Source organism: Garra rufa, chromosome 13, assembly GCF_049309525.1.
Source record: "Garra rufa chromosome 13, GarRuf1.0, whole genome shotgun sequence".
NCBI lineage: Eukaryota > Metazoa > Chordata > Actinopteri > Cypriniformes > Cyprinidae > Garra > Garra rufa.
This window is the reverse complement of record NC_133373.1, coordinates 21072335-21144423: the sequence shown is the minus strand read 5'-3', so window position 1 is coordinate 21144423 and position 72089 is coordinate 21072335. Positions and strand designations below refer to the sequence as shown.

At 40.5% G+C, this 72089-nt stretch overlaps 1 protein-coding gene across 1 annotated transcript; it reads left to right on the top strand.

Annotated features, from left to right (window-relative positions):
- Positions 1–19440: 19440 nt before the first annotated feature.
- lama4 (laminin, alpha 4) lies at positions 19441–68805 on the top strand. Its single transcript, XM_073853070.1, has 35 exons — positions 19441–19656; positions 27581–27682; positions 28258–28385; positions 39951–40031; positions 40130–40344; positions 45119–45219; positions 45378–45558; positions 47295–47378; positions 47720–47871; positions 47969–48079; positions 49751–49862; positions 50124–50288; positions 50392–50585; positions 51522–51638; positions 52198–52346; positions 52493–52634; positions 52896–52989; positions 53258–53374; positions 53842–54027; positions 54782–54921; positions 56209–56373; positions 57008–57153; positions 57740–57902; positions 58756–58889; positions 59399–59570; positions 59848–59979; positions 60060–60202; positions 60286–60415; positions 60561–60698; positions 60849–60982; positions 61498–61656; positions 64876–65029; positions 65108–65292; positions 68050–68239; positions 68504–68805. Exons 1-35 carry the CDS (start codon positions 19561–19563, stop codon positions 68666–68668), a joined length of 4977 nt encoding a protein of 1658 aa, XP_073709171.1. The 5' UTR covers positions 19441–19560; the 3' UTR covers positions 68669–68805.
- Positions 68806–72089: the final 3284 nt, after the last annotated feature.

Genomic DNA, 72089 nt, shown 5'->3' with positions numbered 1-72089 from the left:
CCAAGATGGCCGCCGTTCCTGAGTTCCCGGCAAAGATGGCCGCCAAGCCTGATTCCCCGGTCAAGATGGCTCCGTCCAGCCTCCCAGAGTCTCCGCTGGTGCCGCCCAGCCTCCCAGAGTCCCCGCTGGTGCCGCCCGGCCTCCCAGAGTCTCCGCTGGTGCCGCCCAGCCTCCCAGAGTCTCCGCTGGTGCCGCCCGGCCTCCCAGATTCTCCGCTGGTGCCGCCCGGCCTCCCAGAGTCTCCGCTGGTTCCGCCCGGCCTCCCAGAGTCTCCGCTGGTTCCGCCCGGCCTCCCAGAGCCTCCGCTGGTTCCGCCCGGCCTTCCAGAGCCTCTGCTGGTTCCGTCCAGCCTTCCAGAGCCTCCGCTGGTTCCGTCCAGCCTTCCAGAGCCTCCGCTGGTTCCGTCCAGCCGTCCAGAACCTCCGCTGGTTCCGTCAAGTCGTCCAGAGCCTATGCTGGTTCCGCCCAGCCTTCCTGAGATTCATGTCTGCCCTGTTCTGGCCACGGAGGCCATGTATGGACTGTCTAATTTCCCAACCACCCTCCCTACTGCTCCAGTCCCACCACCTCTGTCTCCTGACAGTCCCTCGGCTCACCTTCAACCCACCTTCGGTGTAGAGGAGTTGCCGTGGGTCTGCCAGTCTCCATCGGTGTCCTGGCTGGAGGATCCCTCACCATCACCTCCAGCCTCAGAGTCCTGGACTCCGCCTCGGCCCTCCGACCCTGCGGCTCCACCCCGGCTCTCCGCTCCCTCGTCTCCGCTGTCGGCCGTCGGTCCACCAGCTCCACCGGTCTCCATCGTCCCTCCGGCTCCGCCCTGGTCGGTCGTCGCCCCACCTTCGCCTCTGGACTCTACTCCTCTGGCTGCGCCTCGTCGCTCCGTCCTACCGGCTCTGTGGACCTCCTCCCTCCCGCGGGCACAGCCTCGGTCCTCTGTCGCTCCGGCTCCGCCGTGTACCTCCGGACCTCCATCTCCGCCTTGGTCGCCAAAGCCTTGGGTTCCGCCTTGGCCCTCCGGATCCTCTGTGTCGCCCAGGACCATCGACTCTCCGGTTCCACCTCGGGCTCCACCATGGCTTCTCCCTCCGCCGGTCCCGCCTCAGTCCATAGTTCCATTACCCCCACATGGACCTGGCCCTCCATCCCTCCACCTGTTCCGCCTCCGCTCCACCACCCTCCGGTTTCATTATGTGGTTAGAGCGTCTGGAAGCCGCTCCTTGGGGGGGGGGGGGCTCTGTCACGAATTGAGTCGTCCTGTCATCATAAACTCTTGCATTACACATCATGGACTTTATTCCCCACAAGCCACTGCACTAATCACTGCATTCACCTGCTCCTTGTTTCTCACTGCACTGATAACCGCTCACACCTGCACCTCATTTCTAGGACTGCATTTAAGCCACTCTCACACTCAGCTTCTTCGCGAAGTCTTGTATTGCCCCGGCTGCATTTCTGAGCGTTTCTTCCCGTATTTGTTTTCCCGTGTTTAATTCCTGGACTACCTCCTGTGTTTGATTATTGCTGCCAGCCCCGACCTTTCTGCCTGTATTTTGACTACGATTTCTGCCTGCCCCTGTGTGTTTGTTTTGTTTTTTCTTTTCTAATAAATGCTGCGAATGGATCCGCTCGTCTCCGACCATCCTTGTGACAGTAACACTGAATGATATCGTCCAAGAATGTTTAGACAACATGTATTGTATAATACATACTGTTCTGCTCCCTGTTTGATTTGTTGTTAGCGACCCCTAGTGGTGATTTGTTTTATTTGCGTAAAGTACGCGCTGTTCAGCCATTTTGGTCACATAGCACTTGAGAAAACACGGATGACATCCATCTCCAGCCAATCTTCATTTACACTTGAAAAGGCATTGTCTGTAAGTTTTTCTTAATAACAGTAATGTTGTAAATGTTGTTTAGTTCTGGTCAATGTTATTTACCATGGAGGTGAATTCTGTAAAAGTTAAATAAGCAATGATTCAAGTGTTGGCAAGCTTCTTCAAGGCATATTTGATATATATATTATCATATACTGAAAATAGATGTTTATCCTTATTCAGATATCTAAAAAGTACACATTTTGTGCTGTTGTTTTTGCAGTTGAAGTAAGGTCAGAATGTGCTGCGTCCACTTCGTCATCTTCCCAAAGATCAAGTAAATCTGCAAGGAGTATAGCTGCAGCACAAGCTCGTGCTAAAGCAGAAGCAGCACGCAAAAGAGTACCTTATGCTAAGCGAGAGATTGAAATGCAAGTGGAGAAAGCATGCATTGAAGCTACACTGAATCGACTGCTGTAAGTATTCAAAAGCTGTTGTGTAAACCCATGAATAAATAATTTACAAATCTTTCTTCATCCCCTAATCTAAAGTGTAAACAATTCATCATTTGTAAATGTGTTACACATCATTTGTAGATCTTTCTTACATCTGGTGTATATAAGGCATTTACAACACTTTCTGCATCCCCTAATCTAAAGTGTAAACTACTCATCAGTTGTAAATGTTTTACAAACCTGCTGGTTACAGGTTGTGTGGGTATCAGGTGGGTATACACACTGGGGGAAAGACCTTTGAATAATGAGTAAAACGTTTACAAATGATGAATTGTTTACATTTTAGATTAGGGGATGCAGAAAGATTTGTAAATGATTTATTCATGATGCGATCTTCAGTGAAGGATAAACATTTAAATGATTGATATTTTAATTATTTTTAAGTGACAAATAATATATTAACTAGTAACTTATTAACCACTTACTAAGGATCTGTTTGATTATTTCATGATATGCTATTTTTTAAAGATTTTTAAGATATTTGTAAATTGTTAGCATATTACTTAATAATCTTTTTGTGAACGTATAATCATGTTTTGTAAATTATTAGTTCATCATTATCTAATCACTTGTAAATGATTTATAACTTAATCTACAAAACATAAAAATACTAACATATCACTTATTAATCATTTATGAATGCATAGTCATGTTTTGTAAATGATTAGTTCATAATTAATGAAGTACTTGTAAATTACTTTTAAATGAATTAACAAAACATACACAAATTGTTAGCATATCACTTATTAAACATTTATGAATGTCTTGCAAATCATTATTTTATCATTAACTAACCACTTATAAATGACTTACAACTGAACGTTATTATAAAGTGTTACCCGTATCGGAGCAGTTTATGTTAACAATCTAGCTCAGGGCTTAGACATGGTTTGGCAGAGGCTTGACAGGTTCTCCTGAAGCTGTCAAGGCTTTCCTGTTCTCTAGACTTCATGACTTTCCCAAACTCTCAATCAAAGACAGTGAAAAGCTGCAAGAGCTCAGTGATTTGCTTTTTGAGATACTGGTAGCAAAGAAAGAGGGTTACTTACCAGGGCTCAACTTCCTTGATACCGCACAAGGAATAAACCCAATTGTAGAGAAATTACCTCACAGTATTCAAGAACAGTGGATGAGTCAAGGGTCTTACTATAAAAGGGAGTATCGTGTACTATATCTTCCTTTTTCATTCTTTGTTGACTTTGTGTGTCACCAAGCAGAAATGAGAAATGACCCTACACTGTAAAAAATATGATGTGCTATCTACTTAAAAAAAATATGGTAACAATATTACACGTATTATTTTTAAGCAGTTTTTAAGGCCCGATTTTTTTAAGTAGAATTTACTTGAATAAATCATGTAAAAAAATCCAAAATTATTTAGGCAAACACATGATGATTTTAATATTATTAGTGGAATGAGCTTTTTAATTTAAGCATATAAAACACAAGTTACTCATATTTATTAAGAAAAATTACTTAATAATAATAATATTTAAAAAAAACTTTTATAAAGAAATAAATACATAATGCATTTTTGGTGTTAAACATGCTTTTATTCAATATTCCACTTGTATCAAAATGGTACACACTATTGTTAAAATAGTCTATAAAACATTTACAGCAGTTTTAAAAATAAATAATTTGACAATTTATGTCATTGATATCTTGAATATTTGAAATCTTGAATATTGAAATGTTTAAGATTTTTTGCAAACTTTTTTTTGCGGGAATAGTTACATTCTTGACAAAATCTGGCCAAACTTGTGTATAGATCACATAAAACCAGTTAATCTGATGTTGAACAAGCTGCTGAATGATCTAAATCAGGGGTTTTCAAACCTGTCCTGGAGCCTCCCCTGCCCTGCACATTTTGCTTGTCTCTCTCATCTAATACACCTGATTCAAATCATCAGCTCATTAGTAGAGACTGCAAGACCTGAATTGGGTGTGCCTAATAAGGGAGACATACAAAATGTGCAGGGCAGGGGAGGCTCCAGGACAGGTTTGAAAACCCCTGATCTAAATCAATCAATCAAAGCTGGGAATTTTCACCAAATCTTGGTAACATGAGCTCACTTCACTTCACAATGGAATTTGTCTATCAAAATTGAATACATAAGTTTGTTTTTGAGTGATTGTAAATTGGGGGAAAACTTGCATACATCCAGTTCCAAGAAAAGCTTCTGAAAGACCTCGAACGTGTGCCTCAGTTGTTTGGAATAGGTGAGGTTAGTGCATATGTGAGTCCAAGAAGAATCGTGCAGGCTCTAGCCAGATTTCCCAAGCCAGCCATGACTTGTGCACCCTCCAAGACAATGCAGATGTCCTCCTGGTCATCATTCTTGCAGACAGCAAATGCACGTGCTGCAGGAGAATTTGCTGCACATCCTCATTGTCACACTGTAAAATAAATTGTGTATTTTATTAAGAAGTTCGTGTGAAGTGTGAAGACTGAAACTACAAAAAAACTCAAGTATAGTATGACTTATGGCAGACAAGTTGTTTTCAGAAGTCTTTGCAATGCTATTTTATTGCATTTATATTGCTGACACTAAGTTTGTATAAACAAACCATGTTCACATGAGGAACATTGTCATGATTAAGCAGTATTTGTCATTTTGTAAAGAAAAATAAAAATGTTAAATGCAGTTTTCTGCAAACAATAAATATCTGAAGTAGTTTTATACACTTACATTGTGCTCCTGGTTAAGGTCTTCCTCCTTTTAACCCAGGTAAATGACCAAGCAACAGAGGACAACATCTCGTCTCTTCTATGTCTTGATGTGGTGTCATAGGCAACAAAAGTGTAGAAATTAGTAATATTACCCAATAACAATGAAAAATACCAATCAAATAATAATAAATATAATCAAAATACCTGCTGAATGGCACCCATTTTTTTCTTCAAAATCTGCCAGAGCACTCCTCCTTTGCAGGAAAATCTTGTGAAAAGTTTAGGAGTGTAGAAATCCAACATCTTAATAAATGTTGGTTCAAGATGCAGAGTGATTCTCCTAAGTGCTTCATTAATCTAAAAAATGAAACACAAACACTGATTATAAATATGTTCAGTTGACAACCACATTATTATCTGAGATGGTGTTATATTAGCCTACTGTACAGAAAATTTAAAATTTCTACCTGGAGAACATCAAACAGAGCAGGCCAGCGATCTTTAAATTTAATTATTTGTGGACATAGCTGAGATTCCTTCGTGAACACTAATAATGCCTTAATTATCGCAAAGATGTTTGTATTATTCAAACAGTTAAAACGTCTGCAGATATATGCAGCAATTTTCAGCATGGTTTTGTAACGTCGTTTTGCTTCTATGGCTCTATGGCTTTTGCGATTTGCTTTGTGCGAGAGAGCCCCCTCTAACGTCGAGTATGAATGAGAAATTGAAAATAACGCCGGTAAAATCTAATCCTTTTTACAATTTGAAGCGAATATATAAGCACATAAATATTTTTCATAAGTTTTTAAGTTTAATCATAAAAACTGACCAGTATCTTGTTTGATGCATGGTCATAATTATTTTGCTTTAGGGATCAACATTGTAGCCTCGAAGTGCATCTGAGGAGTTTTATGAGCTAGATATCAAATTACGGTTCCTATATTTACATCAAATTACATCGCATAGTTGGATACCTTTATTTAAAAAAGAATAAATTCGACGTGGTCACGTTCCAGCCAGCCGAAATGATCACTGTTGTTCAGATTCAAAAATGAGTCTAAAACTACGTTCCTGTACTCGTGTGAATGTCTTTATTGAAAGATCTTTAAAAAATCCAAATAAATGTAAAAATTATTAAGGGGCTTAACTTACCTCTTAACGTTTCTTCTGCTCATTCAAAATGTCGTCCGATCACTGCTGTTGTTGAGATTCAAATGAAGGTGACTCAATCAAAATTGGATTATTGGTCCAATTTTCTTAAAAAAAATATGAAGCCTTCATTCCTCAATATTTTTGCCTAAATGGTTCCTCAAATTGAGCCTGAAAATTACCCAAGTTTGCTTAAAAAAAGAGGTGAAATTTTTCTCTTAATTTTATTAGTGAAATTTTCTCAATATTTTAAAAGAAATACAGAAAAATGATTATTTTAACAATATATGCACATTATTTTTAATGATTACATAAATTTTTTTAATGAAAATTACAAGCCTCATGATTCATTTTTTACAGTGTAGTTTTTCCTTTTCAACATCCAGTGCTGCTCTTTCCAGAGTTGAGAAACCACACCAACCAAAGTTGTGGAAATCTAAGGCTTCCTTCTCAGTCAACAGAACAGAGGTAGGAAATACTTCTTCAGAGCGTTCCAAAAGAACAAGTGAGGATCCAGATAAACAATGCCCCTCCACAGAAAACCTCATTCTCTAAAAAGGTGCAGAGCTTTTAGAGAAAAAACCCTTGCAGAACGTAAACGCATTCTGACAAAGCATTTCGTATGCTTTAGATACTGCTCTTCAATGACACATCAAGCAAAAGATTGTAAGGTGGTTGTGTACTGTGAGGAATGTAATAGTAATCACCACATCTCAGCTCTTCATGCAGGACCAGCACCCTAGATTATGAAGGACTCCACTGTACTGATGGATGAGCATGGTGGGGAGCAAAGCGAGCATCCACCAGCTGTAAAGACTTCAATGTGTACTGAGATCTGTGGAGGAGAACTCAATGGTAAATCCTGCTCTAAAATCTGTCTAGTGAATGTCTATTCAAAGGAACATCCTGAAAAGAAAGTGAGAATGTATACACTATTGGATGACCCGAGTAATGTGTCACTAGCCAGATCAGCTGTCTTTGACATATTTGCAATCCAAAGTGACTCTTGTCCTTACACACTCAAGACATGCTCTGGAAAGACAAATTCTGCAGGAAGTAGAGCAAGTGGTCTCATCATAGAGTCAGCAGATGGGGAAGTCCAACTATCACTGCCCACTCTCACCGAATGTGACCTAAATCCAAACAATAGGGATGAAATCCCAACACCACAAAAAGTGCATGCAGTCACCCTCATCTTAAAACTATAGCTGACAAGATCCCACCTATGGACCATTCTGCAGAGATTCTCCTGTTGCTTGGCAGAGACATCATTTGTGTGCATAAGGTACGGGGCTATTGCAACGGTCATCACAATGCACCTCATGCCCAACGGTTGGATTTGGGATGGGTTATAATTGGCAATGTCTGTCTCAATGGTGCTCACAGACCTACTGTTTGTTCTTACAAAACCAATCTTCTATGGAATGGATGTCCCAGCTTCTTGACACCATGTGAGAATAGCATACATATGAAGGTGCAGATTTCAGGTGAGCAGCAAAAGTCTCCTGTCGAACATATTTCAACACACACAGATTTGGGTAAACTGATCTTCAGCCAGGCAAAGAATGACTATAAGCTTGCTGCATCTGTAGAGGATGAGCTACCTTTTCTTACAGATTATGAACCAGGGGTTCTGTAAAGACAATTCGAACAGTTGGGTTGCTCCTCTACCATTCCGCACACCAAGACAGCGCTTACCCAACAACAGACAACACGCTTTGAACCGACTCATGTCTCTCAGTCGCACACTGAAGAAGAACACAGAAATTAAGGGCCATTTTATCGATTTCATGGAGAAGATATTTGAAAATAAGCATGCTGAAATAGCACCTCCTGTTGACAGAGACAAAGAATGCTGGTACTGGCCAAGTTTTGGAGTGTACCATCCCCAAAAACCTGACCAAATCAGAATTGTGTTCGACTCGAGTGCATGGTTCAATTGTGTGTCATTGAATGATGTACTCCTTCGGGACCACTTGTAGTCCGTGTTGTGCCTCGTTTGCACGTTCTAGATCACAGCCAGCCTGTAAGAGTTTCAGTGGAACAGTCATTTTATGTGGACAATTGTCTTTTAGAGCTTTGCTTTCCATGACACAGCCAAGAATCTAGTCGACAAACTCTGCAGCCTCCTAGTATCTGGTGGCTTTGAGCTACGACAGTGGGCTAGCAATGACCTTTCAGTTATCAGCTATTTGCCAGCTGACATTCAATCTCAGAGCAGCATCCTCTGGCTTAGCGAAGGCCACCAAGAAGCCCAGGAGTCAACTCTTGGCCTGCATTGGAATTGCCAATCAGACACCCTTTCATACAAACGACACAAACCAGACTGTGAAGTGCTCACAATGCAGAGCATCTACCAGATCCTTGCCAGCCAGTACGATCCCCTTGGCTACATTGTACCATTCACCACACGAGCCATGGTGATAGTGCAGAGGTTGTGGGACAAACAAAGGGATTGGGATGACCCACGGCTGCCAGAGGACCTACTAGACTCTTGAAAACAGTGGGGGAGTGAATTGGAAGATCTGCTACTCAGGTGTTACTGCAGCAAAGAATTGGACTGCAGAGCATTCCTCGTCTTGAGCTGTGTGCCGCACTTAAAGGTGCGCAGCTTGCTAAAGTCCTGAAGACAGAGCTGACATTACCACTCAGTAGTGTCACACTGTGTTCTGTTTCCACAACAGTGCTCACCTGGCTTTTATCAGATTCCTGTTGCTTTAAGGTGTTAATGGGGACAAGAGTGGCAGAAATACAGGACTTAACTGAATCTGACACCTGGCGCTATGTACAGTCGAGTGATAACCCAGCAGATGCCATCACAAGAGGGAAGTCTCCTTCTGATCTGAAAGCAGATGGAACCAAGGCCCAGCATTCCTCAGACAAAGACCAGACAGCTGGCCTGAGATGCCACTATTAGCCCATGTAAACCAAGACAGAGAGCTGAAAAAGTCAACCTTCTGTGGACTGTTGACCTCTGCTCTGTCAGTGCCAGATCCTCAGCAATTTCACACCTTCACAGACTACGTAAATGCTCTTATACAACCATCAGCAGAAAGCGGTCCCTCCATTGCAACTGCAGAAGATTTTAAAGAAGCCGAGCTCACAACCGTCCGTCAGATCCAGGTGGAATCATTTCCAGACGCATCACTTACTCACCAAGCTGATCATCAAAGACTATGATGATCGTCTGCATCACCCTGAACCAGAGAGGGTATATTCAGAATTCAGGAGAAAATACTGGCTATTAAGAGCAGTGTTTCCCAAACTTTTTTTCTGGGGACCCACATTTTAAAGTCGATAAATCCTTGTGACCCAATAAACATTAAGCCCATATAGTTCATATATCATGAAGAGAATTTATGTATTAACAAAATATGTATGACCATTTTTAAGGTCATGCTTCCACTTAACTATTTAAAAGAGATACAGATATTTGACAAAGCACATTTTTTTTATTTAAGTAAAATGCAGATTTGCAGAAAATGCTGTTTACCACAAACACAATATTTATCCGTTATTTTGATTTCAAATCCACAAGTGCTTTTTCAGCATTGTGATCCTCTTTTATCACAGTACACTAATACAGTAACAGACATTTTCACGTTTAAACTCAAAAAACAACATATTATTCAATGCACTTGACTTCTAGATTTGTATATTAAGTTGCTCAAGCAAGTTGCAACACATTTAAACATAACATAGGGAGGCTATAGCTTCCTTTTCTAATTGAAATTGGGCTATCAAAAAATATTTTAATTAAAACTTACCACAGACAGAAACAGTCGGCTCTCATGCTTTTCTTTCGCATTAAATCTTTATTAAAAACAATGCTTTGCAATGTTGCCTTTTTCTTTAAAACTGCACTTTTCCTTATTTTAAACCTAGCCAAAAAGCCACGTGTTGACTGTGAAAAAGTGGACTTCATTTATATGCATTTATGGGACATTTTCGTGTCAATCCATGTTCATTTTTACAGCGAACAATGCGCTGTCACTTTAATTCAGCACATGCAGCGCTTGCAGCACAGCAAAAAATAGACTCTGCCGAAATGATCGCTGCTCTGCTGCAAACGCACTGCTTCTGGGACGCACTGCTGGACTGCAACCGCGTGCAGTGTGAACGCTCCAGTGCGGAAAAAAATACGCAACGCATACGCACTGCAGACGGAGTATGAAACAGGCGATGCAGAGTGCAGCTAAAGAACAACAACAAAAAAAGAAAGCAGCAGAAGAAAACAACGAGCTCCCTCGTGCGGCTAATAGGTGAACTACACATATAAATTTTAATCAAGAGTATATAGCGCACTGAAAAATAGTGCTCAACTTGGCGACCCATACAATATTTCCCGCGACCCACTCCGCCTTTGGGAATGACTGATTAAGAGGATGAGCAACAGTCAGACATCATCAACGTCAATGCACCGAATGCCAGAAATGGCAAGCCAAACCACATCCCCCCAGAATGGCAGACCTCCTACCTGCCAGGTTGAGAATTCACCAGCCCTGTTTTCTATTCAACAGGGATAGATTGCTTTGGACCCTATCTCATAAAGGTGGGACGCAGAAATGAGAAGCGTTGGGGGATCATCTTCAAGTGTATGGCCACCCGTTCAGTGCATATTGATCTCACAAGTCTGGACAGTGATTCCTTCCTGATGGCCCTTCGTCGCTTCGTTGCTTGACAAGGGAAACCCTTTTAAATCCTATCGGATCAGGGAACAAATTTTAAAGGTGGGGAAATGGAACTTCAGGATGCTTATGCTGCTCTTCAGCCTGAGCTTCAAGCTCAACTTGCAAGCCAGCAAATCCAGTTTAGGTTCAATCCACCTAATGCCCCACATTTCGGTGGATGCTGGGAGCGGGAGATTCGGTCACTGAAAACAGCTCTGCAAGTGACCCTCGGAGCACAGACAGTCACTGAAGAAGTATTGCGGTCTGTTCTCATTGAAATTGAGGGGATTCTCAATGCCAAACCCCTTGGTTACACATCTTCAGACATCGCTGACCCGGACCCAGTTACACCCAACATCCTGTTGATAGGGTGGCGTGATGCTCCACTTCCACAATGGATGTGTAGCTGGGTTTATAGTCTATAGTTAAAATAAGTTCAATTAGTTAGTAGTGCCCCGTTTCAGGATTGTGTGGATATGTGTGCGTTCAAAAAATAAGTAAGTGCATTTACATACGTTTGTATGATAAGTTCATTTGTGCTCTGCATTTAACCCATCCAAGTGCGCACACACAGTAATGAACACACACACAGAGCAAACCCACTTTTTGATTGGGTTCATGTAAGGTGAATTTAGAGGCTAAGGCATTAACAGAAATTCACAACTCCTTGACAATTCTGACAGTGTGGCATGGCGTATTATCCTGTTGGTAACGGCCATCACGGCAAAGAACACAGTTGCCATGAATGAATGAATTTGGTCCGCTACGATGATCAGATACCTGACAGCTGTCAGGGATTCTGCTATTGTGATAATGGGGCCTAAAGTGTCCTGCTTCCACCCAACAGTGCATCCAGATAACACAGCCTTTGTTGGTAATCGCGTATCTGCGCTCGGCCATCGGCGGATGCACCAGAAAATCTTGTCAGACCAGGCCACTTTCTTCCAATCATCCACAGTCCAATCTTGATCTTGGGCCAGTGATTTGTCACACTGTGGATCTGCAGTCATCGGTGATTTGTCACACTGTGGATCTGCAGTCATCAAGAATAATGCATGCTCCCCTCTGGCATTAATGACCTGCAGATGACACATGGTGGGAGGACGGTTTGTCTTTTGACCATCCGTGAATCATTTTTGATATGTACTCACTACAGCAGCAAGTGAATAAACTAACAAGACATGCTGTTGAAATTCGATTGAAATGCCATGGCACCATGCCATCACAATTTGTCCTTTATCAAACTTCGATAAATCAAAAGCTTTTCTCATTCTGACACTGAACATTCTACTGACCAAAAGCCAGTGCACGGGTGGCATACTGCTTTGTGAAGGCATAACATTATGACTACCTTCCTAATATTGTGTTGCCCCCCTTTTGCTGCCAAAACAGCCCTAACCCATGGAGGCATGGACTCCACTAGACCCCTAAAGGTGTACTGTGGTATCTGGCACCAAGGTGTAAGCAGCAGATCCTTTGAGTCCTGTAAGTTGCGAGGTGGGGCCTCCATGGATCGGACTTGTTTGTTCAGCACATCCCACAGATGCTCGATTGGATTGAGATCTGGGGAATTGGGAGGCCAAGTCAGCACCTCAAACTCATTGTTGTGCTCCTTAAACCATTCCTAAACCATTTTTGCTTTGTGGCAGGGCGCATTATGTTGCTGAAAGAAGCCACATCCACCAGGGAATAACGTTTCCATTAAAGGGTGTACATGGTTTGCAACAATGCTTAGGTAGGTGGTATATGTCAAAGTAACATCCACATGGATGGCAGGACCCAAGGTTTCCCAGCAGAACATTGCCCAAAGTATCACACTGCCTCTGCCGGGTTGCCATCTTCCCATACATAGTGCATCCTTGGTGCCATGTGTTCCCCAGGTAAGTGACGCACACGTACCTGGCCATCTATGTGATGTAAAAGAAAATGTGATATATCAGACCAGGCCACTTTCTTCCATTACTTTGTGGTCCAGTTATGATGCTCACATACCCACTGTTGTCACTTTCAACAATGGACAGGGGTCAGCATGGCTGGTCTAAATATACTATAAATATACTTAATTAATATGAAAATACCCAAGATGGCTTAAAGAACACAGAGAAGCTATACTTTGACGTAACTGAGTGTTTATATATATATATACATACACTGTATATACATGTGTATAAACTCTGCATACAGTGTCATGATCAAACACACGGAAGCAATTGCAAGTACTCAAGGGTTTTAATAAGAAAATCAGAATGATGAATTACACAGTCCAGAGAGAAAGATCGCTAGTGGTGCAGGGACTGAGATGGTCAGATGAGTGCAGCGGTGGTGATGAGATGACGAATCCAGAACAATCCACAGAAAACACGAACAGGAACGATGAGGGCACAGACTGGAACGCAGACGACATCAACCTGACCGGGGACTCACAAACAACGATCTGACAAAGGAATGAAAGTGGCGTGAGTTTAAATGTGCTTAGATGATGAGCTGCAGCTGGTAACGGGCGTGATGAGCGTGATCGCTGATGAGCCTGAATCAGCCGGCACGCCCACACAGACACACACACACACACACACACACACACAACAGAATCACGAGACTAGAAAGAGACATAGGATTTATGAACCGTGATCCAGTGATCCAGGTGATCCAGGATGTCTCTTGCTGGTACCCAACTTCTCTCCTCCGGACCGTAACCTTCCCAGTCCACCAAGTACTGAAATCCGCGTCCCCTCCGTCTAGAGTCCAGAATGCAATTTACCGAATAAGTGGGTTCCCCGTCTACGAGTCGCGGCGGGGGGGGGACCGGGACTGGCGGATTAATACGAGCAAAAAAGACGGGCTTAATTTTGGATACATGAAAGACGGGATGAATCCTCCTGTACACTGGAGGAAGATTAAGGCGGACTGTCACCGGGCTAATGATTTTAGTGACAGCGAATGGGCCAATAAATTTGGGTGCAAGTTTATTCGAGACGGAGCGGAGAGGAATGTCCTTGGTAGAAAGCCACACTTTGGAACCGACGACGTATACGGGAGGCCTTCGCCCGTGGCGATCGGCTTTGGCCTTGGTGCGCGCCCTCACTTGGAGGAGAGTCTCCCGGGCTCTAGTCCAAGTGCGGTGACACCTCTGGACAAAGGCGTGAGCGGAGGGGACCGCGACTTCGGATTCCAGACTAGGAAAAATTGGTGGCTGGTACCCTATACTACACTGAAATGGTGATAGGCCCGTGGATGAGACTGGCAACGTGTTGTGGGCGTACTCCACCATAGAGAGTTGCTGACTCCAAGAGGAAGGATTCTTAGACACTAAACATCGTAACGTTCTCTCCAAATCTTGGTTGGCTCTCTCAGTTTGACCATTGGTCTGTGGATGGAATCCAGACGACAGACTGACAGTCGCGCCCAGGCATTTACAAAATTCTCGCCAAAATTTGGACACAAATTGGGGTCCCCTGTCAGAAACCACGTCTGTCGGGAGGCCATGTAACCGGAAGACGTGGTTAATGACTATCAACGCTGTCTCCTTGGCTGAGGGTAATTTGGGCAAGGGAATGAAATGGGCCGCCTTCGAGAATCGGTCCACCACGGTCAAAACTACCGTGTGACGCTGGGAGGGTGGGAGGGCGGTGATAAAGTCTAGAGCGATATGGGACCAGGGTCTCGAAGGCACCGGCAGCGGTTGGAGTAACCCATCTGGGGAACGATTGGAAGTCTTACCTGTGGCACAAACTGAGCAAGCCAAGACAAAATTGTGAACATCACGAGCCATGAGAGGCCACCAGAATCGTTGCTTAATCAAAAATTTAGTGTGATTTACTCCTGGATGGCAAGCCACATTGGAACAATGTCCCCACTGAACAACACTGGACCTTAAACTCTCAGGCACGAATAAACGATTCGGTGGACAACGGGTCGGAGGCGTTACCCCTTCTAAGGCCTTCTTGACCTTCGATTCGATCTCCCATGTGAGTGTAGAGATGAATAGAGTCTCTGGTAAAATGCACTCGGGAGTAGATGGGCGTTCGGAGTGGTCAAAAATGCGAGATAAGGAATCGGGTTTGATGTTTTTGGAACCCGGGCGGTACGAGAGAGTAAAATCAAAACGACCGAAAAAAAGAGCCCACCGAGCCTGCCTGGAGTTTAGTCTTCTGGCTGTCCGAATGTATTCCAAATTCTTGTGATCGGTCCAGACGATAAAAGGTACCCCCGAACCCTCTAACCAGTGGCGCCATTCTTCCAATGCTAGCTTAACTGCCAACAACTCTCTGTTGCCAATGTCATAATTGCGCTCAGCGGGGGATAAACGATGGGAGAAAAACGCGCAAGGGTGCATCTTATCGTCTGAGGGAGAACGCTGGGATAGCACTGCACCTACCCCCACCTCTGACGCATCGACCTCCACCACGAACTGACGTGATGGATCAGGGGTTATGAGGATGGGGGCTGAAACGAAGCAGCCCTTCATTTTGGCAAATGCAGCCTCGGCTGCGTCTGACCACCTGAACGTCGTTCTGGGGGAGGTCAAGGCGGTCAGAGGTGAGGCTAGTTGGCTGAAGTTGCGAATGAAACGCCTGTAGAAATTGGCGAACCCCAGAAACCTCTGTAGGGCCTTACGGGAATCTGGACTTGGCCATTCTACCACAGCCCTAATCTTCTCAGGATCCATGCGCATTCCCTCAGTCGACACGATGTAACCTAAAAAAGGAACAGACTGTGCATGAAATTCGCATTTCTCCGCCTTGACAAAAAGCCCATTCTCTAGCAACCTCTGGAGCACTTGTCGGACGTGCTGCACATGTTCCTGGAGAGACGAAGAAAAAATCAATATGTCGTCCAGGTAGACATATATGTACTGGTCGACCATGTCTCGCAGAACGTCATTGACAAGTGCTTGGAAGACCACTGGGGAGTTGGACAGCCCGAAGGGCATGACCAAGTATTCAAAGTGCCCCCTGGGGGTGTTAAAGGTGGTCTTCCATTCATCCCCCTCCCTTATGCGGACCAAATGATAAGCATTACGTAAATCCAATTTAGTGAAGATAGATGCTCCCTGCAGCCTCTCGAAGGCTGAAGACATCAACGGCAAAGGATAAGTATTCTTTACCGTGATGTTGTTCAACCCCCGGTAGTCAATACAAGGCCGCAGAGACCCATCCTTCTTCCCCACAAAAAAGAACCCCGCCCCCGCTGGAGAAGAGGAAGGATGAATGAACCCAGTTGCTAGAGAATCAGAAATATATTTCTCCATAGCCTCCCTCTCTGGGACAGAAAGTGAATATAACTTGCCCTTGGGCGGAGACGTACCTGGTAGTAACTCTATAGCACAGTCATAGGGACGATGCGGAGGAAGAGAAGCAGCTCGAGACTTACTGAACACCTCCTTCAGGTCCAGGTACTCCGCGGGCAAGTTAGACAAATCCACTGTCTCTTCCTGAAACACAGGGACAGAAACAGACGGACAGGCAGACACAAGACAAGACTCATGACAAAAACTGCTCCACTCTAACACAGATTTTAATTGCCAGTCCACTTTAGGGTTGTGACGGGTGAGCCAGGGGTGGCCCAGGACGATGGGTGCTAGGGGAGTGTCCAGAATGTAAAAGGAGATGGTTTCAGTGTGATTGCCTGATGTGATGAGGGTGATGTCTTTCATGATAAATGAGATGGTGGGGAGTTCCTGACCGTTGAGGGCGTGTACTGCGATCTTGTGTGTGAGAGGTCTGAGGGGGACTTTGAGTTTGCGTGCAAATGAATGGTCCATGAAATTACCTTCTGCCCCTGAATCCAGAAGTGCTTGACAGTCGTGAAGGTGAATTGACCATCTCAGTCTTACCGGAAGGAGAGTAGACGTGTGTGAGGACTTCTCAGCGGAGATCCCACCCGATAGTAGCCTCATACTTACTATCGGGCTGGGCCTTTTAACGGACAGTTATATGCGAAGTGGCCCGCTCCTCCACAGTACATGCAGAGGCCCTGGGACCTCCGCCTCTCCCTCTCCTCCCGAGAAAGCCGGGCTCTCCCTACCTGCATGGGCTCGTGATCGTGGGTGGGGCTGACCGCGTCCCCGCCTCCAAACCGTTGGCCTTCGAATCCACCTGTAAGGCGACTGGGCTGAGTCCGACGATCCATTCGTGATAACCGTGCGTCCACTCTTAAAGCGAGGGCGATCAGGCCATTGAGCGAAGTGGGAAGATCCATCGCGTATATCTCCTTTTGGACGCGGTCAGCCAGCCCATGCAGGAACATGTCCCACTGGGCCTCCTCGTTCCATCGACTCTCCGCTGCTAGGGTTCGAAATTCAATGGAGAAGTCAGATACGGACCGTTCTCCCTGTCGCAGATCGGCCAGCATTCTTGCCGCCTCCCTTCCAGCGACGGCCCGGTCGAAGACACGTTTCATCTCAGCGGAGAGCTCCTGGAACGAGGCGCAGCATGGATCTTGGTTTTCCCACACCGCGGTCCCCCAGAGTGCCGCCTTCCCAGTCAGCAATGTCAGTACAAAGGCGACCTTGGCTCGTTCGTTATTGAACGTTCTAGGTTGAAGAGAAAAGTGCATAGAGCATCGTGTTAAGAAAGCTCGACAAAAATTGGGTTCACTTGCATACGGCTCGGGAACTGGTAGGCGTGGTTCTGACTGGGCGGGGTTCTCTGGTGGTGGTGGGGGAACCAGCGGTGCGGGGGGCACAGTGGGAGATCGCAGATGGGGAAGCTGTTGGGTGAGCCCGGACACCTGCACCACTAGAGTCTGAACAGCGCGAGCTGTATCGTTGAGATTCTTCTCCTGGGAATCCATTCGAAGTATGCTCCTTTTGACAAATTCCTTCAGCGATCGGGTTGAGCTACTCGCTGCCTCCATTCAGGTGGTCAGATCGTTCTGTCATGATCAAACACACGGAAGCAATTGCAAGTACTCAAGGGTTTTAATAAGAAAATCAGAATGATGAATTACACAGTCCAGAGAGAAAGATCGCTAGTGGTGCAGGGACTGAGATGGTCAGATGAGTGCAGCGGTGGTGATGAGATGACGAATCCAGAACAATCCACAGAAAACATGAACAGGAACGATGAGGGCACAGACTGGAACACAGACGACATCAACCTGACCGGGGACTCACAAACAACGATCTGACAAAGGAATGAAAGTGGCGTGAGTTTAAATGTGCTTAGATGATGAGCTGTAGCTGGTAACGGGCGTGATGAGCGTGATCGCTGATGAGCCTCAATCAGCCGGCACGCCCACACAGACACACACACACACACACACACAACAGAATCACGAGACTAGAAAGAGACATAGGATTTATGAACCGTGACATACAGTAGCTGTATATTAAAAAGAAAAAAGAAAAAGAAATTCTGTCTGGCAGTGTATTTTAACATATACTGGGATGCAGTACCTTGCTCCATAGATTTCTGTTGTATTTACAATACTTTCAAACACATACTTGCTAAGGGTCAGCGTTAAAACTATTGTCTGCCACATGCCACAGATGCCGTTGATAGAACGTAAAGGAATAGTTCACACAAAAAAGTAAAGTGTATTACTATTTACTCACTGTTATGTCAAGACTGGAATACAAACAAAAATATTTTAAAAAATGGCATAGTATTTGGTTACCGACATTCTTCAAAATATCATCTTTTGTGCAAATAATAAAGAAAATCAGAAAGGTTTGGAATGGCATGAGGGCAAGAGAATTTTAATTGTGGATGACTTTAAAAGTTTTTTTTTATTCATTTTTTTTATTCATTTCTAAACCGTATGCTGTTTTTATGTGGATATTGTTTTGTAGGTACTAACTCCAAAAAAGTGCCATAATATTTTTCAGTGAAACTTCTGTATAGTATATAGTAAATAATGACATCATTTAAATTGTTTTAATTAATTCATAATAATTCAGTTTTATTGAATTTATTAACTAAAATGATTAAACTATGTACACATTAAAAAAATAATACAAATTTACACTTTCCATAAGTGACTACACCAACGGTTCTCAATTCTAGTCCTGGTTACCCAATGCTGTGCATATTTGTATGTCTCTCTCTTTTCTTACTTGATTCAGACCATCAGCTCATTAGGAGAGTGTCAGATAAGAGAGACATACAAAATGTGCAGAAAACTGAGTCAATAGAAATTGAGAATCACTGGACTACAAAACAAACAACCAACACATACAGTACAAGAACAGATGTGTACCTAAGCATATGGCTATGTTGTCATGCTTTCATCTAAATATGTGTGTTGTAGGCAATGATGTTTCCAGTAAGTTAGAAAGGTTACGAGACAGCCACAGGGAGGGGGAGGGCCACAGCCAAGGTCAAAGGGTAGTATAATGAGCAAAGAGCTGTCAATTACTCACTCTCTGCCAATCTGCCGACATTATACTCACATTTAGGGTAACAACAGCAGAAGTTACACAAGAAAACAAAAAGACTTCTGATTTTTACTTCCTCGGTTTGGATCCTACAAATTACTTTTTTCTTAGCTGCATGTGATTTCCATTCAAGATCTTGTGAGGGAAATGTGTGCATGAGGAAGAGGGGGGCCTGGGGTGATTGAGGGAGGAAGTCCAGCTTGGCAGGGCAGGGCGTAAGCGAGAGAAGAAGAGAACAGCAGTGCAGACTACACAGGCTTGAGTAAGGACAAAAAATAGCCAGGGGAGAAGTAGTTGTGGGAAAGACTACACAACAACACATACTGCCTGGGCATTTAGAGTTGTTGCGGGGGGAATCATGGCCTCTCTGCTGTTTGGATCTATCTGTGTTCTCTGCATCTTGTCAGCACTTACGCACACAGCTTCCTCGCAACATTTAAACACAGTCCACAGGGTAAGTCCTCTCTTTATGGCTGAGAAAAGAGGAATATTTGAATTAACACGTGCCAAAGGTTTTTAAAAACAACTAAAATGTTGATTTTAGTTTCTGTATTACTTGTTATAGTCTACTTGTTTGCAGATGCTGCAGATTTACTTCTGTCCAGAGCAGTTTCTTTATAAATGTTACATTCTATGTAACACTGCGTGTGCTCAGACTAATCAGAAACGAAAGACGCAGTCAAAATCAGATTTCAATATGCTCAATTATCTCTAGGACTAACTCTAGTACTTAGCTATGCTAGTACTTATGAAATGTCAGTAAGTGCCCCATTTGTGTTTTTATTTCTCCTGAGCAAGTATAGGAAAAATATCAGACAGTAGCTTTGAAACAAAGTGTATTGTGAAAAGTTCTACCGTATATAAATAAATCTGAAAATGAAACAAATCAGATCTTAAAGAGCAAATTAGAACAGTAGCACTTTTCTCTGGGCTGTTGTTACTGGAAATGTTGAGATTTGTTGAGAGTTGTTGATCAGGATGAAATGTTTTACATGGCTGTTTGGGTGTGGTCTTGTTGTATTCCATTGAAGTTTCAGTGTTACATATGCTATGAAAAAAAAAGTTGTTTAAAAAGGTCTTTACAGAAAGAGGGGATTTTGCATCTCATAATCTGTAAAACTGTCCACCCCAAAACTCCCTGCCCTCCCCACCCCCACCAACCCAACCAGCAGCTGTTGAGAGTCTAGATGGTCTAATAGTCACTCCCTACCGGAAATGCAAGAGAGGCGATTGGAGGCCATCTGTTGGGGGGACATACTGCTCCAATGGGCAGAGTGAGAACACTTCTGTACTGATACATTCCATGAGGATCAGAAGATATTCAAGTTATGTTCCAAAGCCTAGTAAGCTCCCTAACTAGACCTTTTTTCGACATTTATAGACATGTTCCTATACAATGTCTGGTTGACAAAATAATGCTGCCTCTTGTGAGAATTTGTCAGAATAAGGTTTCTTAGTTTATTAGTTCATATTATATATTTGATATAGAGTTCCCAGCATGCTTTGCATAGGACAGGATAAGGAGAGATGTTGAAATAATAATAAGAAGAAGTCTAAAATCATAACAATACTGCGGGGGAGTTGGGAACAATCTTGGACTCAGACTTTACAACAGTTAAGACAAAAAGCAAATATTGAAGTTTGTGTTTTCATCATCTGACACACAGAAAGCTGGACTAGAATAGCACATATGAGTGGAGCAGAGCAAAAAATATTCCCTTTCCCCTGCTCACAGCATTCCATAATCACTACTAGCTCTACCTCCACTCCTGGTTTTCCAGTTCCTCTGAGAAACATGCTCTGAGCGATCATGGATATAACATAATTTTGCTTCCATTCCGCACTGCATACATAGTCTGAAATGCTTTGAACACTGAAAAGCAGAGTAATACAAACATTAAAATGTCTCAGTGTGCTATTATATACTATATCAGAACTCTTGGAACACTGCTTGGCCAAATAAATTTTAGGACCAAAACTGCTATTAACTCCTATACTTTGCTCAAATAGAATTTGAAAACCATAACATGTGTTGTTATGATCTGGTACTGTTGTGTGTCTTTAGTTGGTGTATAGTTTCACTAAAATATTGTAAACAGTGTGAGAGAGAAAGAGAGAGAGGTTACAGGCAAGGAGGAAATGGCTGTTGCCATTGCACAGAGTGGGAACCCTTGAAATGGGACTTTTGTTTATTAACATTTACCTATTAAGCAGACTCATGTTTACAAGTATACATTTTAGTATACTCTAGTTCATGCCTTAGCTGGCCATGTGGATCTTTGCCAAGGGCTTGTCTGGTCATTGAGGTCTGTGTAGAAAGGACAGATTTATCATTTAAAACAGATTATTGTCATTTTTTCTGTCTCCATATCTGTAATTCTGTTAAATTGGAAAAGAGATTTTTCTAATTAATTACTTCACTTTTAGTCATAGTACATTACAGACAGTTCAGAAGTAAAAAAAAAAAAAAATGAGTGGGGGTGATGAATGAAGGTCAGCTTTGTTCTGCCTTGCAGTGGGAGCTGATTGAATTAAACAGATCCCACTACACTACACTACACGAAAACAAACCAGTGACAGACTGCAAAGAGGGAATGCACAGACACCTGTTGGCATTCTATTCATTTCTTTATCCACAAGAATAAGACCAAGGACTGATAATGCTAGTGCTATTTGCAACTTAGCAGACATGATTGGAAAAAACTACACAAATCCGTCAGTAATGAGCGTGACTGGTTTCTCTGTTTGAATGCCGAATACAGACTACTGTCACCTGCTGGTATGAGAGAGTTATGTTCTCTCACACAAGTGCAGAGCATACATGCTAGCTAACCGTCACTTGTAGTATGTCCGGTGTGTTCTAGTGCAACTTTGTTTGCCCCGACACAGGTGATAAAAGGCAATGCTGGGTAACGCCACATTTGGCTTTCCTTTGAATTCTTTGGAGTCTGTTTGTTGTGTCCCTACCTGAATACTCAAGAGGTGAACTAATCATTTCTGTTTCCTGTAAAGAACCAATAGGATGTTGTGTATGTGCAACATGCAATAAATAAATCTCTTACTGAGACAACTTGATGTTCCCAAGTCATATAAAAGATTTGTTCAAATTGAATGAATCATTTAGGAACAACACATCACTAATTCCCACTGTCAAAGAAAGTCTTCTCATATGCTGATTGTGTCTGTCGAAGCCCACAGTGTCCAAAGTGCAGAGGGAATATTACTGTATATATTAGTTTTCTGTTTGAGGCATGGTACTGTTTTTTTTTATCACTTTACATTGTAGTGACACTCACAAACTCGTGCTGTGCTGCAAATCAGTCTGCTTTAAACTAACGATGGAAAATAGACGTTTTCTCATGCTGAGAGATAAGCAGATATGTCTGTTGTCACGGGTGAAGGGGTTGCAGGCACGCTTATACTATGGTTACCCCACCTCAAATATTGTTCAGATGTGGTATTTAAAGACAATCATCATGTATTTGTGGAGAAGCTGTGGAGTTTGCGGCAGGGTGGTCGTGAGTTGGAGCGGTATGTGGCAGATTTTACCGAGCTGTACCATCTGGTGAGCTGGCCCGACGCCTCTATAGGCATCGTGTTTCTATTGGGGCTGGACAAAGATATGATCCGTTTTGATCTCTCTGTTCACGATGTCTCGTTTGTTGAATTAGTCAATATCATTCTTTATTTAAACGGCTCTAAATTCGAGATTGAACAAATAAAGATTGAAAGTCTGGATCTTTGTCCAGTCCCCTCAGAAGCACGTCACATCGCGCCAGCTCATCCAAAGCCGGTAATCTCCACATACCGCGTCAACGGCTCAGACCACCTGCCACGCCCCGAACACCCCGATGTCCTCCAAAGCTCCATAGTTTCCCTCAGCCCAGTACCGTCGGCGGCCTCCCAGCTTGCAAGCCCACTGACTGCTAAGCCAGAGTCTGCATGCAAGATGGCTGCAATGCCCGAGTCTGCACACAAGATGGCTGCAATGCCTGAGTCTGCATGCAAGATGGCTGCAATGCCTGAGTCTGCATGCAAGATGGCTGCAACACCCGAATATGCACGCGGGATGGCTGCAACGCCCGAGTCTGCACGCAAGATGGCTGCAACGCCAGAGTCTGCAGGCAAGATGGCTGCAACGCCCGTATCTGCACGCAAGATGGCCGCCGTTCCTGAGTTCCCGGCCAAGATGGCCGCCGTTCCTGAGTTCCCGGCTAAGATGGCCGCCATTCCTGAGTTCCCGGCCAAGATGGCTGCCGTGCCTGAGTCTCCAGCCAAGGAGGATATCATAGACATTATGGACATGGCGCTCCCTATGGAGTTTACGGCTCCAATCCTCTCACCAGAGTCTCCGCTGGTTCCGTCCAGCCGTCCAGAGCCTCCGCTGGTTCCGTCCAGCCGTCCAGAGCCTCCGCTGGTTCCGCCCAGCCTTCCAGAGCCTCCGCTGGTTCCGCCCAGCCTTCCAGAGCCTCCGCTGGTTCCACCCAGCCCTCCAGAGCGCCCTCCAGTGTCCGCTCCTCCAGAGCGCCCTTCAGTGTCCGCTCCTCCAGAGTGCCCTCCAATGGCCGTCCAGAGCCTCCGCTGGTTCCGTCCAGCCGTCCAGAGCCTCCGCTGGTTCCGCCCAGCCTTCCAGAGCCTCCGCTGGTTCCGCCCAGCCTTCCAGAGCCTCCGCTGGTTCCACCCAGCCCTCCAGAGCGCCCTCCAGTGTCCGCTCCTCCAGAGCGCCCTTCAGTGTCCGCGCCTCCAGAGCCGGAGCTCTCTCCTGCGCGCCCTCCAGAGCCGGAGCTCTCTCCTGCGCGCCCTCCAGAGCCGGCGTCACCTCCAGCATGCCCTTCCGCGCTCTCCTGGGCAGACTATGCCCTAGGTTCCCCCCAGCCTCCAGGGCGCCCACCCTCCCTCCCCGGTAGTATTGTTACGGCGCGAGACGCGCCTACCGGGAGGGGGATGTAATGTTACATGTATCCTTGTCCTTGCACTGTTTCTATTTGGTTTCTCCCTCTGTCTTCCCCCGTCAGTTTGTGATCATTTGGTTTAGTCCTTGTCTAATCGTTATCCCCATCACCCTTGTGTCTTATGATTAGTCTGTCTTTATAAGTCTGTCTCTGTTTTCAGTCCCCTGTTGGTCCTTAACATTTGTGGATTGTTTCGTCTGTGGAAATACCTCTGTGTTCCAGTCCTGAAGTCATTAAAATATAGTATTTACTCGTATATCGTGTTCAGTCCTCATTCCAGCACCAGCAACGCTAACAATTTTAGACCTAGCAATGGAGGTTTGAGCTGTTGATAGCAGCCCCTTGTTTACACTGCACATGTAGGCGGCACATAATGGCTTTAACAAAGTTTATTCTGTGATTCACGCGATGCCAACGATGGTTAAGTTGGCTAAATGGTTATGTTTTGTCCAGTTTAATTGTGTTTATTGTTATGTTTATTTGATGTGATTATACTTATGTTTTGCTTTGTTGTGTTGTAGCCTACAGACTAAGTTTATACACAGTTATGAACAACAAGAATAAAAGATTTGTAGTTGTTTTTAGTCTGCACAGCGTGTTTCTTCCGCATCTTCATGGAGAGCTTCATGGTTGCTTAGCAATGGCAGACATCACAGGAATCTCTGGGATACTGGGATACGCAAGCTCCGAGCACTTTGGAAAGAAGGAGAAAACGGCGCAGCTGGCATTTTCCAGGCGAGAAAGATTAGAAAGAGAGATTAAGCGTGTGTGAGTTACCTGAGTCTGTGTGTCTTTCAACAGTTTTTGACAGCAGCGCCTCTACTAATAGCGAAACCGCAAGTTTTGTCATCTTCAAGAACAGAGCCTTTATTAGTGAGAAATGACATGTAGCTTTTAAGTTGCTGAACTATTTTACTAATAAAATCACCAGAGATGTGCAGTGTGTCTGTACTGTGTGTGTGCATTTGTAAGAGAGAGAGAGTGGGAGAAATACAGTATGCTTTCTATTAGTGGTGTGACGAGACACTTATCTCTGACGAGACGAGACGAGACGAGATTTTGGGTTCACGAGAACGAGACGAGACGAGATTTTTTAACTTTTTTAAAATAAATCCTCAATGATGAAATATATAGGGGACAATAGTATTTTATTCAACGAAAAACACAAAATGCAAAAAAAATAAAAAATAAATGTAGGTGCATTTTGATATGAACTTGTACTTTATGAAATTAAACTTATATTTTAATGAATTATATGCAGTAATAAAAATGCTGCATGATTCTGGGTAAACTGAAAAACAATTGTCTTTTATAAACTGGAGATCACGATTCTGAAGAAAAAAGGATTTGAAAATTAAACAAAATTACATAATTTACTAGTGGTTCTGAAATAATGTTCATTGCTTAAGTCTGAAAAAAAAAAAATGAAGGAGCCCGTGTCTCAATTAATAAAGACTTTCACTATTGGAATCTCTTGAATGTTTAATTCAATGAAAAATACTTTTTTTAAACGTGCAGTTGTCGCCCTCTCCTGGTGAAGAGAATAAACGTTGCTCTACATACGTGTTATACTTTCGTTTTTGATCGCTACTGTAGACAATAAGTGTTTATATCCAAACTATAAGCTTTTATCCCAGTACTTATGTTATTTAAATGTCTGTAACAAAGACATGATGATGATTATGTGGTTAAAAAGACTGTGTTGCTTTCTGAAACCATAGCAGTAAGAATGCAGATTTGAATGTCTTCAATAACTTTCACATCGGCGTCAGTGGAGCGTGAAACAGTTGTAATAGACAATGCTGAATCGTTGTCATTCATGAATAAGATCGCATGGGTGTTTGAATAGAGATCGTGATATTTATATAACTATTAGTCATGCAGCCCTAATGTAAACACTGCAAAATGTTTTGCCATGATATCGCCACGTTCTCGCGAGACCAGTCAGATCTCGCGGGACACATCGGAGTCTCGCGAGATCTCGTGCCACGAGATCTCGTCACACCCCTACTTTCTATACATAAAAAAACTTAATTTTGTGGCAACTGAACACTGAATTAATTTGTCTTTTTATCACATTGTTTATTATATTCATTTGCTTGGTCAATGTTGTTGTGGGTTTTGGTTCTTTGCCGTTGTAAGCTGTAAGGAGCTTTGAAATAATGGAAGTCGTTTGGTGAAGTGATCTGGAAATTTAAAGCGGTCAAGATCTGCCTAGAACTACTTTTGCCGTGCAATACTTTTGCCAATCATAAAGTACAATAAACAACATAACAATAATGTGAATCATAAACAACATGAATCATAACTCTCAAACCTCATACTGTATATACAAGTGCACACACTCAAAGTGGATGTTTGGTTTCCCAGGCTACTCCTTTTAAGCAGTAATGATGACTCAAACAGGAAGCTTCATCTTCTCACGGTCCTTTGCTCCAAGAGTCTCATGGGTGTCTATTGGCAGGATAACCATTTAGGTCATGTCAGATTACCCACACAACTCTTGCATAATTGACCCTAGAGAACTGTTACAATACTGCAGAGCTTACTCTGTCGTTTTTAGTAGTGTCTTCTGTAGTTTATTGAATCTTGTTGATAGCATGGCAGTGGCATAATTGTTTGACATGAGGAGGCAAAATCTTCACTTTGCTGTAGTTGTTTAGTCCAATGTAAAACCACGGCCTAGATTAATCAGTTTCTGGGTAGGTAAGTACTTAAGTAAATAAGTAAATTAATTTATTAAATAGACAATAATAAAAATCAACCTGATTAAAAATCAACAATTAACAACCAAGGTCATATAGAGTATTCTTTCACATTTCTTCAAAAATAGCTGGCAAAAGTTGTTTGTAGAATTTTTTTGTTGTGCTTTTTTCTTTCTTTCTGTTTGATTGTTTGTTTTGTATTGGGGGCTTTTTGCTGATCTACAAGTAAAGAATATGTGCTAATGTAAAACAGCTGTGAACAAACAATGGTTTAAAAACAGTAACTTCTGTGTTATAAAATGACAGTGGTTAATAAATAGATAAGACAGAATTGTAGGGCTAGCACTGAATATTTTTGTAATACATCTCTAGCAGAATAACCAAACCAAAACAGTGTAAATCATTTATATAATCATATACAAAGGAATGCAAATGCTCAGTTTTCAGGCATCAAACCTCTTAACACGAACTTTTTGTTCTCATATTTCATATTGTTTGCCTGTAAAATTATTTTCTTTTGAGGGAAGTGCCTATATAATTAGGTTAGTTCATCTGATTTGATAAACAGTCAATGGACAGTTTTTCTTTAAATACTATATATAGCAAAATATATAAATACTATATATAATAAAATAACTCACATTTATTAGAGATATGGCAGATATCATGACTATGTTATGTTGACAGTTCAAGCTCATGTTTGTCTATTTCTTTATCACAGGTATGTGCACGAGGTTTCTTCCGGAGTGAACAGGAAACATGTCTCCCCTGTAACTGTAAAGGCCATGCTGATAGCTGCGAGGACATCACTGGGATATGCATTGTAAATATTAGTTTCAAAACTCTTTAAATCATCTGTCCTATTTCGTACAGTATCCCATGATATGAATAGGCAACCATATATTCCTAAAATGTAAACAAAATGAATAAAACTGGCCAATAAACAGTACCGCATGCATCTTGCGAAAGAATAATTTAGCCGGAAGCTACTTTTCTCTGTTTATGTGTATGATGAGTCACGCGGGTACTGGGCTACTCTGCAGTGGTTCCTACCAGAACCAGTCTTAAACAATCAGAATATAAAAACGTATTTTTGTGTACCGCAGTAATTCAGAATTCAGAAATTCTTGTTGAAAGCATGCACATATGACAGAGCTCTTCCAACCACAACCAAACACCCTGGAACAAAGTGTTCAGTTTTACTGGCAAATTAAAGGCAGATGTGTTTCATTTGGGTTGGAACTAAAGTCTGCAGGACACTAGCTCTCCAGGACTGGAGTCAAAGAGCTCTGACATATGGCGTTGATAGAGTTTAACATTTCTGTAACCTTGCCAGTGTAACCACCCATTGTGTTTTGAATGTTTGCCTCAAATGCACCTCACTTTTTTCTTTTTTAGGAATGTCAGGACCACACCATTGGAGATTTCTGTGAGCAATGTGAAGATAGATATTTACCTGTGTTTCTTCCTGATGGCACCTTCGTTTGTAGACCATGTGCCTGCCCGCTATCATTGGAATCTAATAAGTGAGTCCAGATTTCAGAACTGACTAGATAAAGCATGCCATAACAACAACATGAACAAAACAAAACACACACACAAAAAAGAAAAGAAACTGATGACATTTGTTTTGTTATTCAGTTTTAAATATTACAAGCATCAACAAAGTTATTTTCAGTAACACCAGACTGCATCTGGTTTACATTTTAAGCATGAACACAACACCAGTTGTGTACATAACAACATGTTTGGTCACAGTCCAGAGACCACCAAGTGGGAGGCTTTTATTTCACAAGTAGGTGGAAAACTCCTAGTAGTTAATTACATAGATGCAATAAGAGAAAGACATGATAATGGCACAACCGAAACAAACAGAAGCAACTCTAAATGGGAAAAACATTAAGACATTTCGGTAACACTTTAGAATAATGGGCCGTTGTTAACAAGTAACTATGCAGGAAGTAATAGGTAGTTCTAAATTAACACTTAACTTAATACTATTAACTAATAGAAAAGCAGATTAACTAAGCAGTAGGTAATTGCTAATTTTGGACAAAGGTAGTCCCTTATTAGGTATTTGATAATTACTAAAGAAAAAATTGTCATTGAGAACTACTTGTGAACTGTGACCAATTCATAAAGAATAACTAATTAATTATCATAACAGTAACATTTATAAAATCAACAATTAGGTTCTTTGTGCAAACTAATTTATGAAAACCACCACCATCACCGGTTGAAGTACTGGTTGAAATTGTGACTCTGACCAAAATATGAATGGATGTGTTCTCTGTTCATTTCAAACAAACATATAATTTATTTAATTAGGATGTAATGCCATCAATGATTGGATTCTCATGATTGGATTATTTCACAATTGTGAGCTGCATTTAGTTCAATGTTGCTGTTTTTTTTTTTTTTAAGTATTCTGGGGCAGGCTTCTCTTTAGTGTGATAGTAAATATGTTATTTTGCTTCCATAATGAAGACATTAACTGCATTTATTTTGTTAAGCACAAACACAACATTTTCCACATTACAATGTCTGTTAGAATATCAGTATGGTGCTTCAAAGAAATGCATGGCTGTACAGTATGTCATATAAAATATGATAAAAACTGTTTATTGTAAATTACTTGCAAAATCCATCTTAACCCCTCAATAATAACTCAAGTGTTACCTTGTCAGTCCACATGAACTACTAGTGTGATCTGGCCCATTATTTTAAAGTGAAAAACATGTTAACCCCTCAATAATAACTCAAGTGTTACCTTGTAAGTCCGCATGAACTACTAGTGTGATCTGGCCCATTATTTTAAAGTGAAAAACATCTTAACCCCTCAATAATAACTCAAGTGTTACCTTGTAAGTCCGCATGAACTACTAGTGCGATCTGGCCCATTATTTTAAAGTGAAAAACATCTTAACCCCTCACCAACATGTCTATATGCAACGTGATCTCATGGTAATTCGTATGTATTTACATAAAATGTGGTTCTCCAAAACGTACATTTACTTACGTTTTTCCAGACACTAAAACATACAATACTGACGTATTTACAGCATCTAAACGTACAAATACTTAGTATTTTTAGCATTTTAAGGTCTACAAAATGTTAAACAAGACTACACTTTAAACCATTAAAATAAATGACATTTCTGCAATCGTTTAACCATTCATGCAGGGACCGAAATTAAGTTTTTGACACACCGGCCAAGCTGGCCGGTGGATTAAAAAATCAACCGGCCAAACTTATTTTTTACCTGCCAAAATTCTGAACGATTTAACACAGATATATCCAAAGCACATTATTCTGTATATTATGTGTGCTCCGGACAGAGAGGAGTGACAATTAAAACATCAATAAGAAAAACAACTTTTTGGTCATTTTAGATTTTTTATTATAACTTGGAAATATTTTTAACGAACTATCTGATCTAGTCAGACTACTTGTTTTCTTTGTCCATGAAATCTGGCCTCCTGCTTCTGACGCAGTCTTTGTGCCACAGCAGGGTTCAACGCTAAGGAATTTTTCTACTGGCCTGATTGGGCCAGTGGTTCAGATTTTTACTTGCCCTGCCAAAATTTTTACTGGCCCCACCAAAAAGAAAAAAAAAAGTTAATATTTATTTCTTAGCCACATATTTTAAATGTGTCAAAAGCCAAATATAACTATACATATACTTTTTATTCAGCATAACTTTTCTTTAAATACAATTGATAATTTAAAGAATTAAAGAAGTATTTAAGATTTCAATAACTAAAAATATATGCCAGCAGGTGGCGACACGAAACTGAAATTGATCACTGAATCATATTCATTTGATTCGTTTGAATGCATGGTTCATTCAAGAATAAAGCAAGTGACTCTCTTTATGAATGGGAAATTGAATCATTTCACCAGATTCGTTTAAAAACACATGTTCACTTATAAACGAAACACCGCTGTGTTTGAATGGAGACGCGCAGAGCCGTTGCACATCTACAATCAAACACAGCAGTGTGACTTGGACCAGAATAATTTTGACGACGGAAAATCAGCCATAGTGTTATTGTCAGACAATGTAAGTCACTTAATAATAACTTCTTGTTTATTTAACTGCTGTATTAAATCAATATCTCATTTACAAACTCCCATAAAAAATATTAAAAGCTGTCACTCATCTTAGTTTCCGATATCACAAAGCTCTATTATAATCAACGACGCTCTCTGTACCGCAAGATCAATCTCTTATTTACACTCTCTCTACACTTCGTTTATAGAAGAATTCTTGAGATATATCTGTGATACATTACTGTGCTGTGAACCCAGACACGTCGGCATTTGGCTTTCTGGTGTATTTAGGACTTACACAACAGGTACAAAGCAGCGATCGTATTTATCTCTGCCATGGTTGATCGCGCCTTCTTGTTATTCGCGCTAGTGACGGGAAAAACTACAGCGAGTGACGCGATGCACATATTCGTTTGGCTTTCGGTGTGAACGCACCATTAGACTGTATTTGCGCACGGCAAATTAAACTTTAGTGACAACGCAGCATTGGCCCGATCGGGGGAGCATCACAGAGATCCGTGAGACTGATACTGATCAACATTACTGGTGAAAAGATTTACTCGCCATGTGGCGGATGGCGCTTTAAATTTAACTCGCCAGACAGAGAATTTGCTCGCATTTGGCGAGTGGCGAGTGTTAATTTCGGACCCTGCATTCATGTAATATTAGCTTCGTTTGCCGTGGTGGGACACAAAAGGCGTTTTCTCCGACATGCTGTGACTATTTGTGCACCGAACACGCATCATAATCATAAAATCAAACAATTTTATTTGTACGCTGTAATCCAGATCTTCAGAATTCATACGATTGCGAGGAACAGACCCAAATTCAAGCCTTTATATGACGATCGTTACATCTCCATCCCGAGCAGCGACTCCAGCAGCAACAGCAATAAACCCCCACGCTGCGGCTGCAGTGCATCATAAATTCTTTGAGTGCATTTAACAATTCAAATACAAACGCACCAGGAAACTACAGGCTTTACGGCAGGAAAATCGAACGTTCATTGGCTCTTGCCAGCATTCGCTACAGATTACGACATGCCGTGTTTCTGGTGAGATTTGTTTGAACGATGCGCAGGCGCCATGCCGCCATCACGGAGAGGATCAGGATAATATTTTCAGCCATCAGCAACCTAAATCCTACTCTGTACCTCAAAGAAACCTACTGTCTGTATTCCGCCAGAGACGACTGCGGCTGCAAACGCATAGTCATTTGGATTACTTTTTGGTACGGCTGTTGACATTTTTGCAATGAATAAATGATTGCGATTGCACGTTTCCATCTTTCATGTTTTTCTTTATTACTGTACAGAGAGAGTTATGGTTAACGTTAGGTTTAGAGGTAGGAGTGTGATTAGTGACTATAATTTTTTTTTATGCTATATTGTTATCAAAATGAGAATTTTCCTGCATATTTTGGTCAGTTAACGTTACGTTTTATATATTACATTTTAAATCACTTATTAATATAATGAAAAAATGCATATTTACTGTAAAATGGTTTAGGTTTGGGGGTAGGTTAAGGGGGCTATCTAAATCGCTTATTAATGAAATGGTAAATTTGCATATTTGCTATAAAATTGGTAGGATTATGTTTGGGGGACATTTTAAAATTAAAGTAAAATTAAACTCTTAAAATAAATTTGGCACAGTAAATATACCTAGCCACAAGCAAGGTAACACTTGAGTTATAGTGAAGGGTTAAGATGTTTTTCACTTTAAAATAATGGGCCAGAACACACTAGTAGTTCATGGGGACTGACAAGGTAACACTTGAGTTATTATTGAGGGGTTAAGATGGATTTTACAAGTAATTTACAGTAAACTTGCACTGAAGTACTAGTGATATTCAGACATTGTACTGTGAAAAATGTTTTTGTACTTTACAAAATAAATGCAGTTAATGTCTTCATTACGGAAGTAAAAGAACATAATTATTTACTATCACACTAAAGAGAAGCCTGCCCCAGAATACTATTAATACTAATACTAAAAAAAACATTGAACTAAATGCAGCTCATAATAGTGAAATAATACAATCATAAGCATCAAATCATTGCTGGCATTACATCCTAATTAAAGAAATTATATTATATGTTTGCTTGAAATGAACAGAGAACACATCCAGTCATATTTTGGTAAGAGTCACAATTTCAGCCGGTGATGGTGGTGGTGTTCATAAATTAGTTTGCACAAATAACCTAATTGTTGATTTTATAAATCTTACTGTTGTGATAGTTAATTAGTTATTCTTTATGAATTGGTCACAGTTCACAAATAGTTCTCAATGACAATTTTTTCTTTAGTAATTATCAAATACCTAATAAGGGACTACCTTTGTCCAAAATTATCACTTACCTACTGCTTAGTTAATCTTGCTTCTATATTAGTTAATAGTATTAAATTAAGTGTTAATGTAGAACTACCTATTACTTCCTGCATAGTTACTTGTTAACAACGGCCCATTATTCTAAAGTGTTACCGACATTTCATTGTATCTTAGATTTAATTTCTAACAGCAACATAAAAAAAAGGAAGGAAAAGATTAAACATTAAACATTATAAGGCATGCTGACATAGAATGATGGTATTTCATGAAATTAATGTAATAAAACAACAACAATGACAGATCAGGTGGAAGATGTGTATAGTGTATAATAGTGTATGCTTGTCTTGGATTGCTTGCCATTAGAGTAAGCTTGGAGTACTGTCAAGGGCCGTTTTCAACTCACAGGCGTCTTCCAGTGATAACAATGTTGGTAGCTACAGCCCAAAGTAATGCGACTCGTTAACAGCGAAGGGCGCAAGGCCATGAATCTCAAAGCTGTTAGTTTGGACCTTGCATGTACAGTTTACACTGATACAGACTTTGTATCATGATTTTCTACTGGATGACTGGATTTTCTACTGGATTCTCTATCTTATTGTTAATTCTGCCGTTTTAAATTGATAGATATAGCTTAATTTAATTTCTGGTCTTATCCATCAAACTAATCTGACTAATTTGATTGTTCGCCTTACTCTATAATCATGAGTGCAGCACGTTAGCATTCCATAGCCGGTTAATTTGCCGCTCGCACTCCATTCACGCTTTTAACTCTTGTTTACTATTTTTAGCATTGCGCTGGCCGGTTAACTTGCCATCTGCGTTCCATTCACGTTTTTATTTATTTTTTCTCGTGTTTAATATCGTTAGTACTCTTTTAGCCGGTTCCGTTCCGTTTTTTCTCCCCCTGATCTGTTCTTCAGGAACTCTAACAACATTGGTAAGTTGAAATCATTCTACAATCACGGTGAGTAATGGCTTCTTCTCCTACAATTGTAGTCTGCACTGCTTGCCACATGTATAGCTTATCTATCTCTGTCAGCAGTGAGCCTTATACATGTGATAAATGCAGGAATATAGTCAGGCTGACAGAGAAGATTTCAGAACTAGAGTCACGCATCCAAACTTTAATGGAGGATAGTAAGAATGTAAGGGCCTTAGATACGGTTTTGGATGTGACTAGCTCAGAAAGCCCTGTACATTGTTCGGTTCCGGTAACAACGCCCATGCAGCAGGGCAATTGGGTGACTGTGAGGCGGCATAGTCGCGGGTCAAAACACCGCTCTTCCGTTCCGATCAGAACATCAAACAGGTTCTCCCCACTCAGTGAAGCACCCACTGAGAAACCTGATGAAAGTGCTCTAGTAATTGGCGATTCTATTGTACGGAACGTGAAAATAGAGACACCAGCCAACATAGTCCAATGTTTACCGGGAGCCAGAGCGCCTGACATCTTGGCAAATTTAAAAGTGCTGGCTAATGCTAAACGTAAATTCAGTAAGATTGTTATTCACGTCGGCGCTAATGATGTTCGACTTCGCCAGTCGGAGATCACTAAAAATAATGTTAAAGAGGTGTGTGAACTTGCAAGTACGATGTCAGACACTGTAATATGCTCTGGTCCCCTCCCGGCTTATCGTGGTGACGAGATTCACAGTAGACTGTGGTCACTCCATGGCTGGATGTCAAAGTGGTGCCCGCAAAATAACATAGGTTTCATAGACAATTGGACAAGCTTTTGGGGCAGACCTGACCTGTTGAAAAGAGATGGTCTTCATCCCTCCGGATGTGGAGCATCTCTTCTATCTAGAAATATGGCACATAGTCTTAGAGTTTGCACTTGACTCACTGGGGCCCAGGTCAGGAAGCAGACAGACTGGCTAAACCGACCATCTGCTAGCCGCCTCACGTCACAGAAATCAGTTAATTCTCAGCACATAGAGACCCTTTCACCTAGATATCACTCTATAGAGACTGTGTCTGTTCCCCGAGCTAGAAAACACAAAAAACGCCTGAATCAAATCAAGACTAACAATTTAATTGATGTTCAACAAATAAAAAATATATATAATACAGAGAAACAATTGATAAAGCTTGGCTTATTGAATATCAGGTCCCTTTCTACGAAAGCACTTTTTGTAAATGATATGATCACTGATCATAACCTAGATGTGCTCTGTTTGACAGAAACCTGGCTAAAACCAGACGATTACATTATTTTAAATGAGTCCACCCCCCAAGATTACTGTTATAAACATGAACCGCGTCTAAAAGGTAAAGGAGGAGGTGTTTCTACTATTTATAGCAGTATTCTCAATGTCTCTCAGAGAACGGGCTTCAATTATAACTCGTTTGAAGTTATGGTGCTTCATATAGCATTATCCAGAGAAACAAGTACTAATGATAAATCCCCTGTGACGTTTGTGTTAGCTACTGTATACAGGCCACCAGGGCACCATACAGACTTTATTAAAGAATTTGCTGATTTTCTATCCGAATTAGTGCTGGCCGCAGATAAAGTCTTAATAGTGGGTGATTTTAACATCCATGTTGATAATGAAAAAGATGCATTAGGAACAGCATTTATAGATATTTTGAACTCGATTGGGGTTAGACAACACGTGTCAGGTCCTACTCATTGCCGAAATCATACTCTAGATTTAATACTGTCACATGGAATTGATGTTAATGGCGTTGAAATTCTGCAGCAAAGCGATGATATCTCAGATCATTATCTAGTCTCTTGTATAATCCAGATAGCTAAAACTGTTAATTCAATTCCTTGCTACAAATACGGTAGAACCATCACTTCTACTACAAAAGACTGCTTTGTAAGTAATCTTCCTGACTTATCTGAATTCCTCAGCATATCCAATAGCTCAGAAAAACTTGATGATGTAATAGAAACTATGGACTCTCTCTTTTCTAGCACTTTAGATACAGTTGCTCCAGTGCGCCTAAAAAAGATTAAGAAAAACAGTGTAACACCGTGGTATAACGATCATACCCGCGCCCTAAAGAGAAAAGCACGAAAAATGGAACGCAGCTGGAGGAAAACAAAACTAGAGGTTTTTCGTACTGCTTGGTGTGAATGTAATTTATCTTATAGGAAAGCATTAAAAACTGCCAGATCGGATTACTTTTCATCTCTCTTAGAAGAAAACAAACATAACCCTAGGTATTTGTTCAATACTGTGGTTAAATTAACTAAAAATATTGCAGCAACAGGTTTAGACATTTCCCAAAAGCACAGCAGTAATGACTTTATGACGTACTTTACCTCCAAGATAGACACTATTAGAGATAAAATTGTAACCATACAGCCGCCCGCTACAGTATCGCATCAGATAGTGCGTTGTAGATCTCCTGAGGAACAATTCCATTCATTCTCTATTATAGGAGAGGAGGAATTGTATAAACTTGTTAAATCATCTAAACCCACAACATGTATGTTAGACCCTATTCCATCTAAGCTACTAAAGGAGGTACTTCCAGAAGTCATAGATCCTCTTCTGAATATTATTAATTCGTCACTATCATTAGGATATGTCCCCAAAACCTTCAAAATAGCTGTTATTAAGCCACTCATTAAAAAACCACAACTTGACCCCTATGAATTAATTAACTACAGACCAATTTCGAATCTCCCTTTTCTGTCAAAGATACTAGAAAAGGTAGTATCCTCACAATTATGCTCCTTCTTAGAGAAAAATGGTATCTGCGAGGATTTCCAGTCAGGTTTTAGACCATATCATAGTACTGAGACTGCTCTAATTAGAGTAACAAATGACCTGCTATTGTCAAGCGATCGTGGTTGCATCTCTCTATTAGTGCTACTGGATCTTAGTGCCGCATTTGATACTATTGACCACAACATTCTTTTAAATAGACTTGAAAATTATGTAGGCATTAGTGGTAGTGCACTGGCATGGTTCAAATCGTACTTGTCTGACCGTCATCAGTTTGTGGCAATAAATGAAGAGGTATCATTTAGATCGCAAGTGCAGTATGGAGTACCTCAAGGCTCAGTGCTAGGGCCATTACTTTTTACGCTTTACATGTTACCCTTGGGAGATATCATCAGGAAACATGGTGTTAGCTTTCATTGTTACGCTGATGATACTCAGCTCTATATTTCTTCGCAGCCCGGCAAAACATATCCATTCGAAAAACTAACAGAATGCATAGCTGATATTAAAAACTGGATGGCGAATAACTTCTTACTGTTAAATTCTGAAAAAACAGAGGTATTAATTATTGGACCTAAAACCTCCACAAGTAATGACCTAAAACACAGTCTAATACTAGATGGCTGCTCTGTAAATTCGTCATCATCAGTTAGGAACCTAGGCGTCCTATTCGATAGCAATCTCTCCTTTGAGAGCCACATTTCTAGCATCTGCAAAACCGCATTTTTCCATCTTAAAAATATATCGAAATTACGACCTATGCTATCAATGTCAAATGCTGAAACATTAATTCATGCGTTCATGACCTCAAGGATAGATTATTGTAATGCTTTATTGGGTGGTTGTTCTGCACGCTTAATAAACAAACTCCAGCTGGTCCAAAATGCAGCAGCTAGAGTTCTTACTAGAACCAGAAAGTATGACCATATTAGCCCGGTTCTGTCAGCACTGCATTGGCTCCCTATTAAACATCGTATAGATTTTAAAATCTTGCTAATTACTTATAAAGCCCTCAATGGTTTAGCTCCTCAGTACTTGAACGAGCTCCTATCGTATTATAGTCCTTCACGTCCGCTGCGTTCTCAAAATTCTGGCAATTTGATAATACCTAGAATATCAAAATCAACTGCCGGCGGCAGATCATTTTCTTATCTAGCGCCTAAACTCTGGAACAATCTACCTAACACTGTTCGGGAGGCAGACACACTCTGTCAGTTTAAATCTAGATTAAAGACACATCTCTTTAACCTGGCTTACACATAAAATCATTAACACATTTCTATAATTCAAATCCGTTAAAGGATTGTTAGGCTGCATTAATTAGGTCAACCGGAACCGAAAACACCTCCCATAACACCTGATGCACTCGTTGCATCGTAAAAAGAATGGCATCTACGCTAATATTAGTCTGTTTCATTCTTATTCCGAGGTCACCGTAGCCACCAGATCCAGCCTGTATCTGGATCAGATGGTCACTCCAGTCCCCCGGATCCAGTCCGTACCCAGCTTAGATCGTGGATCACCACCTAGAGATGACTTCAATAGCCGTGGATGTCAACCAGATGAGCTCCAAGGCGGATCATCAATAAAGACCTCGTCAACCTTGACGGCCATTGGCACTACACCACAGGATCCTGATGAGTTCTCTACAATCAGACATTGGTACAAACTGTTGTTTGGTCTGGCCAGAGGAGAACTGGTCCCCCGACTGAGCCTGGTTTCTCCCAAGGTTTTTTTCTCCATTTCTGTCACCTGTGGAGTTTTGGTTCCTTGCCGCTGTCGCCTCTGGCTTGCTTAGTTGGGGACATTTTCCAGCGATATCGTATACTATTTGAACTGAACTGACGATGATATCACTGAATTCATTGATGAACTGCCTTTAACTGAAAATTGATTGTTACAATAATGCGTTACTTACACACTATTGTGCTGTTTAAATACTGTGCAGTTGCTTTGACACAATCTGTATTGTAAAAGGCGCTATATAAATAAAGGTGACTTGACTTGACTTGACTTTGATCTCTGGATGAAGGCCACATTGCATAAGCTCATCAACCCCAACAGTAAAAGGGTGTTCAGGATCAGAATGGGTCAGTATAGGAACTGATGTCAATCATAGCTTGAGGTCCTTAAAGGCCTTTGGAATAACCTTATGTGTGGGCAGTGAGTGGAACAGTAATGTTGTCAATGTTTCCTGTAAAAACTGAGAAGTTTAATGTTATGAAATGCCGTTCTATGGCATTTTTGAATCATGATTCTTCACTGGGAAGAAACTCAGGGGAGGATCTAAGGTGGATCTCCCTAGATGCTGATCAATGCACAGGCAAAGGGAAGATGTCACATACAGTAATGGGTATATCCTAGACCAGGGATCTCCAACCCTGCTAATAGAGAGCTACCATCCTGCAGACTTCAGTTCCAACCCTGCTTCAACACACCTGCCTGTAAATATGGATAACCCTGAATATTTTAAATGGCTAGTTCAGGTGTGTTTGATTAGTGTTCTACAGGTTAGTAACTCTCCAGAAGAAGGGTTGAAGATACAGTTCGTAGATTCAGTGGCCTTCCATGCAGTACAATACCTTCCGATACAATACATAAAAAATACATACAATACCCTCCAAGTCCTGCACATTATTTGGTTTTCTAGCATGTTTTGCATATTTGACCTTCTTTCCAGCATACTGGTATACTATTACAATTTGATGAAACTATCATTGTTAGTTAAATGAAGTGCCATCAACAGTATCCTAAGATCTTGTTTGTACATGTTTTTGGTCCAGTTTATAATATATATTTGTTTTTTAAATTTCATGTAAAGAAAATTACCAGTTACCAATCATTGGTCTTTAAAAACAACCTACAGTGATTTTGTTGACATATTTCCAGGGCTGGAAAACTCATGGAAATTAATAATATCTTTAAAAAAAAATTAATGTAAAATAATTGGTAAAATGATGTGGCAATCCTAAAATAGTGTCCAGAAGGATGACTCTGATGTTTCTCATGTGTGTTCTCAGCTTTGCAGCTCACTGTGATAAGAGAGGTAATTTTCTGAGATGTGTGTGCCAGGATGGATATGCTGGACACTACTGCGAGAGGTTGGTTCTCCACTCACAAATAACATGTTATACATAGTTTTAAGGCTGGATTTATCTATTTCACTCCTTAATTATATTTTCCTTCTCTCACCACCAAGATGTGCTCCAGGTTACTATGGCAATCCAATGGAGCTGGGCAATTCCTGCAAAAAGTGTGATTGTAATGGCAACTCAGACCCAAATCTTATCTTCAATGAGTGCAATAATGTGACGGGCCAGTGCCTGAACTGCTGGGGTAACACTGCTGGTGACAACTGTGAAAGATGTGCACCAGGTTTCTTTGGGGATGCCATCAGTGCCAAAGACTGTCAGGGTAGGTGCCAGCAACAGTACAATACATTGCTGACCATGTGAAAAGTTATCTGGTAATATCTAGACAACATGGGCGACTGCATACCTCAATTTCTTCAGCTATAAACTGTGAACACCCTTTTATACTAACATATGGCTCTGACCAATTGTGGATTAGTGTTAATGTCATGTATCTGGTCTATCCTGTCTTCATGTACTCTTGCACCACACATCATGGACTTCATTCCCCACAAGCCACTGCACTAATCACTGCATTCACCTGCTCTCACTTGACTGATTACCGCTCACAGCTGCACCTCATCACACTGACTGCATTTAAGCCACTCACACTAGAGTGCGGATCGGGCCGCATTTTTCTGTCCGAGCCCGGCCCGCGTCCGACAGAGCAGTAACCGAGCCCGACCCGAACCCGACAGGCATTAAGATATTTATGTCCGAGCCCGATCCCAGCCCGACACAGTTAAAATCTTTTTTTTTTCTCATACTAATGACACGTGCAGTTTTTTGTGTGGAAAGCCCGCTTTTATTAAGCAACTGTAGGAAGGCGTTCGGAAATGTCAACAGATGAGCGCATCAGTGCACACTGGGCAAAAAGCGCCGTTATAACACAGGCGCACTATCTCGCTGATGTAACCGAGCCCGACCCGAACCCGAGCATCCTTTCTAAATATCTGTCCGAACCCGGCCCGGCCCGTCGGGTTCCGTCGGGTACCGTCGGGCTCGGCTCGGGTATCCATCCTCTAACTCACACACACAGTCACCTGGCGAAGTCTTATTGTTCCGTATGGTCTGTATTTCCAAGCGTTTCTTCCCGAGTTTGTTTTCCCTGTGTTTTGATTCCTGGACTCCCTCCCGTGTTTGATTCTTGCTGCCAGCCCCGACCTTTCTGCCTGTTTTTTGACAACGTTTTCTGCCTGCCCCTTTGTGTTTGTTTTGTGTTACCTAATAAATGCTGCAAATGGATCCGCACGTCTCTGACCCTCCGTGTGACAGAAGACTTCGCCGCTACAAGGATCCAGCAGCTAGTATGGTGTCATCCGGTTCCAGCACCAACCCCACTGTACAGATCATGCGTCTCAAGCAGGGTGAGCGGACTATTGAGGATTATGCAAGGGACTTTATCGAATTGGCTAATCAGTCAACTATGGATGAAGGATGCCTAATGATTTTCTTCCGTGGAGGACTCTTAGAGCCATTGGCTTCACTCATGCCCATGATTGAACCTAAGTGGACTTTGCAATATTTTGTGGACATTGCTCTGCAAATGAGTGGCTCTCCTTTTACTGTGGGAATCAAAGAAGAACACAACAATGTTCCCACAGTAAACACCAGCTCAGAGCCACTACACAAGATGGCCGCCCTTCCTGAGTCACTTCACAAGATGGCCTCCCTTCTAGAGTCTGTTCGCAAAATGGCTGCCCTTCCAGAGTCTGCTCTCAAGATGGTCACCCTTCCAGAGCCATTGCACAAGATGGCTGCCCTCCCAGAGCCTCCGCTGGTTCCGCCCGGCCTTCCAGAGTCTCCGCTGGTTCCGCCCGGCCTTCCAGAGCCTCCGCTGGTCCCGCCCGGCCTTCCAGAGCCTTCGCTGGTCCCGCCCGGCCTTCCAGAGCCTCCGCTGGTCCCGCCCGGCCTTCCAGAGCCTTCGCTGGTCCCGCCCGGTCTTCCAGAGCCTCCGCTGGTTCAGCCCGGCCTTCCAGAGCCTCCGCTGGTCCCGCCCGGCCTTCCAGAACCTCCGCTGGTCCCGCCAGGTCTTCCAGAGCCTCCGCTGGTCCCGCCCGGCCTTCCAGAGTCTCCGCTGGTTCCGCCCGGCCCTCCAGAGTCTCCGCTGGTCCCGCCCGGCCTTCCAGAGTCTCCGCTGGTTCCATCCAGTCGTCCTGAGATTCCTGTCTGCCCGGTTCTGGTCACGGAGCTCATGCATGGACTGTTCCCACCCACCCTCCCTGCTGCTCCAGTCCCACCACCTCTGTCTCCTGACAGTCCCTCTGCTCACCCACATCCCACCTTCGGTGCAGAGGACTTGCCGTGGGACTGCCAGTCTCCATCGGTGTCCAGACTGAAGGATCCCTCACCATCACCTCCAGTCTCAGAGTCCTGGACTCCACCTCGGCCCTCCGACCCTGCGGCTCCACCCCGGCTCTGTGCTCCCTCGTCTCCATTGTCGGCCGTCGGCCCACCAGCTCCTCCGGGCTCCATCGTCTCTCCGGCTCCGCCCCGGTCAGTCGTCGCCCCACCTTCGCCTCTGGACTCTACTCCTCCGGCTGCGCCTCGTCACTCCGTCCTGCCGGCTCTGTGGACCTCCTCCCTCCCGTGGGCACAGCCTCGATCCTCTGTCACTCCGGCTCCGCTGCGTACCTCCGGACCTCCATCTCCGCCGAGGTCGCCAGAGCCTTGGGTTCCGCCTTGGTCCTCCGGATCCTCTGTGTCGCCCAGGACCATCGACTCTCCGGTTCCGCCTCGGGCTCCACCGACTCCACCTCCGTCGGTCGGCCCCATGCAGGAGCCAACCCTTCCTCCGCCATGGCTTCTCCCTCCGTCGGCTCCGCCGCAGTTCATAGCTCCATTACCCCTACATGGACCTGGCCCTCCATCCCTCCCCCTGTTCCGCCTCCGCTCCACCACCCTCCGGGTTTCATTAGGTGGTTAGAGCGTCTGGAAGCCGCTCCTTGGGGAGGGGCTCTGTCATGTATCTGGTCTATCCTGTCTTCATGTACTCTTGCACCACACTTCATGGACTTCATTCCCCACAAGCCACTGCACTAATCACTGCATTCACCTGCTCTCACTTGACTGATTACCGCTCACAGCTGCACCTCATCACACTGACTGCATTTAAGCCACTCACACACACAGCCACCTGGCGAAGTCTTATTGTTCCGTATGGTCTGTATTTCCAAGCGTTTCTTCCCGAGTTTGTTTTCCCTGTGTTTTGATTCCTGGACTTTCTCCCGTGTTTGATTCTTGCTGCCAGCCCCGACCTTTCTGCCTGTTTTTTGACAACGTTTTCTGCCTGCCCCTTTGTGTTTGTTTTGTGTTACCTAATAAATGCTGCAAATGGATCCGCACGTCTCTGACCCTCCATGTGACAGTTAACATGACCCAGCAGTTACACTATATTTTGTTCCTGTGTACACATGTGTAACTGCTGGATGTCAGTTAAACGAACTTATGAACTATAATATTAGCATTCAAGTTTAGCTGGCATAGTTAACATTAACAATCTTTAACATGTCAGGCAGTTGGATAGTCTAGGCTCAGATTTCTGCTTTCTGCATTCTAAATATTATGCCTCAGTTGTTTCTGGTAACAGCATTCAGCTCACATACATAAAGAGAGCTACTTATGAATATTATTTCTACTTTGTAGATCAGTCCATCCATACATTTTCTAAACTGCTTGTCTTATGTAGAGTTGTAGTGAATAAACATTGCAGGGCTAACATACGCACATCTAAAGCCTTTTTACTATTTTTAATTCACCATTTCCTTGGATTGTGGGAGATACCCGTGTACTTATTTATTTCTAAAATCATTTAATCATGTTGTTTTATGATTTATCTTCAACCTTAAATAGTAATATATAAATATCTATCTTGCTTTCTAAAATGTATTTATTCAATCCCTGAATAATAAAATAAATTATAAAATATATTTGACACCAGCTCACAGCGGTCAGTACTGGACTTCTCTTTAAAGAGTTTTTTTTCTGCCCACATACATTGAGGGATGTCATTCACTCTGTATGTGACTGTGATTTGTGGCCAGTTTTCAGACAATTTCAATTCCTAACCCTTCATGTTTAGTGGTATGGCAGTGGTGGAGAAATAACTGCTTTGGCTACCAACATTTCCTCCCTCCTATTCCAGTGGCAGTAAAAGGCATGTTCTGTTGTCTCCCCCATCCTTCAATCCAGTCCTAAACCTTCCACAGTCACATGGCCCAGTTCCCTATTTCCCCTATGATGGTGATGGTGTTTCATGGGACTGGCCTTTCTTTGATTTACAAGCTATATATTTTGTTCTCTTAGTTCAAGCAGTGCCAAACAAATGTACTGCAAGCTGATTTGCTAAAAAAAATGCTTGCTGATTTGCTTGTCAAACCAGGACTGACCTATGTAAATATGGAGTATTATAGAAACTGTTTTACCCTGTTGAAAAAAAAAGCATATGCTGGTTATGTATGTTTTGAAGCATGGCAGCTGGTTTGAGGTGGTGCAAGCTGGTACTGAGCTGAATTAAGCTGGTCATGTCCTGGTCATGTCCTGGTCATGTCCTGGTCCTGAGTTGGTCCTAAGAAACTACCAACTAGCTTATAACCAGCTCAGGACCATCTTAGGCCCACTAAGGACCAGCTTAAACCAGCAGCCATGTTTTAAAACATAGCAACCAGCATATGCTGTTTTAGTAACAAGGTGTCCATGTTTTGTAATTACACTGTAGCAATGACACCTTTAAATAAAGTGTAACCGCTGTTTTTTTTTCAACAGGATAGTGATTAATCCATAGTGGTAAAACTTTAAAAAAATGTGTGTAATTATGCCTCTGTAGCAGTATCAAACAAAGTGCAAAAATATACATTTAAAACAAGTTTCTCCAAACTATTCAGCATTAGCCATAGATTGTCTCGTCCAAAACTAACATTGCTTCTTCATTCAGTATTGTTGTGTTAGATTCTTCTAAATATGCTGAGTATATTTAATGCATGTTTTACATTAAATACTCAAGTAAATTAGCTTTCTTGTTTTAGAGGGTTGTTATAAGGAGTCTTTTTGTTTTTCAGAGTGTCAGTGCGATAAGTGTGGGACTGCATCATGTGATGACAGGACAGGTGTTTGTCACTGTAAGCCTGGAGTCACAGGTCACCTATGTGACAGATGTGAGGTATGGACATTCATGACACACTCAAGGCCCAGAAATTCCATCTCTCTTTTTTTTTTTTTTTAGAATAGATGTATTATATGATTAAATACAAACATATGCATACTGAGCACATTTAATCTACAATATCTTTTGAGAATGTTCTAATTTTCCATATATAGGAAGGTTATTCTGGATTTGGAAGCTGTATGGGTTGCCGTCGTTGTGAATGTGCCTCTGCTGCCCTTCGTGCCACCTGTCACCCTCTTACACACAGCTGCCAGTGCCGCCCAGGGGCTGGAGGCCGGTACTGTGAGCGCTGCCTGCCAGGATTCTGGGATTACAGTCCTTCCGGCTGCAAGAGTGAGTTTGAGCAATCTCCCTGCATATGGCATGATTCACTGCTGGAGCGAGTTCAGCCCATTTCAGTGTCTGTTCTATTTTGCAGGAATTGCAATGTCAATAGCATAATGAAATTGCAATGTCAATAGCATAATAAAATTATGTATATTAGGTTGGATTTTCATTGGGATTTCATGGTTTCAAAAGACTCAACTAACAAATCTCCTCAAGACTTCAAAAGGACCACACCAAAACCTATATAATGAACTAACAGATGAAAACTTCACTTACTGTAGCAATAGTTTTTAGTAATTTAAACAGTGCTGTCATGACTGGTTTTCGGTTCACTGCAATACCACTTCCATCTGGCTTGAGAATTTGGTGCAAGAATGCAGAGGGTCATTTTTCATCACCCTTGTCCTGAGCAGAACAGTTGAGCAGCTGTTCCCACAACCCATCTTTCATAATTTCGTTAAGGGATCTATACACCCACACAACCGCTTGGCCATCTGCATATAGGAACAGGGATTTACATTAATGATGTATTTCCTATGACATCATCATCTCCCTCTTAACATACCAGCCCGAAGCTGTGGTCCAAGCAAGTTTTGAGTTTAGGTGTGTTGAAACAACATGTCAAATATTAAATGAGAGAGATAACAGTCATCTTAAGTATAAATATAAATAAATAAGGTTTATTTATTTATATAATAAAAAGGCAAAAAACAATGTTGACAATGCTTTTTACCCTGGGTTATAAAGCCCTGCTCTGAAGCAGTAGCACAGTGGTGTAAAAGTGTGAAACAATGCAGTGTTACAATATTACGAGCAGTTAGTCCCACATCACAAGCTTATTGAGGACACATGAATATTTCTCCAAATTTGCACACTTCTGAAAATGCCTTATTTCATTTGAAATATGTGACCCTGGACCACAAAACCAGTCATAAGGTTAAATTTTACAAAACTGAGATATATACATCATATGAAAGCTCAATAAATAAGCTTTCTATTGATGTATGGTTTGTTAGGTTAGGACAATATTTGGCAGAGATACATCTATTTGAAAATCTGAAATCTAAGGGTGCAAAAAATCAAAATACTGAGAAAATCACCTTTAAAGTTCTCCAAATTAAGTTCTTAACAATGCATATAATCAAAAATTACATTTGGATAGATTTACAGTAGGAATTTTACAAAAAATCTTCATGGAACATGATCTTTACTTAATTTCCTAATGATTTTTGACATAAAAGAAAAATCAATAATTTTGACCCATACAATGTATTTTTGGCTATTGCTACAAATATACCCCAGCGACTTAAGACTGGTTTTGTGGTCCAGGGTCACATATATAATTATCTATATATGATATATGTAGTATATCATGTCATATATAATATTTTAAATGAGTTTAGAATGACTCACGATCCATATGAAATTATTGTGAACATTGTGAACAATTCATTCTTTTTCTTTTTTTATTTGAATTCAGAATTAATGAATCTTTCTGTAAAAATGACAGGCACTGTTAAGTGCCTCCGTTTTTTTTTTTTTTTTTTTTTTTTTTTTTTTTTATAATCTGTTTCACTTAGAAAATCTCAAAACGATCTGTCGCTTCATCTGTTTTATAACCATTTTAACTGTTCCAAGTGTAAAAATCCCTTTGTTTGTGATCAAGCCAGTTTATTTGCTCTTCTTTTTTATGTAAACATATAATAGACAAAATATGTACTCTTTGTGTTTCTATTTCTCAGAATGTGATTGTCCAGAGGAGAATTGTGACATGCACACAGGAGAGTGTCTGCCAGAGGCCTCGAAAATCAGCGAGTGTAATATCGGTGAGTTTAATGACACAAAACAAAACAACAGTTAAAAAGTCAAACGATACAGAGTGGGATCCAAAACACCAAGACCACGTTGAAATTCTGAGATTTTATTTTTATTTAAAGGGCTCATGATTTATTTGTTAATATGTTTCTTAAGTTTCACTTTCTAAACTTAGTAAAGTTTTTGTTAAAAAAAACAATCCATTAATTTTTTTTTCTAGATCCAAATTAAAAACAAATATAAATTAAAAACAAATATTCAGGAATTCCTAAAAGAATGATATGATAAAAAATGGTAAAAAAAATGATAAAAAAATGATAACCCAATATAAATTATAAACCTTACCTCCCAGACTGTGATGCGTGTATCTGGAGTCTGATCGGAGATATTCGTCAGTCCAACAAAACTCTGGACCAAGTGAGGAACAGCGTGCTGAACATTTCTACTGGAGCTGCTGCCAACGACAGATTAAAGTACTACAACTACACTGCACACAGACTACAGGTAACAACATTCAAAACCACACACAGTTGACAGAAATGTACACCCAGAGGATGTGATATTTAAATAAGAGTGTGTGTTGTTGTCACTGTTGTAACAGGATCAGTTTTTAGGCTGGAGAAATAAGTATGCAGTGATAAGAGCAGATACGGGGCATCTGGAGGAAGAAACACAAAAACTGCTTACTGACATGGAACTGGTTGCAGAAGAGGTGCCACTCATTCCAGCATTTCTTGATTTCATTTATTTATTTATTCATAAATTCCTTAAAGGTGAAGTGTGTAATTTCTGCACCACTTGCATCACCAAACACTCCTACTTTAAACTCATGCCAGCGGTTAGACTAACATTTCTATGTCAATGATGAGGCCTGTATCCTTAGCTGAACTTAGGGTTACAGAATTGGTTTTGGTTAGACAAACCCAAACAATTCCTAACTGTGTGGGTGTAAGGGGTACAATAACACTTTCTCATGAACTTAGGGTATGATCAGGATTTTTTTTTAAACCAAGACTGAAGAACTGTAAATACATAATTGTAGTATGGAAATAGGACCAAAAGCCACATCTTACAACTATGTTTATAAACATGTTGTTTTATAAACAACACATACAACTGTCACTGCGCTCACAGCTGTTTGAGTAATGATTGGTAAAACTAATACATGTGAAAAGAGACCGCCAGACACCAGAGAAGGAGCAACGGAAATGCAACAGCTATAAATACACAAAGGCTAACAAGAGTAATAAAACACGGATGCAGACAATCTAATTAGGGGAGCAGGAAACAGGGACAAAACTACAAACTAAAAATCTACATTCAGGACAAAGGCACAAGGACAGGAAGTGCTTTACAGATTGGTGCAAAATCTGTTTTTGATCTACAGATCTAATGCAGTCTATTTTTACTGTAACCTGTTTGTTGTACCAAAAATATAGGCTTAACATAAACCTTAACTTAAATTTAGTTTAACCTAAACTTTGTGGTACAGGCTTCTAGGAGAGATGTTGAAATGAACAGAGCAATTTTGATAGTGCTAGTTTTGATAAAAAAAAGTAGTTTTTAGGAAAATCAACTTAATTACTGTACACTTACTTAGTATCTGCATATGAAGATGGCATAGGAAAAGTGTTTCAACATCTATAAAACTGTCTATAAATGGTTCTGAGAATGGTGAGGTGGCATGTCAATTATAACACATTTCAGTTAAACAGTATTTATTACAGTGTAATGATCAGGACAGTTGCACTATACTGGTGGTAGAACAACAAGGTGGAACAAGGTGATCTTAGGTCAACCTAATCCTAATTGCAGCAGCACAATAGAAAAAGAAACCATACGTATGTCAATTCATACAGAACAGCATTATTTAACAAAAAATCAGTATACAGCCCAGTAGTGGAAAGTGTCTTAATGACACCCTTTACATTGCGACCAAATTTCTCATGAAAATAATATTTCTTTGGGTGTTTCATTAATCGCATGTGTTTCATCAACCTTGCATGGGCTTTGTCTTTTTTCAAATATTCATATTCTTCTCATTCGATGTTCATGTCATTTCAGAATTACTTTAATTACAAAATGATGAGCTGAGCTGAGCTGTTCAGCTCATGAGAATATTTGTTTCTATTGAAATGTCATATAAAGCATAAGGAAAGACAACAAAAAATTCTAAACGGATTTCAATTGCCAATTTTACACTAATCTCTCAGTTTATGAATAATAAAAATTATGGGATGGAAATTCTGACATGATTATATTTTCCTTCTCCATATATCCAGCTAACCCTCTCCTTCATGCTGCGCTGTGTGCATTAGAGTGAACAAATGCTTTCTCATGTTCTTCCAGGTGACATGAGGTGATGTTTGTTTTATTTTGTCAGGAAGAAGCAGTGCAGTCATTGGGAGAACGGGTGAATCAAGACACACTTGACAGCTCAGTGCTAGCGAAGACACTCATTGCTAACCTCTCATCACTCAATGATCTCATTGAAGGTAACATAAGACCTTGTGAACTCTGTATTTTTTGTTTTTGTTGTGCTGACTTATAATACCTGGAGAAAGCTTAGTAGCAGTAGTAGTAGTAGTCTAATATCATGACAACACAGATTACAGCACAGTCTCAGACCCTGATTATTCTGAGCTGTGAAGAGATGGCAGGCAGGAATGAGGAAAAATTACTGAGTGCCCCTTCAACAAATCTGAATAAAAAAAAAAACTCTTATGTTATTCATAATACATTTGTGTGTGCTTTAGATATGATCAGAGATTGGGAATTATACGGTGTCCATCAGGAGTTAGATCCTCAAGTAAAGCTGCAGAAAATAGCAGAAGCTGAACGAATCTTGGGCTGGATGAGAAATCTGGACCTCTCTCCCAAAGAGCCGCTTGCTAGAGATGAATCCTCCGAGGCCCATGAATGTAAGGTTTTTATGTTTATTCCTAACTGAATTCTACTTGTGTTTGTGTGTGTATTTGTGTGTGTGCTCTCATTCAACCTCTGCCTTTATATGTCTGATTGTAGTGCTCCGACGTGTTCGCCACTTTGAGAAAACTCTGATGACTACACAGGGACGTCTGTCACCTATGCGGGAAGTGCTGAGTCGATTCACTTCCAGACTATTTCAAGCTCAGGATCTCCTCAACAAAGCTGAAGACACACTGCAACAGACACTCAACAAATACAAGACCAACCAGCTCAAACTACAGAGAAGAGAGGTATCTTCTTACACATTTTTATATTTATTATGAACCACTAAAACATTACCACTTGAAATCCATAAACCACTTAATCTTATATTTCACAATCTTATAAGTATGCTTTGGATTTGCCACAAATGGTTGATCTGTCTGCGCTATTTCTCAAAAGGAGTTTTGACCAATAATATGTCACTGTACTTTTTTAAACTAGAGTTTTGAGTCTCTTACACTCCTTGCACTAGTGCTAGTCAATGTGGGCATCAATTGTTGTTGCCATCTCTGGTTGTTTTTGGTGTAATTTTGTTTTTGTGTAGCTTTGTGTGAGTGGCAGAAATTTTGGTGTAACTGAGTTGCAGTTTCTCTAGGTAGATAATGAGGTTGTAGATTGTGACAGCACCTGAAATACACAGTGTGTCTCTATTTGTTTATGTAAAAGCAATGATGTTTATGAAGGCCAAAAGTAATGGAAAGCAAAAATGGACAGTATGTGAGACCTTCACAATGTTAAAAGAAAAAAAGGTGATAAAAATGTCATGGCATACTTTTAATGTTTTTGTTTTGACTGGCTAGAAAAGGGAATTTTTTACATAACTGTCTTTTTTAAGAGGGTGGAATAATTTGTAAATAAAAAAAGCCTATTGCCAATTGACAATTGGTAAAGTCACTGTGTCACTGCTGCTGCCTTTAGAAGCTCTGGCTCCCACAGAAACAGGCATGCTGGGTCATATTTATCCTAAATAGTATTCAAAATAAGAATAAGTGAGTCTTAAATTGTAGTATGTTGAAATTTTATATTCAAAGGGTACTTAAATAGTCTTTCTGGTGGAAATGGTCTTTCTAATGGACAATATTGCTCCCAGCCTTTCGCCTTACGAACACAAATAAAAAGGGTTAAAAAATTGCAAACATGTTGTGATTAGATGTCACAGAAACATTTCCTTTTATTTTTTTCAGGCACAGCAGCAGCGTCTGAAAGACATCTATGACAGTGTCAACCAAACTATAGCTACTGCTGGGGTAACCGTCTCTGAGGCGAACCAGACTGTCCTTGAGGTGGAAGATATGATCACGGTAAATCTTTTTATGAACTTTCTGCACAGCATACACCAAGGGTCACCAAACTTGATTTTGGAGGGCCGGTGTCCTGCAGAGTTTAGCTCCAACTTGCCTCAACACAGCTGCCTGGAAGTTTCAAGTATACCTATTAAGACCTTGATTAGCTGGTTCAGGTGTGTTTGATTAGGGTTGGAGCTAAACTCTGTAGGGACACCGGCCCTCCAGGACCGAGTGTGGTGACCCCTGGCATACACTGTAAAATACTGTAGTTATCTTTTACGTTTTCCTTCAGATAATGACTCAAATAATATTGTTCACCAATTATATTGAGCTCATTTTTTTGTAATCAAGTGCACCAATTATTGATAAAAATGTATTAGTGGAAACATTTTTTTTTATATTATGTTTTCAAAGTTTACACAATAAAATGTATACATTAACCTGTATAATGAAATGCCATACCAAAATTGAAATATATAAGCTGAAGAACATAAACGTAGATGGCCAATTACCCCTTTAAACCTTAATGAATGCATTTATAGTTACTGTTGTGGTAATGAATCTGTGTGTATAGAACGTGAGAGAACAGCATGCAGAAATTGATGGGGCCCGTGCGTTACTGGAGAGAAAGACAGAGAAGTTGTCTCTGTCAGACAGAGATCTAGTTCTGAGAGCCGAGGATCATGCTGATGATCTGCAGAGACATGCTGAAGAACTTCAGTAGTGAGTTTCAAACCAGAAATGACTAATGTTATGTCTCCAACTGTATGATATTTGAGATGTACTGTCATTTATTGGTGACACAAAATGGCAGTTGCATTACTGTTTCAGCTTATGACAATTACAATGGTATTATCTCTCTCATTTAGTAATCTGAAAGGAAGTGATGCAAATGGACATGTACAAAAAGCCCTGAACGCCTTGAGTGTGTATGACAATATTGTCAAAAACATAGATGACTCTAACATCACTGCCCTGACCACTCTCAACATCTCCGGCAGTACTCAAGACGTAAGCATGTCAATACCTTGATTCATATTACTATTTCTGAATGATAAACATACATTTTTCATGTTATTTGCATGAGACCCTGAGGTACTTCAAATAAGAAAAAAAATATATATTGTTTATCTACAAAAAATACTGAAAAGAAAAATCAATTTCTTTTAAAAACATAAATGTCTTATTGATTCCAAACTTTTTAATGGTAATGTATCTCTGTGCAAGGTGGTTAATGTGGTTACATCACATGTATTCTGATATTTCTCTCAGGCTATTGATGGAATAAACACTCAACTAAACCTCACACGCTCTCAGAGTAACGATGTTTTCACAGAGGCCTCATCCTTGTACTTCAAGCAGAAAGGTAAATTAGATAAAGTGCTTTTTCATATTTTTCCTACTTGTATAAAAATGTTCCACATTTTTATAGAATTGGCAATAGTACATTTACATTTATTCATTAGCACTTATCCAAAACAACTTGAAAAATTAGGAACATCTCAAACAATTTATCATAAGAGCCAACAATATTTATAGTACGCATTGCCAAGTTTAAAATATGAACAGTAGTTGTGAATCAGAAGTTATTTCAGAGTTTTAATGTAGAATGTGTGTTTTATTTTATTTTGCAGACGTTGAATCCACAGTCATCGACAATAAGAAATACATTGAAGAGACCAATGAAATGATGCAAAGTTCCTCTAAAAAAATAGCTCAGGTCATCAGTGACATCAATGCAATTCATAAAGGCAAGAATAAATGGTTCCCTACTTATGTTGTACTGTCATCTCTGCCTTTCCTGACTGATTGATTGATTGATTTTATTTGACCACTTAAATATAAAATAAAATATGAAAACAGTACTCTGTGTCATATATTAAAATACATAAATAGTCAGGGATAACACAATAAAGCCCAAAGACATTGTGGTCCTGACAACTTTGGCTCTGAATTTGACATATGAATTAATTAGTCATTTCTGTTACATGTTCTGTTATATGTCAATACAAAACTGAATAAATGAATTAATCAATTCATTTAATTATAAATAAACAAACCAGTGAACCAGTTAAGTGAGCTAGTACGTATTTCGCTCATGATTTACCAGACCAGTTGTATTTCTATGCTAATATTGCATGTGAATGTTCAAATGTTTGTCATAATACATATTTGTGAATAAGTTAGTCTTTTTTTAAAGTGTGTGTTTTTACCTCAGATCGAACTCCGAAACGTCTGCAGTTCACCCAGGAAGTGGCTGAGGGCACTCTGAATCGCTCTGCTGAAGTGTTGCAGATGGTGTCACCCATTTTAAAGAGAGTAGAGGAGTGGGATAGCAACATGAAAAAAGAGGCATACTCCGCTGCCGCATTTGATCGCACTGTTCTGTCTGCTGGCAAGGCAGGTATGGTAGCCCTGCTTACTTCCATTTAACGAGTAGCAGTGCAATTTAAATGTCATTTAGGTAGCAACAGTAGCTTTTAAATGTCCTATATATAGAAACTATAGACACGTTTACAGTGTTTGGACTATTATGCAATTTTACTACACTTAACACCCAGCAATGGATTTTGCATTGCATTTTAATCACAGTTTGGGTTTGCCATGTATATTTTTACTTATTCTAGTATAACATTGTCATTCTAATGTCACTCACTGTATACTGAACCTGTTTTTCTATATCCACCTAATTTTTTTAAATTGGCATGCAACGGTAATTGTGTTCACCATTTCTTATCCATTGTGAATTAGATTTTCCTGCATAACAACTTTTTGAAAAAGAAAAAAATGTAGAGTGGGACTTAATTTTGTCAGCCACTTCCAGATATTTTATCTGCCCTAAACTGTTCTGTTGTGCTAATTAATGTGATAGATAGACAGTTTTTTTCATTAAAATATTCAACATTCTTTGTTATTCTTCTAGTTATTTATCTATGAATTAAAGTATTGCACATTCAAAGAAAATAGCTTACTTCTGCATTTAAAAAAGAGTGGATTGAGCATTCCAAATTGGTCACATGAGGTTCTGCCTTAGGCAGCAATTTGGAACAGGTATATTGTGCATGTTGGCCATTTTTGTTTGTGAATTTGTGCAGGATCATGAAGAGTGTTGCAAATGTTTTCTTACTCAGTTTCTGTGTGTATTTGTATGTGTTTAGTTGATGACCTGTCAGAGATCGTGCCAGAGCTACTGAGTAAGCTGCGTGTGGTTGAAGAGAAAAAACCTGTGAATAATGTCTCCACAAACATCCTGAAAATAAGAGAACTTATCGCACAGGCTCGCAGCGTCGCAAAGAAGGTACATCAGGCAATGCAAATAGACATCATTCTGACTGATCCACACAACACATTCAGTCAAAATTTATCATTATAAGCCTTACCTTTCAACACAGACCTATCACAAATAGAAACAAATTCTCGTGAAGGACTGCACAAAATGTACAAAAAGTGCTGTTCGTGTTGCTTTGTTTTGTCTTGGAAAAGCTTAAAATATTGTACAGAATTATTTAAAACAATTTTAGAGATTGAAAAGTAAAAATATTTAGTCTTTAAACCTGAGACCAAGAGGAATAATCAATGGGCATATTTGAAAAGAGTGAAAGAAATATTTATTTTATATTGACCATGTGAAAAGTAGTACATTTGGTAGGACCAATTCTCGCTATTAAGTAGCATGCATATTACTGGCATATTGGATGTTTATTAGCATTTATGAAGCACAATTTATTTACTATTCTGCCTTATTTTAGATCACTCAATCCCCATAACTAAACTTAAAAACTGCATTGCTAACTATTAATAAGCAGCAAATTTGGAATATGAGCCAAAAGTCGTTATATATTAATAGTTAGTTAATAGTGAGAATTAGACCTTAAAATAAGTGTAACTGAATAATTTAATATAAATTTAACCTATACTTTTCATTCAGTTGTAAATAAAATGCAGTAAATTGTCCAAAAACATTACATTCAGTTTGCACTTATTATTTAAAAGTATATTATTTCTGTTATAAGTACTCTTTTGAATGTATGCTAAAGTGTACTTCTTTTTCACAAGGGAAAACTGCACACCATCCGGTGTGTCACACCATGCAACTCATTGTAATGTCATTTCATGGAAGGCAAGAAGATAAATGTGAATCCAAGTGCAGTTTCATTGATAAGCATGAATCAGATACAAAACAACCAAAACAAAACAGTGACATGAACCAGAACACACTTGAACTTGACTTGAGCATGAGAACTTGACCATAACAGACTTGACCTGAACAAGAATATGAATAGGCTTGAAAAAAACAGTGGGTTACAGAAGAAACTATGGGAATATAAGGGCTATATTTGAAGTACTATGGGCTTACATTAAAAACACCAATAGTAAGTCCGAACTTGGTATTTCTTAGGCTATACAACAGGATACTGTAAATGACTGGTTATTTACTGATTTTGACTTAAGAAATTTCTTTTTGAGTTGGAGCAATTCAAGCTTGAAGAACCTCTATGTTTCTGCTAGTTCCATATTATGCTACAGCAAGAATGTAAAAAAGTGTCAAAATTAAACTTTTGTGTTTTTTTTTTTATAATTGCAGGTACAAGTGTCTATGAAATTTAATGGCCAGTCTGCTGTAGAGGTTCATCCACATTCCAACCTAGACGAGCTAAAGACAGTCACATCTATCAGTTTCTACATCAGAGTGGACCCAGACAAAGACCCCATAGAAGATCGCTTCCTACTCTATTTGGGAGACAAGCAAGTAAGCACTAGTGAGGGAGAAGTGGGCCTGAAAGTGGAAGAATAGATATATCATTCATTCAAACGCTGGTTTAGGAATAGAACAGCATTATTTATTGCTGGAAACATACAACAGTTGATCACATTTTTATCGGCACAGGAAAAATAAACCAAAGTAACATGCAATACCATGTATAAAATAATAATTACTTAATTTCTTGTTTATTTTACTGCTGTATAAAAGAAATATGAGTTAATGCATATGGATTGCATTATAACTAAGCACTCAGAAACTGGCAGCAAAATGAGAAATTTTCACTGTTACCTGATTTGTATAATCCCTTTAGTGGCTGTTGCTAAAACAATTTAGACAGCATGTGCAAGTATAAATGGCACTAGCAGCTGGAACAAATGACATTTAGGTAACTCCTTTCTTAATCAGGGTGTTTTCACATTTCATTCAGTTGTTGGCCCAAATTCAAGTTCAGTTTCACCCCCTCCCGCTTTGCAGTGTAAACCACAGGACATTTGCATCATAAATGTGATTAATTTATAAAAAAGGCTATAATTTTTCCTTTGTATTTATTATTTTATTTTTATTTCATATGTAATGGTTTGTCCTTTTTAAAATCAATTCTACTTGTGTGTGCGTATAGGGCCGTAAGGACTACATGGGACTGGCCATAAAGAATGATAATCTGGTATATGTGTACAATCTGGGAGGAGAGGATGTGGAAATTCCTCTCAGTTCAAAGCCGGTCAGCTCCTGGCCTCCTGTCTTCAATCTTGTTAAAGTGGAGAGGTAGAACAATTGCTTTCATTATATGATCATGCATAATTTTTTCTAAAGAAACTGTTCACAGGAACTGTGCACAGATTCAACTGAAACTTTTAGAGCCATTTGCTTTTCTTTTCTTTTTTTTTTTTTTTTTTTGTACGAGATGCATTCCATTTTGTGCTGCGCCAAAATTGAATTTCATTTAAAATTAATGTTACGGAACAGTAATATTCCATAATTAATACCGTTTATTAAATAATTTTGTGTCAGTTGTAACAAAGACTTGTTTCTGTCAATTATATTTTCTTTAGTCAGTAGTTTGCATGCACTGAAAAAGAAAAATAGAAAATTGAAATTAGAGAGAAAAAAACCCTCTAATTTGTTACTTTTTCTGAACAGGACAATTTAAGAGTCATACTTGTTAGTTAATAAAGTTCTCAATCCTGAAACTCTGTGTGAACATATAGCCCAAGGAAAGTAAATTCATGTATGCTGCTTTTGCATCAATCCTTGTCAGATGTTTTGCCAAGGGAAGACAATGCATGCAGATATTTGTATAGCACTTAGTCTATAATCACTGGATTTAACCACCTTTCCTTCTTTCTGCTAGGTTGGGTCGTCATGGTAAAGTGTTCCTAACAGTTCCAAGTCAAGACACCACAGCGGAGCAGAAGTTTATCCAAAAAGGAGAGGCAGATGGGACAGACTCCTTGTTTGACCTTGATCCTAAAGACAATGTTTTTATCGTGGGAGGAGTGCCTCCTGATGTGAAGGTGCAAAAAACTCTCTTTTTTAGTATAATGTCTCATAGGTGTAAAGGCTCTGATATACTCACAGGGAAGTACTTTTTCATTCTTTGTTTAGGGGTAAAAAGAAATAATGTTAATGAACATCCTGACACCACCTACACTGCTCAGAGTGGTGTTTAGATAAACATGTAAATATGTGCTGTGACTTTTTCTCTCAATAACAAAAATAACCGTGGTGAGAAAATAGCAGTTAAGAAAGCATCTGATTATAATGATGGTTGCACATGCTCTGCAGTTTGACATAGTCAAGTCACATAACATTTATTTATATAGCACTTTATGCAATAGTTTGCTTTACGGCAAGCAGCTATATAGTATTAAATAATTCAATATGCACTATAAAGCATCTCTGCAGTGTTTTTTTTGTGTGTGTTTTTGAAAGCTAGCTGTTTCAGACTACCAAATTGAACTCCAAGCAAACTACGTTTTGGCATAACTTTGTTCAAAGTGACGTCACACCAGTTCATTTTTAGATTTCACCTGAAGTATATTGGGGCCTTAACACTTTATTTTGATAGTCCGCTTTAGACATTCTACTAAACTATAAGTAATTTTGCAACTATGTCAACTACAAGTCATTAGAGTTTTAGTAGTCTTATCTGCTTAGACTTTATTTTGAAGGTACCCCAACAGACATTCTACTGACTTTAAGTAACTTTGCAAATACATTTCAACTTATTCTTACCCAATGTTAAAATCTACTAATGCTCTAATGAGAGTGGATTATTGAAATAAAGTTTAACCCAGTTAACAGGTGATGATTTGTTTGGGGTATGTAGCATATTTATATGAATAAATCCCCATTATGTTCTTCCAGCTTCCTCCAGCTTTGAGCTTGGCTCCTTTTGTTGGTTGCATTGAATTAGAGACTTTGAATAGTGATGTCATCAGTTTGTACAACTTTAAGGAACTTCACAAAATGGATATTGTGGAATCTATGCCTTGTCCCAGGTAAAGAAAACCTTGTTTACATCCATTCATGCTTTAAACTGTAAACACTATTTAGGTAAACAGTGTGTGTTCATAGTTTAAGTGTTAGTAGTTTATCTAGCTCGATCTATGTTTACTTATTTAGGTTCGCCATTACATTTTTTTATTGATATGTTTTAGTCTTTTTCTATTAAAATAATGATACATCAAAGTAAGATTTGCAAGCAGACAATTGCAGGAATATTGCAGGTTTTAAGTCTCATTAGCCCAATAAATGTACAAAACAGTATTTTAGGTATGTTGATATATGAGATGTGTTGCTCAACTCTAAAAAGGTCTGTATATGCATCAATAGCTCTATGACTGTGATTGATTTCTTGAAAACAGTGTATAGTTATTGTTGTATGGCTTCATGCTTTGACATTTTCTTAACTCTAAATGTTATGTTTTTCAGACATTTCTCACAAAAGGTGTCCTTTGTGCTTGAATGACATCAAGTTCATACCTTGCAATCTTTGTGTGTTTTCCAGGCATAAATTGGCTTTCTCTCAGAGTCGTGTAACAAGTTATTTGTTTGATGGCAGTGGCTATGCTTTAGTCAACAACATTGAGAGAAGAGGCAAAATTGGTGTTGTCACTCGGTTTGATATCGAAGTTCGAACTGTTGCCAACAATGGCATTCTATTCCTCATGGTTAATGAGGTAAATATCATTATAAATGTTGTTCTTAAATTATTTTGCACTGATTCTTGGGCTTTGGGACAAAAAATGTCCCAATTTGAATGTGTTTATGTCATGCCCTGGTCTAATATTGGCACCCATTGTAAATATGAAATATCTCCCATTGGAAAATCTTTACTAGATTTATGAGGCAAATCAGCTTACTCATTGAAACATCTTACCCCACTTTGCCACTACAGTATGTAAAGTGAATGATTTTGTTCTGTGCTTATATTGAATTGTTGGATTTATGCCACAGGCAAATTTTTTTGTGCTGGAGCTGAAAAATGGTTTTCTCCGTCTGATGTATGACTTTGGTTTCACTAATGGTCCTGTCATCATGGAGAGTAACTTAGCCAAACTCCAGATCAACGATGCTCGATATCATGAGGTAATGCTGTCTTGACACCATTTCCAGGGCATTTATCAAGTGGTATCTTTACTGCTATTATTGCAATTTTTCTTTCTCAGGTGTCTGTAATCTATCATCACTCTAAGAAGATCATTCTGCTAGTAGACAGAAGTCATGTTAAGTCCATGGAAAATGAAAAGAAACCCTTACCGTTCTCTGATATCTATATTGGAGGAGCTCCTTCTAGCATTTTGCTTTCTAGGTGAGAACCATTGTTGCATATTATTCCTCCTACTCATTTCTAACATTCAACCTAGCCATGTGAATGAGCTGTATGTCCCACAGGCCAGAGCTGTCATCCCTGGTGGGACTGAAGGGTTGTGTAAAGGGCTTCCAGTTCCAGAAAAAGGACTTCAACCTCCTGGAGGAACCAGGAACCATTGGCATTAGCAGTGGCTGTCCTGAAGAATCATTTGTATGTACCACATCTTCCTGTAGTCAAATTATTCAACATTTATCTTTATGAATATCATGATGTCTATGTAATGCAGCTATGTTCTAAATTTTAAAAAAAAAAATTAAGATAGTTTAAAAGAAGTACTGTTGTTTTCTACCTGCAGATGTCGCGTAAAGTGTATTTCATGGGTGATGGCTATCTGGGCTCTACAGCTAAAATCTCACCATTCCAGTCTTTTGAGGGAGGACTAAATTTCAGAACATTACAAGCCAATGGACTCCTGTTCTATCACAGAGATGGGGTACAGTCTTCTTTCTTAGCTACCATGTTTTACCCAGTCAAGTCTTGTTCTGTCTCTAACCTAAAAGAAAGTGAAGCCAACCCTAAACCAACCAACAAATGAAGGAGTTCCAAGGAAAGGAGTTAAAGCCAGCCTTTCTCTCTGTTCTAGTTGGATGAGTTTTCTCTCTCACTGGAGAATGGTGCTGTGGTGCTCCAGTCCAAAGGAACCAGAGTCAGATCACATAAGAAGAATTATAATGATGGACGATCTCATTTCTTAGTTGCCTCAGTCACCAATCAGAAGTAAGTTTCTGGCTTTTTCAACAGTTTGTTGAAGAAAGACATATGTCGCAATATGTCAATGTTATATTCATTTATTTCAGTCAATTTTAGTCCATTTTACTATTGACTCATATGCCATATAATTTTAGTTGAAAAACAATAATATGCAGAATGTTGAAAAACAAGTCAGGGCTTTGGACAGAAATGTCAATGAAGAAGCCACTGGCTCCTATAACAAAAAAAAGCACCAGATAATTGTTTAAGAGTCTAATAAGAATGACCTTACAGCTAAAATTATTTTTTTAAACACTTACTTACCTTCAGTCATCCTGTCTTGTATACTGTACATCTGCACACTTTTTATACATCTTCTGGATGTTCTGGGAATGGAACATCTCATTTGTGTTGAATTTTAAGTACATTTGTAATGAATTTTAAATTTAGCTCCTTCTGCATATCAAATCAAGTTCTGAATCTTTTGAATTGTCCTTGTATGTATACAGTCATTACACTGACCCTTTATTGATGATCTCTAGGTATGAGCTTGTCATTGATGACAAAGACAAGCAGGAGAAGAAGAAGCCATCATCCACATTTCAGTCAGATAATGTTCCAAAGACATTCTACTATGGAGGTTCACCTACGAGTTCCATACAGAATTTCACCGGGTGCATCAGTTATGCATACATTAGCAGGTAACAAACACAATCCAAACTCACCAAAGCCCTCTCCGAAAAAGACTAAACTGAACAGAGGGTTATAGTACCAGAGTTAAGAAACACCAATTGATCTATTCCTATTCCGATAGCATTGACTGTGATTGTGTGATGTTGTGTGATGTCATCGTTTATTTTTACCTTATTTTACCATATCTAAATTTTTTGCTGAGCTGTCTGCATCTTCATCATGGATTTTGATATTTTTTCCTGCTGTCTGGCTGGTTGTTCAAGTATTATTGGTTAATATTAATAAAAAGTACAGCTTTAATGCTGTCTAAGTTTACCCCCAAAATAAAATGTATGCTAAAAATGGTATTCACAATTAGGCCATCCAAGATGTAGATAAGTGTCACGTGAGAGAAAGGGGTCTGGGTCCAGATGCGGGAAAGAAGGTTTTTAATGATAACAACAACAAAACAAAACCAAAAAGCCAACACGGCAGACTAAACATAAACTAAAACATAAACTGAACAAAACAAGAAACACGGTCAAGAGCCAGGATCAAGAATACAAAGTAACACGACAGAACATAAAGACAAAAGACAATGCAGCCATGAAAACGGAATGAAGAATGAGTGTTCTTATACAGAGTCCAGATAGTGAACAGCTGTGAGTGAATCAGTGCATAATCAAAGACAACAAGACAGGTGTAGACAATCAGGGAAGTGCACTGCAAGATGAAGGGAAACAGCGACCTCAGGTTGCTGAGGGAAAACCCGCAGCCCAGAGTCATGACAGTACCCCTCCCCTACGGAACGGCTTCCAGACGTTCCCTGAGGCCGAAACAAGTCTAGAGGGAGGTGGAACGGGGGACTGGTGAAACAGGGGGAGGGATGGCGGGCCAGGCCCGTGCAGTGGAGGAACGTGAGTTGGCTTCGCCACCAGAGGAACGCCAGCGGCCAGAGGAACGTGACCTGGCATAGCCGCCAGAGGAACGTCAGTCGCCAGAGGAACGTCAGCGGGCACCGCTGCCAGAGGAACACGAGCCGGCATAGCCGCCAGAGGAATGTGAGCTGGCATAGCCGCCAGAGGAACGCCAGCAGTCACCGCCGCGTCCGGCACAGAGAGCACGGTCGCCGCCGCGTCAGGAACAGAGAGCGCGGTCGCCGCCGCGTCCGGAACAGAGAGCGCGGTCGCCGCCGCGTCCGGAACAGAGAGCGCGGTCGCCTCCGCGTCAGGAACAGAGAGCGCGGTCGCCTCCGCGTCAGGAACAGAGAGCGCGGTCGCCTCCGCGTCAGGAACAGAGAGTGCAGTCGTCTCTGCGTCAGGAACAGAGAGAGTGGAAGCCGCCGCCTTCCCACGAAACTCTGTCTCCACCCCCACCGCAAAGAAGGGGCGCCTTCGCAAATCCTCGGCGACACGGGCATCCATCGCCAGGCAGGCATAGATATATTCAAAGCGCGCTGCCGACGCCGCCTCAAAGGACATCCCCTCCGTGTTGGGAGCAGAGGGAATGGTCGCCGCCCCGACCACCGCCTCAAAAAAAATTTTCTTCCCCGCTGGACCCATTATGGATGGCTGCATTCTGTCTATTTTGGGTTTTCTACATCGTCTAGAAAAAGCTTTCAGCTATTATGTAGCTTTTACATTTTTTTTTGCTAGTACATTTACACAATATCTACTTAAATATGTAAAGGAAGTTCTTTTCATTTTTAGTCAAACAAAAAAAAACTCATGTTCGTTTTTTGTAATAAAAACGACAAACTTATTCACATAACCTGTTGAGTGCACACACTTCCAGTTACTTCAGAAGGCCTTGTGTAGTGGAGGAACGTGAGTTGGCTTCGCCGCCAGAGGAACGCCAGCGGCCAGAGGAACGTGACCTGGCATAGCCGCCAGAGGAACGTCAGTCGCCAGAGGAACGTCAACGGGCACCGCTGCCAGAGGAACACGAGCCGGCATAGCCGCCAGAGGAATGTGAGCTCGCATAGCCGCCAGAGGAACGCCAGCAGTCACCGCCGCGTCCGGCACAGAGAAAGCGGTCACTGCCGCGTCAGGAACAGAGAAAGGGGTCTGGGTCCAGATGCGGGAAAGAAGGTTTTTAATGATAACAACAACAAAACAAAACCAAAAAGCCAACATGGCAGACTAAACATAAACTCAAACATAAACTGAACAAAACAAGAAACACGGTCAAGAGCCAGGATCAAGAATACAAAGTAACACGACAGAACATAAAGACAAAAGACAATGCAGCCATGAAAACGGAATGAAGAATGAGTGTTCTTATACAGAGTCCAGATAGTGAACAGCTGTGAGTGAATCAGTGCATAATCAAAGACAACAAGACAGGTGTAGACAATCAGGGAAGTGCAGTGCAAGATGAAGGGAAACAGCGACCTCAGGTGGCTAGGGGAAAACCCGCAGCCCAGAGTCATGACAATAAGTTTGCTTCTTCATATAAACAGATTTGGAGAGATTTAACATAAAATCACTTGCTCAGCAATGGATTCTTAGCAGTGAATGGGTGCCATCAGAATGAGAGTCCAAACAGCTGATAAAACGTCATAATAATAGACATGTAATCGACATGACTACAGTCCATACATTAATGATTATGAAGTGAAAAGCTGCGCATTTGTATGAAACAAATCCATCATTAAGTTATTTTAATTTTAAGATGTTAATTCTGGCCACAATTTAAAGCTTCCTCCAGTGAAATAGTCCATCCCTTTACACTTTACATTAAAATCCACCAACTTATTTTTTGATTCAGATGAGACAACACTTTTACTGGAGAAGGAACTACTATGGTAGAGGAATTCGAAGTTAAAAACAAGATGAATTTATTAATTAAAACACAGCTTTTCACTTCACAAGACTTGAATGGACTGGACTGGAGTGGTGTGGATTACTTGTGGATTATTGTGATGTTTTTATCAGCTGTTTGCACTCTCATTCTGACTGCACCCATTCACTGCAGAGGTTCCATTGGTGATCAAGTGTTTTAATGCTTAATTTTTCTAAATCTGATGCAGAAAAAAACTCATCTGCTCATCTTGGATGGCCTGAGGGTGAATATATTTACAGCAAATTTGATTTTTGGGTGAATTGTTCCTTTAAAACAGCTCTTAACATATTGACAGTAACATACACCACTCAGTGTCTACACAAGACCCTGGTCATGTGTAATTTAAAAATGTTATATTCCATAATGATTTCAGACTGTGCAAGTGTCATGTGTATGTGATGCAGGCAGGATAGAGATATAGAGCCAGAAGACTTCCAACGTTACAGTGAGAATGTACAGGTGTCGCTGCAGGACTGCCCGCTAGAGAGACCCCCTGCGGCTCTGCATAATAAAGATAGCAGAGAATCATCTAGAAGAAGTCCCGGACACTCCCGCAAGGTGCAACATAGCACACATAGATGCATGAATACACTGTAATTACACTGTTATACACCTAAACATATTATTGTTTCTCAGGTGGGCAGAGATGAGTCTAGCCTGACACATGGCTCGGAGAGCAGTCCTTTAGATGTTCCAGAGACAAAGGCTGCTTCCTGTTACCTGTCCTCTCGCCCACGAGTGACCCGCCACGCCCACCACTATGGCGGTTTTGCCCACAGCCGACATGAGTACACAGGCATTGCCAGCGTTATCAGAGATGAGTGAGTATTGATGGGTACAGAGAAGGATGACTGAAGTGGAATTAACTGAACATATTATGAGATAAATTAACCAAGATTTGTGCCACTTTGTGTGCGGTATTTCCAACACAGGCTCGTCAGTGACATTTGCTTGATATTTCGTGACACTTGTAGAATATCCTCTGAATGGCTCAAAAAATGTATTCAGTTTTATCTTAAACTGATTCTTAGAACATGAATCAGGCAACATTTTATGTTTTGGTAGGCATTTGCTGAAGCCTGTTTCTATAAGTGTTTGAGCTTGTTTTTTTTAACGCATGTTTTATGGTACTCATACCCGAGTGCTTAGCACAACATGTGCAATGCTTTACTCAGTGAGCTACCGAGCAATTTTGCTTTGGCAGAAAATCCATAAATATAGAGCTGGTTATGTGATGCAAACAACAAAATATACCATGCAAAAATAAGTCACTGGTGTTTTAGGTATAAGAAAGTTTTTTTGAGTTTTGCAAAAATGTAGGTAGAGGTACATTTTTCCAGTAAACCAATATTGGGTATTTCACTGCAAAAACTTTCTTGTTATTTACTCACAACCCACCATCCTGCTTAAAGCAGAAGTGACATGTAATGAGTATCTAAATTAAGTCATTTTCATTCTTCACCAAAAGCATAATGATCACCATTCCTCACAAAGCAGAATAAAATCTATGTATTATTATTGATTTAGCATGCATTTGCATTTTAGGATCATTTAAGATCATTTATAAATTTGTAGATTTGTGAATCTGTTCAACATTTGTTTTTAAAGCTGACTGTTATATATTAAGCTACTGAGCTTGTTTTTAAGCGGTGGGCAATACTATGGTTTCTAGCAGCAGCCATAGCAAACAGTAAGTTAACAATGGGTAAAACTATAGATGATATAGTAAAAAATCCAGAGCTCCAAAAGTCCAGGGCTGCGTTCTCCGATAACGTTGTCTCTTAGCGTGCTACGAAGACTCAAAAGGTACACCTTAACTACAGGTATACCTTTCCTACGTGTGTTCTCCAAACTATACCTTAGGATATTGCTTAAGGTAAACCTTCTTAAGTGCGACCTTAAAAGGTGCTGTCCATGGTGGCGGTGCTGAATAGGTTGATATCGATGCCTCGGTGATCGATTGTGCGCTCTTTCCTTCACAGCGGTATAGGTAAAGTATTGAGAAAACAATGTTTTGTTTTGTTTTTTTTCATAAAGAAGCGTTTTAGAAATAGTACAAACTGCATTTATCGGGGCTCATTGAAATATGTACATGCAGAAATACATGTGTATGTGTTTCAACTTATTCTCATCATTTTGCGGACGAATAAAACGACTTTGCAATAGCGTGTAATGCATAAGCCAAAGTCCATTTTTGCGTGCATATGATACGCCAATCCTTCCAATTAACTTCAATGGAGAGAGGATGCGTATAAAAACCACGCATCATCTTTTATATAGATGATATAAAAGATGATGCGTGGTATTTGTATGCATCCTCTCTCCATTGAAGTTAATGGGAAGGATTGGCTTATCATATGCACGCAAAATTGGACTTTGGCGTATGCATTACACTCTCCGCACACGGCGCCGTCTTTGATTTAAAACAAGTACTCACTGTCTCGCTGCCATAGCTATAAAGTTTGTGTAAACTCATCTTTCTTTATATAGACTCATAGCCTTTTCTGTCAAATGGTTCGCCCGCTGATGTGCCTCGAGATAGTAATTAAAAAAAGCTAATAACCATGGAAACTTTATTAATGAAAACACTTCCATACACTGGCCAGAGGAGAACTGGTCCCCCAAATGAGCCTGGTTTCTCCCAAGGTTTTTTCTCCATTTCTGTCACCTGTGGAGTTTTGGTTCCTTGCCGCTGTCGCCTCTGGCTTGCTTAGTTGGGGACACTTTCCAGCCATATCGTATACTATTTGAACTGAACTGGATGATGATATCACTGAATTCATTGATGAACTGCCTTTTACTGAAAATTGATTGTTTACAATAATGCGTTACTTACACACTATTGTTCTGTTTAAATACTGTGCAGTTGCTTTGACACAATCTGTATTGTTAAAAGCGCTATATAAATAAAGGTGACTTGACTTGACACTGGGTGTAGGCTATAACAACTTAAGTATTTTATGTGTAAAATTTTAAAGTAAAGTAAAAAATGCAATTTTAATACTAAATCAGATTTTATATTAAATGTTCATATAAAATTTTCTATTTGTAATTAAACTGCGATGTAAAAAAGCTTTTTGCGTGGTGCCCACTAGCGGTATGAACCGTCAGCAGCGGTAAGGTATAGCTAAGAGCGCTCCAGACCAACCTTACGAACGTATGACTTACAGAAGGTATACTTAACAAAGAAGGTTTCGGAAAAACACATATTAACGATAAGGTACTTCTTAAGGTACAGCTTAAGAACGACGTAGCGTTAAGGTGGTTTCGGAGAACCCAGCCTTGAGCTGTCTACACTCCTGTTCATTGCTATGCAAATTATGTGCCTTATTCACAAAACACAGCATTTTCTTTTGATCATGGCAGCAGTTTTAAATCAAGTTAGGCTTAACCGACGAAGAATATCCATGTGAGCTGAAGACGAGTGGTGGAGCAATACTGTATAAGCATGCATATGACACAATTGTTCTTGGCAAATTCCCCCATTTTTCATAAATTCAGTTCAATTCCTGCACAGGAATTGTACTAGTGCACTTGGCAAAACATGACAGTGTTCTGTGTTTTCCTATCTCTTTTAGATCTCACTTTTCTCTGTCTCTGAAAACTCAATCAGCATTCGGTCTCATCTTCTACCTGGCTGATGAGTCTGAGCAGAACTTCATGGCTCTGTTCCTCACTCATGGAAGGCTGGTATTCACATTCAGTTCAGGCCAAAACCAAGTCAGAATCCGATCCAAGGAGAAATACAGTGATGGACGGTGGCATGATGTAAGTTAATGTTATTTGATGCAAATCAGTGTGAGCCTAAGTGAAAGAGGGTGAAATTTCATCAAAAGCAGTTGGTGTAAGATTCTTGACTAAAAAAAAGAGTTGTTTAGAGTTAAGAACACAAACTTTGAATGTTCAGATGGTTAGTTTAATTGTTTGATTTGTCAGTCTTGCAAATAAAGAATCCGCCTCTCTAAACTAGTTGCTTATTACAGGAGTGGCTACTTTTTATGAATTTTTATCTCTCTCTCTCTCTCTCTGTAGATTATTTTTGTCAGAGGTGGAAATATTGGCAGACTGATAATTGACGGTCTTACAGTATTAGAGGACAGAGCTCCAGGAGGAAACATCTCACTGCTTGTCCAAGATCCTCTCTATGTAGGTGGGGTGCCGCCTGATCAGGCCAAGAAAAACATACAGGTATTGTGATCAGTAACATCATTAACTGCCTTATTCAAATCATTTAAATGTAACTGAAAATGAATAATCCATTTAATTATCATCACCAAATTAACTGAAATCTATGGGGTAACATAGATTGATAGTATTATAATATTAGCCTCGCGCTTTAACATTCTGTCCCTGTGATTATCCGGTGTTGTCACAGTTTACAATTTTATTCACATTAATTAGGTGTAATTTTTCACAAGACATGGTAACTGGCAGAAATGTAATGGTTAGAGAGTCGGACTTGTAACCCAAAGGTTGCGGGTTCGAGTCTCAGGTCCGGCAGGGATTGTAGGTGGGGGAGTGAATTACCAGCACTCTCTCCACCCTCAATACCACGACTGAGATGAGTCCCTTGAGCAAGGCACCGAACCCCCAACTGCTCCCCGGGCGCCGCAGCAATAGCAATATGGCTGCCCACTGCTCCGTGTGTGTGTGTGTGTGTGTGTGTGTGTATGTGTGTACCTGGTATTCATCACGTTGTGGGGACCAAATCTCCTGTGAGGGCTAGGTTTAGGGGTAGGGTAGGTGTAGCGCGATAGAAAGTACGGTTTGTACAGTATAAAAACCATTACGCCTATGGAATGTCCCCATAAAACATGTAAACCCAACATGTGTGTGTGTGTGTGTGTGTGTGTGTGTGTGTGTGTGTGTGTGTGTGTGTGTGTGTGTGTGTGTGTGTGTGTGTGTGTGTGTGTGTGTGTGTTCACTACTGTGTGTGTGCACTTGGATGGGTTAAATGCAGAGCACATATTCCTGGTATGGATCACCACACTTGGCCTCACATCACCTCCTTTCCTTTCCTTTCCTTTCCTTAAGTGTGAAATGAATGTAATATTTTCAGAAACAAAATACCATAAAATAATAAAAACATTAAGTTCTTCCTTTTGTAACAGCTTTGAACAGCTTCAGGATGTTATCACTCTAAATGGCTGAAATAATGCAAGTTGTTGTGTTTTTTTCTTAACCATGATAAATCAAGCTTTTGTGTTGATGCACTTATTCTAATATAATTAGATAAAGTTGAATAAATTCATAATGACAGAACACTGTAATCTCTTACACAATATGAAGGAACATTAACCACAATTAATAAATGCTGTAACAAAGTATTGTCCAGTTCAACTAATGCAGAGCAACAGTTTGAGGAAAAACTTGTTGAGAAAATAAGACCTTAGAAGGATATCCACAAGGAATTATTTTGAGAGGCTGACATGTCATGTGGTGTGACATGCTATTCTAAATTCTAAATAGCATATTAGCAGCATTATTATGCATCTCTTTATACCTATCTGGAATACTTGATATGGATTGGTCAGTCACAACATTGAGCAGTCAGATATATACAGTGTCACAGGGAGGGTCAGAGACGTTCGGATCCATTTGCAGCATTTATTCAACAAAACAAACACAAAGGGGCAGGCAGAAATCGTGGTCAAAAACAGGCAGAAAGGTCGGGGCTGGCAGCGAGAATCAAAACACGGGGAGTAGTCCAGGAATCAAACACAGGGAAAACAAACACGGAAAGAAACGCTCGGAAATAAAGACCAGATGGAACAATAAGACTTCGCAAGGTGGCTGTGTGTGTGAGAAGCTTAAATGCAGTCAGTGTGATGAGGTGCAGCTGTGAGCAGTAATCAGTGCAGTGAGAAACAAGTGCTGCGTCCCAATTCGCATACTATCCGTCCTAAATAGTATTCGAAAATAGAATTAGTATGTCCCAAATCGTAGTATGTTCAAAAAAGTATTCCAAAGATTCCCGGATGGTCTACTACTTGACTTCAGAATTCGAAGTGCGGATCAACGCACACTCTAACGGCTAATATTGCCCACAACACATTGCGCGGTGAACGAGGATTCGATTAGAACTACAAACACGCATAAAAAGTGTTAAAAAACTACAAACATGGAGGATATGCGCGACCAACGGACAGGTAGAGAAAGGGGTTTGAGTGATAAATAATCAGTGTGTAACCTGATAAAAAATATATTTTTTAAATGTTATCCTCGTTATATTTCATGTGCAGCAACATTATGAACTTTTATAAAGATAGGTTTGGTCATTAACGTTTAAATGCATAATTATGCAAACATGAGCAGAGTTCTCGGCATGAAAGACTCCTGAAAGAACGTGCCTCTTCATTTCTCACTGTTACGATAGGAAATTAAATTAAACGAAATGTAGATAATGTTAACTGTGATGATTGACAGGGCAGTTTAAACAGTGACAGGATTCAGGTAACTAAGCAACAGAGCGTCCGTTAAAAAAGCAGTTATGACGAAGTAGTATGTCCCAAAGCTCGCCTACTATTCTGCTACATACTCAAAAGTATGTACTTTTTCTTCACAAAAAGAGTACATACTTTTAGGGCGTAGTATAAGTAGGCGAATTGGGACGCAGCAAAGGAGCAGGTGAATGCAGTGATTAGTGCAGTGGCTTGTGGGGAATGAAGTCCATGATGTGTAGTGCAAGAGTTAATGATGACAAGACGACCAATACGTGACACACAGTGCCTATAGAAAATCATCACTTCCCTTTGAATTGGTTACTTTATTTGTCATACAGCCTGAAATCAAACCCCATTCCAAATAACTTTACAATTTTGGTCATACAACATCAAACCAATGAAAGAAAAAACACAACAGTTCTGCAAATTAATATAAAAAAAACTACAATAACAGGGTTGAAAAAGTCATCAGTCTAATTAATACTTTGTAGAGACACCTTTTACTTTAACTACAGCCATCAGTTTTTTAGGATATATCTGTAGGACTCTGACTTGGCCACTCATGGATATTTTTGGCAGTATGTTTAGGGTCATTGTTGTGTTGGAATATGAATGACCTGTCTATCTTCAGCTAGCTGAGGGACACAGCTGAGGGACACATGTTTTCCTTAAGAATTTGGATATACTTGGCAGCATCCATTTTCCCTTTATTTTTGACCAATTGCCCAGTCCCAGCTGAAGGGAAAAACCCCCACAACATAATGCTGCCACTACCATGCTTCACAGTACGTATGGAGTGTTTTAGGAGGTGTGCTGTGTTTTGGTCTCATTAGACTATAGCACCTTTTACCAGAAAGTATCAGACTCTTCCAAATGTGTTTTTGCATAGTGAAAACAAGAACGTTTTCTTTCATGCCACCCTGCCATACAGGCCAGCTTTGTGTAAAGCTTGGGAGATAGTTGTCTCATGCACAGACTGACCAGACCCAGCCATAAAGCCTTGTAAGTCCTTCAGAGATGCCTTTTGCCTCCTGGTAGCTTCTCTTATCAACTACCTCCTGGCTCTGTCATCCGATTTGGATGGACAGCCTGATCTAGGCAATGTGCTGGTAGTTCCATACGCTTTTCACTTCTTGATGGTCTGAACAGTACTCAGGATACAGGATAGCTAAAGC

Coding starts and splice junctions, on each gene's coding strand:
- lama4 (XM_073853070.1), top strand. CDS start 19,561: ATGGCCTCTCTGCTGTTTGGATCTATCTGTGTTCTCTGCATCTTGTCA. Junction 47,379..47,719: donor AATCAGCGAGTGTAATATCG/GTGAGTTTAATG, acceptor CTTACCTCCCAG/ACTGTGATGCGTGTATCTGG. Junction 58,890..59,398: donor GAATCTATGCCTTGTCCCAG/GTAAAGAAAACC, acceptor TGTGTTTTCCAG/GCATAAATTGGCTTTCTCTC.